At 48.5% G+C, this 67,941-nt stretch overlaps 6 protein-coding genes across 7 annotated transcripts; 2 read left to right on the forward strand and 4 right to left on the reverse strand.

Moving 5' to 3' along the window:
* Positions 1-1,487: 1,487 nt before the first annotated feature.
* On the reverse strand, positions 1,488-8,273 carry MPZL3 (myelin protein zero like 3). Its single transcript, XM_075172685.1, is given in 8 exon segments — positions 1,488-1,605; positions 3,651-3,714; positions 4,567-4,732; positions 5,387-5,597; positions 6,615-6,781; positions 8,106-8,181; positions 8,183-8,239; positions 8,241-8,273. Coding segments are annotated over 8 exon segments (801 nt in total). The 3' UTR covers positions 1,488-1,578.
* A 2,193-nt stretch (positions 8,274-10,466) lies between these two features.
* On the reverse strand, positions 10,467-14,597 carry MPZL2 (myelin protein zero like 2). The gene is made up of 6 exons (XM_075172703.1): positions 14,526-14,597; positions 14,225-14,468; positions 11,889-12,055; positions 11,378-11,588; positions 10,984-11,128; positions 10,467-10,527 (listed from the first exon to the last, which is right to left on the reverse strand). Exons 1-6 carry the CDS (start codon positions 14,595-14,597, stop codon positions 10,467-10,469), a joined length of 900 nt encoding a protein of 299 aa, XP_075028804.1.
* Positions 14,598-17,811: 3,214 nt separating this feature from the next.
* CD3E (CD3 epsilon subunit of T-cell receptor complex) lies at positions 17,812-23,385 on the forward strand. Its single transcript, XM_075172859.1, has 8 exons — positions 17,812-17,916; positions 18,034-18,143; positions 19,602-19,622; positions 19,920-19,940; positions 20,468-20,665; positions 21,450-21,602; positions 22,693-22,739; positions 23,076-23,385. Exons 2-8 carry the CDS (start codon positions 18,095-18,097, stop codon positions 23,130-23,132), a joined length of 546 nt encoding a protein of 181 aa, XP_075028960.1. The 5' UTR covers positions 17,812-17,916; positions 18,034-18,094; the 3' UTR covers positions 23,133-23,385.
* Positions 23,386-27,340: 3,955 nt separating this feature from the next.
* Positions 27,341-31,106, reverse strand: LOC142092632 (T-cell surface glycoprotein CD3 delta chain-like). Of its 2 annotated transcripts, XM_075172860.1 has the most exons (5): positions 30,529-31,106; positions 29,141-29,347; positions 28,502-28,633; positions 28,025-28,068; positions 27,341-27,642 (listed from the first exon to the last, which is right to left on the reverse strand). In XM_075172860.1, exons 1-5 carry the CDS (start codon positions 30,599-30,601, stop codon positions 27,580-27,582), a joined length of 519 nt encoding a protein of 172 aa, XP_075028961.1. In that variant the 5' UTR covers positions 30,602-31,106; the 3' UTR covers positions 27,341-27,579. The 2 variants fall into 2 exon arrangements, with proteins under 2 accessions (XP_075028961.1, XP_075028962.1); XM_075172861.1 differs by lacking the exon at positions 29,141-29,347 and having other exon boundaries at positions 30,529-30,693.
* Positions 31,107-31,128: 22 nt separating this feature from the next.
* ZW10 (zw10 kinetochore protein) lies at positions 31,129-44,413 on the forward strand. Its single transcript, XM_075172862.1, has 16 exons — positions 31,129-31,277; positions 31,669-31,803; positions 32,642-32,743; positions 32,932-33,009; positions 33,134-33,293; positions 34,135-34,284; positions 34,988-35,179; positions 35,850-36,013; positions 36,804-36,986; positions 37,475-37,713; positions 38,716-38,787; positions 39,514-39,683; positions 40,321-40,451; positions 40,944-41,075; positions 41,259-41,461; positions 42,470-44,413. Exons 1-16 carry the CDS (start codon positions 31,161-31,163, stop codon positions 42,588-42,590), a joined length of 2,349 nt encoding a protein of 782 aa, XP_075028963.1. The 5' UTR covers positions 31,129-31,160; the 3' UTR covers positions 42,591-44,413.
* A 19-nt stretch (positions 44,414-44,432) lies between these two features.
* Positions 44,433-48,511, reverse strand: TMPRSS5 (transmembrane serine protease 5). The gene is made up of 11 exons (XM_075172656.1): positions 48,271-48,511; positions 48,080-48,177; positions 47,462-47,742; positions 47,013-47,126; positions 46,778-46,821; positions 46,469-46,631; positions 46,179-46,384; positions 45,720-45,818; positions 45,293-45,435; positions 44,752-44,904; positions 44,433-44,555 (listed from the first exon to the last, which is right to left on the reverse strand). The coding sequence occupies exons 1-11, from the start codon at positions 48,509-48,511 to the stop codon at positions 44,547-44,549; spliced, it is 1,551 nt and encodes a 516-aa protein (XP_075028757.1). The 3' UTR covers positions 44,433-44,546.
* Positions 48,512-67,941: the final 19,430 nt, after the last annotated feature.

Raw genomic sequence — 67,941 nt, forward strand, 5'->3', positions numbered from 1 at the left:
ATTTCCACAAAGAACTTGAGTGATGTATTATTGCTGAAAGTGGAACAACAAAGCCACTTCCTCCAGGCTGCATATCACACCAACATCCCTTCGCAGGAAAGTTTTGGTTGGGAGAGACATTGTGCCATCAGGAAGCACAAGCTTTTTAAATATTACTTTATAGTAGACAGGAGAAAAATATATCTTTTTATCTAGAGACACAGATCTACAGCTAACCCGCTTTGCAGTCAGGAATTTCAACATACCTGTAATTGGCAGCCATCATAGAGCTGCTAAAGAGGGACTCGGTACGTGTTCCCTTTTGAGTTAAATCTGTTCCCTAAACACCTTTACCCATCATCATACAACAATTTCTATAGCTACGCAACAACTCAGGATGGCAGTTTTATGAGTTCAACTATATTTAGCCATATTTAGCCAAATAAAGAAATCCGCAGCCCAGAATGAAACAAAGCAATTTATTGGTAGTGGCACATCAAAGTCAACAGTAAACTTATAACACATATGTAAAAGAAGAGTATTTGACCAATGCCGCATACAAAAGGAAGCAGAAAACAGCAGCTGTTTAGGTATTGAGCAGACATGAATTCCACTGCTCTCTGCCATCCATTATCGGACAAGGTTGGTGAAAGAGAAAGTACTCTTTCTTACCGGGCAGTAATGATGCAATGTTTAGCTGTTTCCCTAAAATGGTACCTTAGAAGAGACTGTTCTTCTGAACACGGAACATTCCTTTGGACACTGCTTGAGTCAACGGTTGAGGTAGATGGGGTTATGTTTCCCCAGATATAGAGTCCCCATTTGCATTTCTGATTTAAAAAAATTAGTTTTATGAATTGTGCTTCACTTCTACAAGTAGGAGGAGATGTACCTAGTAAAGCAGCTGTTGGACAAATAATTAAAAAAAAAAAAGGAAAGATAAAACTCAATGTAAGGTCACAGTTGGTGACTTAAAAATAGAATCAGAAAATAGTAGGAGCAAAATGGTGATCCTGTAATTAAGTGGCAGATTAAACAAAGAAATAGTTAAAAAGCAGTAAGTTCTCTTCACTCCAAGACAAAGGATGCCATATACCAACTTAATCAAACTGTTTTAAGTCTTTAGCAAATACGTTCCAAAAAAATTGAGAAGAAAACGTTGTCAATGCCCAGTGATGATCGCCTTAGAGAGCTGACTCTGGAGTAGCCTGTGCTTCAGGCAATTCGAATTCAAGGGCACAGGAAAGGAGGGATGTCATCAATAATAAAGGAAACAAATTTGCAAGTGAACTAAGAAGCATGCACTGTCAGACTGCTGGTAGGAAACAGGCTGTACAGCTGTAGGCACTGAGGTTTCTGTAGGCACCGGAGAAGTGAGGTTAAGAGATTTTTTTTTCCCCCAATAAATTAGAAAGATTTCCAAAATCATTATTTTGTGCTTAAATAAAAGTGAATTATCCCATCGGCATTTTTCTTCCAATCTACTAAGATTAGAGCAGGTCCTTCAATCTGCGCTGGTCATCCAGCAGCCTTCGTACCTATCTAGCCATGATTTTCAGTGCTGTGATTTTGTTCTTTATCCATAGTTTTATTCTTTCATCAGTATGGGTCTTCCTCATCCGTGTCCTAAACAGGGAGTATGGAGAGAGAAATGGAGACGATGTATGAAGACATGAACCAAGGTATGAGTTCCACAAAATTTTGAGTCTGCTAGGCTTCTGACAAGAGCTTAAATGCTTTCCAAAATGCTGCTGTGCTTGAATAAGCCATAGGACTTTTAGTCATATAAGCACTTGCAGCTAAATCTGTTCGACTTACCACAGATACGCAGACAAATTGCCACTGTATAACCAACACGTGAAGTGTGTTTTAAGGGAAGTAGCAACTAAAGCTCAAGCAAAAAACGAATCGTAAAGTGCAGACAGCCATCTTAAAAAGCACCACCACTCCTTACAGAGAAGGTCTGGAGCAGCACAGGTTGTTGTTTTTCAGCTACAACCAATCACATGCTTTCAGATCCCCATCATCTATTGTTTTAACCACAGTAATTGTTTGATGGCATCCCCACAATCCAGCTCTGCAGCTCTCAACTTGAAAGAAACTCAAATGTAACAGCTCTATAAGGGAAATCTCACTAACTTTCCAGCCATTTTAAATCCAAACAGATTTTCACTGGCTTTGCAATTTTAATTATTTGATAACACATTAAGCATGAAAAAATACATTACAGAAACCTCAAAAATGTAGAATCATTAAAGTGAGTGAGACAGGATATTCAGAGACTTGGTAAGCTAAATATTTCAGTATCAGAGAGCAAAGTATCAAACAGATGACAAAATACTCAATATGAAAGCAGCAGGATTATAGCATTCAAATTTGCCTTCTCTCAAAGGATGAGAAGACATTTTTCAATTTTTAAAATCTCCAACTGTCTGACAGCATTTGTCTCACCGAATTGGGGCTTCCATCCTTTCTGATCTCTCCACCTGCAGTAAAGCAATGGTGCCTCCCTGCTCCCCAGCACGTCACTTGCAACAGCCTTTCCATCTCCCATGGCAACTCTTTCTTTTGCATAAAGCATTTTCTGCTTTCTGCACCTCTCAAAACTCTTTTTCCCCAATACTGTTGCGTTGTAACTGCTGTATCTTGTGTAGGATTGTAAATACTTCATACGTAACTTGCAAAATTGCTCGTTTTCATTCTGTATCTAATAAAGCGCAGAAGCTATCAGCACACACCTGTCTGAAGGCTTAAGCATTTAGTACATTTTAAATCACTGGCATTAGAATAGTGAATCAAGCAACACACATTTAAATCCTCCTTAACATACTTCCTGACCGTGTATGAAAGATGTAAAGGTGCGTCTGAGTCTGAGGTAAGCTTGCTCTGTAGGACATCAGGAAAAAAGGAAAACACTCTCAAATTAGGCATATTAGTGAGGTTACTCTGGAATGTGCCACACTTACGGCTGTGGCTGCTAACGCCAGCACGCAGAACTTAGAGGCACATTTTACAAAACAAGCACAGCAGGTAGCAAAAACATTCAGTAGTTCCAGTACAACATATCTGATGAACAGAAGCTTGCTGATAGGGTAGCGAGTGAACAAGCAGAATTAGAAGACAACCACCGCTTCACAAAACAAAACAAACAAAAAACCAGAAACAAACAAACCGCAAGAGTTTAGCAGGATTATGTTGTGACCAAAACAGTGTAAGTAGGAAGATCTCCAAAAAAGAGGCAAGGCTGCACACTACCACCTTTGCAAGAAACATAGTGGATTGAGGTATCACTGCCCCCATTCCCCACTATAGCGCTGTCAAACCCCAAACTGGTTTTGTAAAGCCTTTAAAGAAACTACGCAGCACAGTAGCTAGCACTTAAAATTCTGAATTTTGATCTTAAAATGTCAGCTTTGATTTCTATAAAGTCAAATGAAAAATCAGTTTGGTGGATCTCAAGACAACTTCCCCTACCAGTAATGCAGTATGACCAGCAGTCCTCACCCCCTATAGCCCATATATGGAAAACCCCAAGGAGCATAAACCTAGCCATTTGGGACACTACTTTGACATCCAGAGGTGTTATGACAAGCTCTACCTGCTGCTATTAGCACCAACTCTGAGGACCAAAGTTGACAAAACCACTTATGAAAACACCAGCTTTCACTTACCACACAGTTCAGACACCAATTTCTGAGTTTCCCCAAGCAGTTGTCTGTCTCTGTATGTTCAGGCCTGCAGAAAAAGCATAGGATTAGGTTGGACTTTTCCCCCCATACATACTGATATCTCCTATGGACTGTGAATTCTAGTTCTACCACACTGAACTGAAGGCTTTTCAACGCGATGAAAAGCCTTTGACTCTGCACAGCAAAACCAAAAAGAATAAAGAACGTCAGGTCCCTTATTTTGAAGGCAGACATTTCACTTAAGTACCATGAAGAATACAACAAGAGTTGCTATTTGGCTGGCAAATCTTACACCACCAATCAGAACATTGTATTAAAAACCCATTCTGCAAGAAACTGTAGTACTGAATTCATTGCAAAACCAGGTGCAGCTCCAGCAGTAGCAGTGTTCCCTTATTGTTCTCACTACTGAACCTTTCCAGAACAGAATGGAATTCAGTCTGCAAGGCTCGTTCAGTACCTGGCACCTCTGCTCAGGCTATCACAGAGGAACCAGTTAGCATTATTCAGTTTGTTTTGTTGTTATGGATACTTGATACCAAAATACAACACATAAAGCCCACATAAGCAAAATATCTTGCTGATTTAGGCTGAAATAAATCCATTTACAGAAGTGAAAGGCTGTCTAACCCTAAACTGCTTCAGTTCCATGGCCTCATACGAATGACAGAAAAAGGGGGATGTACAGCACTTAGTTTATACTCCAACATGGGGATTTTCCCATGTTGGGAAAGCTTTCTGACCGCTGGCTAGATTATGCTCATGGAGAAGAAGATTTCAGTGACTGAGCTGCAGACGCTGAGAGCTATGAAATGAAGAACAGTGGAGAAACTGTCCTTTGGCCTGTCTCAACAGGCCAAAGTAGAAATACAGGCTTTAGGTTCCCGCCAGAACTTACTCATCAGACACTTCGATGGAGGATTTCTTACACCCAGATTTTTTTTTCTCCTTTAGCACTCCAAATTTCCTTCCCATCCTTACCAACAGCAGAACGACCACAATGACGGAAGGGAGAAATACTAAAATGGACAGCAGCACCGCTGAAGTTAGCTGGAAGGAAAGGCCTGCAGCAAAGACAAAGAGCAGCCCAGCTGTACCAGTAGTAAAATATGGCTTTCTTAAGTCTCTGTGACAGATGTTCATCCAGGACGCAGGTTGCTAGCCTTTTCATATAAAGCACAGAGCTGGCAGATTTGAAACAGCTTATCACTGAATCTGTAGGACTCCTATCACATACCCAACACAGTAGAGTGCTTTAGATGTGCAAAAAACTATAAAGGAAGGCAGGTCACGACGTAGTTCTATCAGCATATCTAAGCTGCAAATTTGGGGCAGGTCTCACACGCAGGGCAGATGAGGAAATTAAGTATTACTGAGAATCAGTGTTTGTGGTGTGACAGTTCTTTTTAGACCAGTATTTCCTAAACATTTAACTTGTTCTAGTGCTGCAATATGTGGAGACCAGAACTCCTGAACAAATGCACACTTTTGATTTCTGTTATTACCACAGATTCCTCTGTCCCTTCCTGTCCCCAATAAATTCAATAGTTCTCAATGTATTTAGCTCAGAAAGAAGGGCTGAGGTAACTCTTGCTGAAATTCTAACGTGGAACTCCAGGGAATCCATTTCACATGTGATGAAATTTCTAAGATTCTGACAAAGCCGCAATGCAGCTGTATCACATAGATGAGGACATGCTATTGAAATGCAGGCTTACCCCTCTCCGTAACTACCAGCATTGTCTGGGGAATATTATGGTACACATCTGGAGGATTCTTCACACTGCAGATGAACGTCCCGTTGTCACTCATCACTGGGCTTTGGATAGCAATGGAAGCATCACCCTTGGCAACATTCCCAACCCAGGATATCCTGTCTTTGAACTTTCCCACTGTTGTTGGGTATGGAACAGACTGATAATGAAAAATCTAAAAGGAGGCAAAGACAATAATTGCGCCAATAAAACACTCATCTCAGAAAGCAAAGTAAACTACTTTTTGAATTGTAAACATAAAGGAATACACATTAAGAAGTCAGAAAGAATGCTGCTTGTACAGGAGACCTTTTCAAGTTCCTGTTTGATAATTCTGAGTCAGTCCCGTTTCGTTAGATCTCCAATGCTTATGTCTACCACCCTCAGCTCTCAGATGTCATCATCGCCATTCTGACCAACTTGTTCCCTTCTGCAGATCTCCAGTTGAGAAGCAGAGCAGGCTTCTTGTCTCATGCAAGACAGAACATTGCAGTTCTTCAGCTTTTGCTTCTTGCCCTTTTGCTCTTGCTGTCTGATGAGTGGAGGCTTAGCAGACCTCACTTCATACAAGCACTACCCTTTTGTTCCAGATACAAGGACACTCCTAAGAGTTCCAACTCTTCAGGCAGCAGCAGTCACTGATAATCCATAAAGATGCACGTTTTCTATTTCCACCTTGAATAAGAGATTTCCAGTGGGCTTTCAGACTTATGTCTTTATGCTTAGATTTCAAAATGCTGCCAACAAAACAGCAAGTAGCAGCCCATAACCTTAGAGGCTGTCATCATCACCGTCTTCAGACTGTCATTGCACACATGTGACCATTCTTACCACTCCAAGATATATAGCAGTAGACTGCATGACAGAACTACTGGGGTACAGCTGCCTTCAAGAAAGCTACCAATCAAATGCTTTACAGTCATTCTATACATAGCTACAATACAGCACTTGTGTCAAAACCCAAAGTTTATCTACTTTATCATCATCATGCTATTATGCATTGACATAGAATGTTTTTTGCCCAAAGAACACTAAAGCAATTTCACATGGGAAAGAAGGCAACGATGAGAGTCCCAAACCCCAAAGTGATGAAGAAGCACAGCAAGGCAAACAGAAAAAATATCATCAGATTTTCAGCATGCACAGAGGCCTGGTCAGTCTCCACTAGAAAAAGACTCCCTGTTCCACTTACTGTCTCCATCTGACCACCTGTGAGGGGCCGGTACGTCCAGTCTACTGTCAGGCTCTCAGTGATGGGAGAACTGGATTTGAATGAGCATTTCAGCAATACTTGTTCACCAATGAAAGCTCGCACTTTAGGACTGGCTTTAATTTCCAGGGAAAGAGCATTGCAGATACCTGATGGTACAAGCACAAAAGACAAGGATTAGATTCTTGTTATCTGTGAGGTGCAGGAGTGATGATGTCCCAAAGGTATCAGTGCATGTGCAGCTCAACCACAGTCCAAAGACTGAAGCACAGTAGTTACTACCTCCTCCATAATGAAATTGAAAGAAAAGCAGACAACTAACCTATTCTCTGCGGGATTGGAACTAGCCCAAATTAAAGTATTCATCTGGAAAATACCACCAAGAGCCTACAGATATTTAGATATGGAGACAAAGAGCTGAGAAACCGAATCAGCTGGCTCTCTGATAAGTTGCAAAGTGCCAGCTTTAAACTACTTCAAGGCAGTTCTGGCTCTGCATATCTTGCCCCAAAGTGATACAGCCAGTGACTTGCACATGCATCGGGTCAAGAGTCAGCAGCAAGTACTCTTACTTCTTGTTTTCAATGTGTGCAACAACTTCTGCCTCATTCGCCTACTGTGATGCTCCAGCCAGGGATGAGATCAGCCTGCCCAGCATTCAGCAGGAGCATCGTTCGAATCCTCCCTTTCACAAATCTCCTGCTCCTGGCTTACGAAGATTTATTATGGTGGTACTCTGCCTGAAGTTCTGCTCTAATTATCCCAGCTGACTCCTATGCTGTGCAGGCTCAGAAGGAGCAGGCACAGATTTCTATTCAGGTTTCCCTGTTCCCGCGCAAGTTTCTGGCGTTGCACACCCGTTCCGCACCTACCAATATAAAATGTAGGGGTCTTGACAACACACTCCTTTTGCTACCAACTGAAAGTCTGGAAATACCGACTGCAGCTAGCTGGACCTTAGCAAAGCAAGCAGAGATGGGACAAACGTACCCGTGTTTCGAGTGCAAGCAGTGGGCAGAGTGCAGGGTGAGGAAACGAACGCTGCCAGCTGCCTACCGTGCCCTGCTGAAGGGGCTTCGTTCACCCGCAGCACACCACCAGTTCTCCTGCCGCTTCCAGCACTCCCCGCGCAGAGACCCGCTCCGCGCAGCGAGCTCGCCGCGGGGACCGCACAGCGAAGCCGGGGCCAGGAGCGGCCCGCGGCCGGCCGCTCCCCCCGCTCCGGAAGAGCCCTCCCAGAGGCTCCGAGCCCACCACCTCCCCGCGGACCATCCTCGCTGCGGGGGCCGCTGGCCGCCGCCCCCGGAGCCGCCTCCCGGGCGTCCATAGCCCGGCTCCCGTGTCGGGCTGCCAGCCGGGCCGCACCGCGAGCCGGGCCGGGCCGGTCCCGTCCCGTCCCGTCCCGTCCTACCCCGCCCTTCCCCGCCGCTGCGGCGGCCCCCGGAGGCCCCGCACCCGGAGCGCCCCCGTTACCAAGCAGAAGCAGGACCGCCCGTGGAAGGAGGAGGAAGCCGCCGCCGGCCGCCACCGCCTCGCCGCACCGCATCCCGGCTCCGCTCAGGGCCGCAACATGGCGGCTCACCTGCGGGCAGCGCAGGTGAGGGCGGGGGCAGCCCCAAGATGGCCGCCCCGCGTCGCCATGGCGACGGGTCGCCTCGCACCTGGGGCGGCCGCGGAGGTCCCGGCGGGGCGCGCCCCTCGCCGCCGGGAGCAGAGGTGTCCGGCGCGGTCACCGCGGGGCGCACCCCGCGCCGCCACGGCGGACGGGGGCACCGGCCCTCCCGGCGCCCCGGCTCTCTCCCCTCTCGGGTGGGAGCGGGCCCCGACCCTCCTGGCGCCCGGCGGCCAGCAGGGCCCCCCGAGAACACCGGGCTGTCCGTTTCTGGGTTGGCCAGTTGGCTGCTTTTTTGGCACTTTTCAGAGCAGAAAACCCCCTCGTTTGAGGTGCCAAGGGCGCAGCAAGACTGCTTGTATGACACCGACACTGCTCTCCACAAGGCACGTTTATTTATGACACGCGTGATCGAAAATGAAAACATACAAACAGATAATGTGGCCAGCACATTACAGGTAGAGTTATAAAGTCATAAAGATACTCTTTAAACAAATGGGCTGATGTTTTGATTTGGTGCTGGTTAAATACCGTAACAGCTCTGCATTTTCAATGATCTGGGGCTTCGTTTGCCTTAGAGAGATTAAGCCTCTGGAAGTACAGGATATGTGCTAAGTGAGCGCGTCAAACACAGGGGCGAGACGCGCTGGTGGTCGCCTGAGCAATAACGGCACCCGGCGAAAGTGGGGTATTGCTGTTGTTGGAAGCCTGATACCATGCTAGCAGCCGCTGAATGCTGCTACCACACCAGACGGCAGCGGGACAGCACACCACCCCAGCATCGCTTGCTCAGGGCAGTCTTTGAGCTAGAACCGCAGCAGCCACTGCCAGCCAAAGTTGCGCCTGCAATGGTGCGTGTAAGGCCGCGGAGCAGGGGAAAGAAGCGTCCCGCCTGGCAGTGGTGTGCTCCCTCAGAGGAAGCGGGGGAGCGGGGCTGGAGAGCCCAGGGGAAAGGCCAGCATCGGGGTGTACCGGCAGAGCAGGAGTGGGAAAAGGAGGGGAGCTGCCGAAGCGCATGGCCACGCGCTGTGCAGCAGAAGGCAGTGTCCTCAGCTACCGTAGTTACAAAGCCTACTGAAGCTGCAAGAGATCGATATGAAAAACACACCCTCTGGTAAACGTTATCCCTAATAAGAAACGCATACGTTCCTGAACTGTAATACTTCCCATTTTTAGTAGCAGAGAGATTTAAGGTACGTTGTAGCAACTGGCTGCCCCTCTGATCCCTCATGTAGTCAGTCTTCCTTTTCATGATGTCAAAGAGGATTCTGAGGGAGGAAGAATAGGGCAACACAAACGCACCTTGTGATTTTTACGATGCAAGAGAGCATCTGCTCAGACACTTTGAAAATCTCTGTTCAGTCAGCTATCTTGGCTTTTTGTTCAAATCTTTTGGCATTTTTTCATCTTCAGAGCAGCCTTCTTCACATTCTGCAGGTGTGAAGGTTAAGGAAAGTTCCTTGTTCGTGGGGCAAGTTCCTCCTGCTTTGACTCAATGAAGGAAATTTACAACTTATGTTAACGTCATCCCCTTTCCTTGCAAGAATTTCAGGTTGAGCAGGGATACCACACTCACAGCATGAAGCGTCTGTAATTCAGCTTTGTTCTAACATCCGAAATTACAAGCTTTCACCATCTGCTTTATAAGTACCTAAGAAGAAAGATTATAAGAAAACCAGAACAGATTCATTACTCAAGGTTATTGTTGAAAACAAAAATAGTAGAGGCAACTGCTGACCTCAGAAATTGAGTGGGTAAAAATTATGCTGAAATGTTTTAGCAAAGCCAGCAAATCTGGAAACAGTTTCAGTCTTCCTGTAGCAATTTTAAAACAATAAAGATTAAATGAATCAAAAATCGAAAAGTAGATTCAAAACTGGTGAAAGGAAATTAATTCCTTCCTCTTTATCCACAAAGCAGGCATGTCACGGAAAGCAGCAACAACGGCTTTCTACCAAATGACCCCCAACGCTAGGGTGGAGAAATCTCTTCTACAGTTAAGAGGCAGTTCTGTCTCCACTGCCTGTTCAGTTGTCAGTCTCTCTGAAGGCTCCGCAACAGCAAAGTGTGACTGTGGTCTCAGTTGTTTCTGTTTATGGCTACCATGGCCACAGAAGTGAAATACCTAAATCAAACTGTCTTAGAAAGTCTGCAGTAACACTCAGACATTAATTAGAGAATGTTTGAATGGATACCTGCATTGTATATACCATCAAAGACCTCTAGTCTTCTAACGGACTGGCTTCCTTTTCCTCTCTAATCTTCAGATTCTCCTTTTCTCTTCTGTTATAAAAAAAGGGAGAAAAAAAGAAAAAAAGCCCAAATCAGCATCAGATATTCTGAGCAGCAGAGTCACCTTCTGCGTTACATATAACACACATAACATATAAAAAGAAGTTATATAATAAGATAATAAGCATGCTACATGCATGGTGACCACAGTGTCAGGTTCACGGAGGAAAGAACAGAGTGATCGTGTGCCAACTACCACCACAACAGCTGAATCCTTCTCTGAGTGAGGAGCCACTGTGAAGGCCAAGAGCAAAATGAGGACTCCAAAGCTTGTTCATCCTGGGGCTCTGTTCTGCCTGCAAGTAAACAGCCAATTATTGCTAATTGTGCTGGCAGTTTTGCATTGTAGACGCTTAGTATAGGGCCCAAGCCAATGATTCAGAATAGCTATGAAGATATATTTGACAAGCTTTCCCAGAAGCCTTTCTCTCTCTCCTCTGTCCTTACAGTTCAGTGTCTGCCACCTGGATCCTCTTCTCTTGCACTTTCTTCCGACGGTGTCGACAGATAATCACAACTGTCACCACAATGATCATCAGAACACAAGCAGACCCAATGGCCACTACCAGGAAGTGGATTTCCGAGAAATGAACTGCATGGAGAGAAACAGATACATGAACAAGAGGGACACACAGAAGGCTCTTGGTGTGAGGCTGAGAACCTGTATCCGTGAACATAACCTTTCCTCAGCCTCCTTTTTCCCTTGTATCCATTAACTGCCGTCATGCTTTCTCTTTATAATCCCTTTTCTTCCATATTTTCCCAAATGTGGAGGAAGACCTGCCAATGCTTCGCACTGGCTAAATTCACATGACCTCTGGCGGGGTTCTTGGCCTCTCACCTTTCTGCACAACTCTGAGTCGCACTTCACCAATTGTGCCATCAACATCTGGTGGGTTCTTCACCTGGCAGGTGAATGTCCCGTTGTCAGTGGGCTGCAAGTTCCAGATAATGATGGAAACATCATTACGCTCAATATTCCCATCCCAGGTGACTCGCTCTTTAAACCGTCCAGCAGACAGCTTGTAGGGCTCCTTCAGGTAATAAAATACCTACAAGAAAGAGAGGAAGCTGTCATTCCTGTGCAGTCTTTGTGATAAAAGCAGCACGTGAAAGGAGTGACTCCGGCTGAGGCATGTGGCCTAAGCTGAGGAGAGCTGTGTTGGCCCAGTCGCTCTCAGATGAACTCTGAGGCCATTTCAAAAGATAGTGCCTTGTGCGTTTCAGGTGTGCTTGCCCATACCCACACCTGGAATTTTTGCAGTCACTGGGCTTAGCCAGTGCTGGGCCTTGGGACTTGTTTGCTTGGGCAAGTGTGCATCAATGAAATGGAGCGTAAAGGTCTCACTCACTGGCTCATGAGAGCTCAGGTCCTCGGGCTGGAAGTTCCAGGTCACTGACAGGTGCTGGCTGATAGGGCTGCTGCTGGAAAAGGTGCATTTTAACCGCAGGTTAGTGCCATTCACAGCATCCACCTCCTCGGAAGTGTGAACTTCCACGGCTGCCACAGGCCACAGTGCTGCAGGAAAAACAGCAGGAGTTAGAGGTAAAGAAACCCACTATCTAGGAGTAAACTCATCGTTTTTCCTTATCTGCATTTAGTCTATGCAGGAGCCGGCCTTATCTATCCCTGTCAATGTTTAACCTGACAGTCACAAGCACACAGATGTAATTACTGAGGGAGGTGATCCTGCCTATGCAGAATCCAAGAGATCCTCTGTGCTTCATGGATTTTGTCAGTTGACGTGCAAGCTGCACAGTGCTGGTTTCAAGGGAGTTTGCATTCATCTGAGCTGCTGGTACAGTGCTTTCTTTGTAGTTTTGTGGCTGCACAGTTAAACACAGATCTGATAACTGGTTGAATAAGGGCCACGGAGAAGGACTTGCCTACAGGGACAACAGACTTTGTTTTGGGGGCAAACGTCTCTCTTCAGGCATGAGCAACCTTGACATCTAAGAGGTGCAATGCTGTTGTAAATGCCACCCCTCCTTAAATATACACTTGCTCCTGACTGGCACTAAAGATACCATACCACTTTTCACGTGCTTGTCCTGCTCACATTTTCACAACTGATTACACTCTACTGCACTCAATTCCCCAAGCAGATTTCTTCAGAAAAGCAGTCCTGCCCTTTCAAGTAGGACTGCTGAGCCCCAATAAACAACTGCTATTTCCCATGCTAGAACTTTCCTTTATACACTTTGTATTATCAGCCTGAGTGTCATGCACACCATGGTGAAAACTGCTCTTATTGCTGTAAGAAGTGCCTGTTAGAAGGTTAATAGCCCAGCTGGACAACTATAGTCAAATATAGCCAGGCTGAGGAACTCCACAGGAAATCCTCAAGGTAAATCTGTAAGCATTTGTTTGTCAAAGAAACATCCGCTGTTAACCAAACCACCACAGGTGCCGCTTTAAAAATAAGTTAGTGTCGCTAACTCGATGCTACCCTGAAAGAGAGACAATCAGCAAGAGAGAGAGCACCAAGACACAGAAAGAAGAAAAATGAAAAATAGGAAAACCAAAGGGCTGCTGGTGAAGATGCCTCTCACACCTGAGCCCTAGTTGTCCTCTGGCTTGCGCTGCCATTCCAGACAGAGTTCAATCGCTCTGGCAGATTGGTGCTACCAAAACAGTGGTGCTGCAAGTTCTCACTTTTTTCCCTGCAATTGCCGTGTTGCTGGCCTGACCGCCTTAGCTCTCTGATTTAGCGGGTTAGTTTCCACAAAACAGCAATGGTGAGCTAAAAATCTTGCTGCTGCTGAAAGGGACAGTCCTCCCTGTTCCTGATCATGTGCTCCCATTGGTTTCCTTTTCCTCACTGGTCAAACTAACCCAGCAGAAAAAGAAAATATTAATAATTTCGTGTCACTTTAGGGAGATGAATTAACTCACACCAGTGTGATTCAAGCAAAAAAACCCCTTGTCTGGGATTGTAAAATATGGCTTCATAACAAAGACAATCAATACATTTCCCGTATTTGAAAATAATTTATAACCAAAGACTTCCTTGCCAAATAATTTCTTTTCTCAAAGGAGAAAATATTTGAAATACCAAAGTATTGAAGGTGTTCACATTTGAAAAACTTCATTGGCAACGATTGTGTTTCTCATCCAAAGATTCGGTGTCAAATCTCTTCATTTTAAACTCCTTTAAAAGAACAACTGTGGGAAATAAGTGTAAAATACTTTTTTCAAGACAGATTACCGAGCGTATCCGTGTGCTTTTGGGAAAGGAGGACATGGTGTTCTAAGATTCCAGCTATATTGCTATAAACCACTGACAATTCAAGCGAGTTTATTGTCGGTCTGGAATCATTGCTGCGTAAAGGATCAAAACCCAGTGCTGCTTAACAATCTGTGATTGTCTAGTAACAAAGATAGTGAAAAAAACAGCTAGGAGTAAAGTCCAGATTCCTGGCAGGAGAGGAAAAGACGTGTAACCAGAGCTCAGAATGAGATCAGTGTTCTTCTTCCGCGTGAACACACCTAAACCTGTTTGTCGAAGAAACTCAATCACTTCGTGTCACTTGCAGTGAACCCCAGACCGAAAGAATCGCAGCAATCGTCCACGACAAGTATCTGAGACTCCTGTAAAGTTGCTGCCTCAATGAGGACGATAATTAAGGGACCAGAAGAGGAAAGTCAAGATGGCACCTGAGGCCAGACAGTACCAGGTTTCCTTACCTCGGAGCTGTATCCCAAGGAAGAGCACAGCACCCAGCCAGCTGGGGCCATCCATCGGGAAGACAAATCCGTACTCCACGGGTTGAGCAGTGCCGGAAACAGAAATTCGTTTCAGGTTCTCGATAACTGGATGAAAGATGAGTTTCTCAAAGCCTTCCCAGCACAGTAGAGCAAATTCCTTTCTCTCCGCTTGGCCTGTAAGGCAACGTGAGTACTCCTTCCAGCTTGAGTCAGAGAGCACTCCCTGCCCTTGCACTGAAAGGCAAGGTGCGGCCAGCACAGCTCACTTCTGTGTGTAAACCAGGGAGATTTTCAAGGTAAGATTAATTTCTTCTGCCTCCCATATTCCTTTGCTCCTCTCTGTTGCAATCATCCCTCCTCCCAGCTTCCCCCTGAAACCACTCCCCTCTTGTGGGAGGTAATTTTGCTCCTAAAAGAAAATTTGCCTGAAGGTGTTTATAGATAGCCTGAAGGAATGAGGGCCATTTGTTTGGCAAAAACCTGCAAATAATCCAAAAAAAGCAAGCCCAAACAGACAGTCTGTGGCAGCAGTGTGGGCACACATCCAGAGGATGCAAATGTCCTACTGAAACACAGATACCTACAGTAAAATGAAGTGATCATTATACTGTTACTTGGTTGCAACCATCCTGCAGAAGAACTGAGAGACTGCATTAACTGGTGCTTGAAAAGTTCTTGGCAAAGTCAAAAGACAACTACATTGGAAATCAGTCCAGCCCGGTGGTAGTCCAGGCACAGCTGGGGAAACCCCACCGTGCTTAACAAGCAGCACAAGGTACTAGAGAAACTCAGTGTGACACAAAATATTTTCCTGGTGGCACGTGGCAGTTGTGAGAGCATGAAACTGAGCTGTGCATGTCTGTTGGCAAAATAAGGATGTTTGCATTCGAAGACCATAAATCACTTTAACAGCAGAACCTGCTGCTGGCTGTGGCTGTGTTTGTGTCCGGCCGGTGGCCTAGTTCCAGGAAGTCATCCCAGCTTATGAGCTTTTGTTGTGAGTGATGCTAATTTTCCTTGTAGTGGTGCCAAGGCAGGGACGAGGAGGGTGCCCTAACCTCTGGGTGTTTTGAAGGGCTCCCTTCAGCTCAGAGCCAAGGAGCAGAGTGAGGGCACTCTTGCTGTGCAGCAGTGTGGGCTCCGATTGGGATGTTTTGGATTACCTGGGACACATAGAGAGGGTGTCAGAGCTGGCCAGAACAAGGTCTTGGTGGAAAGAGCACAGCAGCAGGACTCTCAGATTTCCTGCTAATGAGCAGCCATGGGGACGTCTCTCCTCCCATCTCCTGTTGTGACATCCTTGTGGCAATTTCTGAGGAGAATACTGAATTTATTTTTAACTCTTAAACTTCAAGTTACAAATTTGGCAACCTAAAAAAGCACTGAGGCTGTCAGTCTCGTGGATTATCCACAGAACAGCGCAGAGACTCTTGTCTCTGCTAACATGCCTCTGCTAATAGCTCTGAGATACCAGATATCTCTATTTTCGTGGGAATAATTTGGCCCTGTGTTAATCCTTCATCACTGCATCTCCCCAGATTTCCACTCAGTTACTATTCCAAAACATCATCTCCATTTCTTTCATTGCCACCATAAATATTTATTAGGCTGGGGGTTTTTGCTTGTTTGTTTTGCAAACAGAGGATACGTTTGCCTTTTCAGGTTTTGTTTCAAGCATCTGTGAGGCAGTGCTCAGCAGTCAATTTGCTGCCACCTCCTAAGATTGTCTTCCTGCACAGCAGCAACTTCTTACCCTCAGGCAGCCCACGCAGAGTCCAGCAGGACAAGCATGTTTCTTGCTGTGACTGCCCTTCGGCCACCCTGGCCAGGTAGCAACACTACTGGCTCTCACTTAAGACCACATTTGTGTAAGGCATGGGACCGGGAAGAGGGCCTGTTCCGCGCTTTACTGGCAGACTGTTACTAACCTTCAACACCTTGTTTCAAAACGTGCTGGCTCCACCTGTTAAGAGCAAACCATGTCCCTGGCACCCTTACTAGTAACAGAAATGCTCTCTTTTTTCACTTTGAAACAGAAATAAGTAAAAGAAAGATCTGACAGCTGAAGAGAGCACCTCAGTAAATGGAGTAAGGGCCCACAACGTTGTCGTTAGCCATGTCATTAAATGGCGAGCTCTTGGGGAGCAGCAAGAAGCCAGTTCCGTCCCTCCAGGCGCTGGAAAGGCGTCGCTCGAGCTGTGTGTGGCAGGTGCGGAAACGCAGCGCGCCCTTGTGGAAGGAGGCAGCGGGAGCCTGGGCTGGCTTCGCAACGCGCCTTCCGCTTTGGGCCCGTGCCTTCGAACCCGCTACCCTCGCAACCGCATCAGCAGCTCTGCCACCTCTCTAGGCCTCAAGCAGCGGGAAACGGAAGGACAGTGTGGTCCCACTTCGTCCATGCCAGCATGCCTGCTGGCAGCAAAGCTTGGAAAGGCCCCGGCCCCAGTCCCAGGGAGGCGTGGAGGTCTTTGCCTGCCTCAGGTTCCAGCTCGGAAAGAGAAGGTTCCCCTCCCGCGGTGCTGCCCCGCGGCTGGCGGGAGGCAGGCAGGGCACGCGGGCGGGGTAGGAGCCCCCTCTAGTGGAGCCAGGCCACTTCTACCCGGGTCAGCAGAGCCGAGGGAAGCCGGTGCGTCGGGAGCTCTTCGGAAGAGGCGGTGCGGAGCCTCCGGGTGGGCCAGTGGCAGAGGTGTCTGAGCACAGGGTCTGGGCTCCCCCCGCCGGTGCATGGAAGGATGCTTCGGGCTTTCGGGGTGGGTTTGCTACACCGTGTTCCCTTCTGCTTTTGGCAGCCTGTGAGACAGAGGCTTTCTCCAAAGAGCCTTAGCCTCCCCCCTAGCATTTACCCTGGTGAGGGCTGCTAGACTGGTAAGCAGACAGACATAAACGTGATTTAAGGAAATAAAGCTGACTTTATTGGAGGTGCAATTCATAACGTAAGCACGAATGCGGCATGAAAACGTAGAACTGCTTTTGCAGTCTCATTTTGAAACTGAAGGGAAACTGCAACACAGTTAAGCAAGTTCTCTCCCAATGGGAGAACGTGTCATCGAGTACCTGTCGGGAGCAGTGCATTCGCTTCAGGTCAGAGGCTTGCAGCAGAGGTTGCTGTGCTTAGCCACTGCTTTCGCTGCGCTCCCCGTTGTCAGTATGTGCGCAGAGGAGAGTCTGGCTGAGGAGCTGGCAAACGCCACTCTTGAAGAGGCAGCAGGAATAAATGGGTTGTGTTAGAGCAAAATTACAACAGTAGAGTCCAGATTGCATCATCAGTGACTAAAACCCCCCGGGTTTTACAGCCTGGCACTTACAAGCTCATTTCTGCTGCCCGTACAGAGTCTCTAGGTGCTGAGCTTCTTGTAGTGTTTCTGGTTCCTTTGTTTAGCCCCTCCTGTGTTAAATTGCTTGCAGTAGTTTGAACTTCAGAAACACTCGCTTTGAAAAGTTGTTAGGAAGGTCCTAACGGCAAAGCTAATTCAGGCTCGTTTATCTCTCCCGCTGCTCCTAGGGCAGTTATGACAGGTCTCCTGAGACTCGAACTGGGCTGGTGCAGAGCAGCCACCCCTTGCTGTCAGTGACGTTCCGTGAAGACTTTTTGAGCCTCCGCACTTCCTGACATGGGCTTATTTTATCATATGTGTTCCGTCTTTCTTGGCTGCTTGCAGGTTTCACTGGAAACAGTAAGTCTCCCCAGCACTGCTCAGTTCGTTGTCGTACACAGTTCTGGGAAAAAATCTTGGGCCTCTTTCTTGTAAGCGAGAACTTGAAAAGCCAATGTGTTCTTTCTTCCCTCGCAGCCAGCCTCAGTGATGCCAAATTGATGCGGTAGAGAAGAGCAAGAGAAAGAGGAACACAAGGATGAAGTTGGAGCGGCCCTTGCCTCTCCTGGGACTCCTGCTGTGTGTGGGTGAGTACAGCTGGCCAGAAGCCCACGGGGACCAGAAGGGTGGCTGCCCAGGGGCTGCAGCGGAGAAAGCATAGGGGCGTGCGACTGGTTTTGCAAAGTACCTGCAGCCACATCTTCTGCAACTGGCATGTACAGTGCCTATGGAGCTGCTGCTCTCCAGAGTGAGCATTCCCCTCAGAGTGCAGTTGCAGGGGCAGAGAAACGGGAATCCAGCACTCTCAGGCTAGAGAAAAGAACCTAAGGTCCCTAGTGAACTTTTGCTTACTAGCTGATTCACTAAGACACCTGGTCTCCAAACTTCATGCAGCGGGGTTGGAGCTTGATGCACTGCTTTCTGCAGCAGGTGAACGATAAGGTTCTGTGGTTTTAGTTTTATTTTTGCGCTTTATTCATGCACTTTTCTTAAACCATTTTGTGATCATGGGTAAATAACTTCAGTTCAGATTCACTGTGATATCACGGGAACGGTAGCAACTTCATTTACCAGTTTGAACCGACCAGCATCTAAGAAAGCTGGCTTAGGATGAAGTGCAGGATATCTGTAAAGACTAGAAAGAAGCTGGTAACTATGCGAGATAAGTTTGAAAGATAATTAAAAGATACTACAATAAGACTACAGCTACTCTGCCAATGTGCTGCAAATACCAACTGCTGTTCTTTGAGAAGATTGAAAACATTCAGTTTAGCAATGGCCTGTTCTTTTTTCAAATTTAAATTCATTTTATATAAAGAAAAAAGCATCAAATCACCTTCTCTCTCCAAGTCCTATGCCTGTGGAATTTCAAATCTACAATTTTGTTACAAGTAACTCCTATTGTAAAGCAAGCATTACCTGGGATGAGACAACAGCACTGAACACATGAATACAGGTCATTCCTTTTTTTACTTACGTTACTTTCTATCCACAAATGTCTTTAAAGCAAATCACAAGTCGCATTCAGACCTCCTAAAAACTGTTTCTATAATACTCCAGCTCCAGAGACTTCAATGGAGCTACTTGTTTCCTGCCAAGAGAGAAAAGTCACGTAAACAAACTGCTTTACAGCGTTAAATCAAGCATCGGGGTCCAATCCTCCAGTGAGTACGCTCTTGCAGAGGACAGTGGTTCTTACTGCAGAAACCAGGCATGATTTTCCAGCAGTCTTTGGTCCATGATAATAAAGCAAAATTGTTGGGTGTACAGCTTGCAATAACCCTTTTTCTAAACTGGGTCGGAAAGTTATTCAAATTTCAATTCTGCGTTAGTCCGTGTTAAAAATGGCTTCCAAAGGAAAAGACTTCATTTCAAAACAACATCCTGTCTCAGCTAACAGAATGCTTCTGATGCCTTTAGCACAAATGTAGGAGTATAAGCATCTCTTTCAAACAGCTGAGTTCAGAAAGGATATCCTTGAAGTAGGAAAGGTGTATGATACCAGTAGCTAAATTGCTTAACACTTATTATTCTTTCTTTTGTAGTTGGCACCACAGCTCAGCAGGGTAAGTGTATTTTACCAGCATTCTTAACTATTTAGTATGATAAAAAGACCAACTATGCCTCACAAGTGAGGACTAAAAGTCAAACAGAAATATTTGAATTTTGCAAATATTATACGATAGGAAAAATCCCTGTTCATTAATCGTTACTGATCTCACTGATTTGAAAAATTGGCTGTCATGAATTGTCCCTAATTATTGTTAGTGATCCCCAAGCAGGGTTGGGCATTTTCCAACAGCAACGAGCAGTAAGATAATAGCAGGCTGATTTGTTAACACTTACTATTCTCTCCTTTGCAGACGATACCGAAGCACAGGAGGGTAAGTGTATTTTACCAGCATGATATAACTATTTAGCATGATATAAAGACTGCAGATGCCTCATAGGTGAGGACTAAAAGGCAGACAGAATTATTTGAGTTCAAGCAGTATTTTAGGAGGAAAAAATTTCCTGTTTGTTTGTTGCTACTGTCATCACCGATCAGAAAAATCAGCTATAACGAGTTGCCCCTGATTACTATTAGTGGTCTCCAAGCAGGGTTGGCCATTTGGAGAGACCAGCAAGCGTATGGATAAACAGAACAATGAATGGCCAGGCTCTCTGACATAAAGTTGAACACTCTGTGATGGTATTTTGATACTGTTTAGTGTTGCAAAGAATCGGTGTAAAAAACTAAAGGAAAACATGCATGCAGAAGACACATACACAGGCAATTTACATTACACCATGAAATCAAAGATTTTGCAGAGCAAACTCTCATGGGGCGATCAAGGGTGGGCAGGGAAGCCTGCTCAGAAGCCATTTATAATGCTGGTTTCCCTTCTCGTCGGCCCATCTTCCAATAAAGAATTCCTGGTGGAGATTTCCGGAACCACGGTGACAATCACATGTCCCTTGCCTGAAGGCAACATAGACTGGGAGTTAACTGGAATAAAACCAGCCAGCAAGGAAAGGAAGTACGTTATAGAGCATCACGACAGCTCTCCTGTCAACGTGAGTTGTTCGTCAGGTGCTAAGAAGTATGAAATGTACCTGAATGCCAGAGGTGAGTGAAAAAGCACTCAGTCTACGGGCTAAATATAAAGTCTACACATTTCAGTGACAGATATTAGGAGCTGAGACCTGATTTTCAGTGCTGCTGCGCTGGGTAAATGCGATTCTGCTGAGGCCCCTACCGCTCTGTGTGGGCAGCAAAAGAGTCGAAGAGCACATTTTTGGCAAAAGGAATTTCCCTGCTCTCTATGCCTCTCCCTTCCGCTGTCCTCAAGCTGGTTGCGTGTCAATGGTTCCCACATATACAGCGCGCGATCCTTTTTTGTAGTTTCTGCCATGCTACAAGGAAGAGTAATGTCTGTCACAAAGGCCAGCGGCATTTCTTATCTTGCAGAGCGGAAGCCTCCCATCTGGACACACAGCCTGGTTTCTGTGACCCATCGACCAGGGGGAGTTTACCTCCACCCTGACAGAGTGATTTAAGCCTCTGAGCCATTTGAAATCTGGGCAGCTGCTCTGCATTCAGGACTTAGAGTCCAGCATAGGCAGAGGGGGGGCAATGATCTAGGAGATGTTTTGCACCCGCCGGGCTCAGGCCATGCAAACAGCAGAGGGTAACAAAGGAGGCTGCACACACCAGCTCCCAGTCTGTGTCTGTTTGCAGACCGAAATGGCGGGGCGGATGGAATGGCCTGTGCTGTCCCCCTTCCTTTCTGTTTGCTCTTTTCTCCTTCCCACCCAGAAGGGCGTCTTTTCTGCTAGCACTAAGCAGATGGGTGAGGCTTGGACTTTCCTTGCTGGAAATCTCTGAGCACCTTCATCTCTCCTCCTGGCAGTGTGCACAAACTGTGAGGAGCTGGATGCTTTGGCAGTGGCAGGGATCATCACTGCGGATCTTTTCATCACCTTCGGGGTGCTGATTCTGGTCTACTACTTCAGCAAAGACAGGAAGGGGAGAGCGAGCGCTAGTGCTGGCAGCCGGCCACGAGGTAAGAACCATTTCGGGTGTCTCTGCTCTCCATGATGTGCGCTAAGCACTAAATTAAGCACTTGCCCCTGCCGAGTGACGAAGCCTCCTCTGTGCCCCCCAAGCCTCCAAGACTTCGCCAAACAGTGCTCCTCCTTGCCACATCTGTTGCTCTAGGCTGCCTTCTTGTATGGGATAGGCTGCCGTATTGTGTCAAAGGCTTCCTGCCCATAGGAAACCATTTCACAGGCTGTTCTGCAGCAGCGCTGAGTCTCTGCTGAAGCAAACGCTGTACGGCGGGTTCTCAGCTTGCAAGTGTAGCCGCAAACCCAGTCTGGCCCTGGCCCTGGCCCACTCAGCTGCTGTCTCAGGCAATCAAAGACCAAGAATCAGGCCCACACACAGAACATGTGATTAGAAATCGTGGTGTTATTAAAACTATAAATTTGAATTTCTGGCTTCTGAGGCCATGGTTCGGTGACCCAGTGGGTCCAGCAGTGGGGCTCATGGGTTATAAATGCCGGGGTAAAGTGATGCAGGGTGGTGACCTCACGATGCTGGTTCAGATTTGTTCAAGAAGTGTTGACGGTGGCATTTGTACCAGGAGACTGCCTGTCAGACAAGTACCTTGGGAGCTCACCAGCCAGGCTTTGCGCAGACCAGGCATTGCGACTTTTCCCCTAGCCTCCACAAAGCTGATATAAATCCTTCAGCGGGTCTAAATTCCCTATTGTGTGCATGTTGTGTGCTGGGTTCAACAGAAATGTGATCTTGTACTCATGCCTATGCAGCTTGCTGGGGAAGAGGAGTATAGATCTGCTATCCATATTGTGGAGCTGTAGGCTGGGCCTGTGCTTATGGGGCCTCTTGTTTTCAAGTATTTCTTCACAACCAGGAAAGGTAGAAATTTACTCTTTCTAAAAGAAAGCTGATTTCTTCATAAATGATCAAAAGGCCTCCTGCCTGCAACAGTTGGGTCTTTAAAAGCTCATAATAAAGCCATGTGAGTTTACCCATGGTATGCATTACCCTGGGATCATCTCCATAAAAGTCCCTCGTGCTGTGTTACACGAATCATCACCAAGGATGACCTCTCTTTGCCTCTGTTGCAGGTCAGAAGATGCAGCGTCCTCCCCCCATTCCAAACCCGGACTATGAGGTATGGAGAACCTGCATTTTTTCCATCTCTGTTTGCTGGTTCGGGAGGGATAGCCAGAGCTGGGAATCTGTAGCAGTTATCCTTTTTGCTCCTTTGAAGAAGCATCCAGTCAATCTCCAAGCTTTCCTCGGAGCGGAGGAAAAAGGTGGTGAGGTGGAGCCCCTTCTCCTGGTGCTGACACGGGGAGTCGGGAGCAGAACTGCGGCTTCTTGTGCACGCTACCAGAGCGGCACTACTCCTGCTCTCTCTGCTGTAGTTTTCTCCGTGTATTGTGTGGCGTTGTTTCAGGGTGTGTTAACAAGAATTCCCGAACTAACGTCTCTGCTGTTCCCACAGCCCATCCGGAAAGGCCAGCGGGAAGTGTATGCAGGCCTGGAATCCAGGGGCTTCTGAAATTCCCACGGATGACAGGCTGGAAAACAGCGGCAGAGGGGCTTCTGCCCAGCTCGGTACCGGTTCTGCGCAGGCCTGCTGAGGCCCCGGCATTTCGGGGTAAGCCAGGCGGCTACACAGGACAGGCACCCTGCTGCCATCCGCTGTCCACCCTGATGTGTTCTTTCGGCCTTCGGTTTGACATTAGGAAAAAGAATCAAATGAGCACATCGGCAAGAGAAGTTTTCCTTCTCATTAAAGGACTGCAGCCTCACTCGTGGTTCCTGGCCTCCTTTTCCCTCACACCCCTCTCTCTCTGCTCCAGTTGCATGCTCTGGTTTTCCTCCCATTTCCGCCCTGAGTGCCTCCACTTGCTCCCCGTGCCTCCCTGGGTAGCTAGTGGGCAAAGAGTGGGTCCTTCTGAGAGTGACTGGCCTCTGACCTTGTCCTGCTCTCACGTTCATAGCCTATCTTAGTTTTGCTGCCCAGGATAGTAACAAAAGCAACAGAGGCAGTCAGTGTATGAAAAACAAAATGGTACATTTTCATAGAAAACCCACTGCTTTGCATGAAAATACTTCAGTCAAAAACAACAGTTTTCCTTTAAAAAAATGAGAAGCACTTCTACCAGTACGTGCAGACCGACCTGTCCATCCCCCAGCCCTTCCTCTGTAGGAAATGAGTGGGGCTGTGTACCACTTTGCCTCCGGAGACCTTTGTGCTTCAGACCTTCGGCAGAACATCCTCATAGGGTCGGGTCACGTGGGGATTTGGCGCCTTCCCAAGCCATCTGAAAGCCTCCTATTAGGAAATTTAAATGCTTGGCTGAGTGTTAGATCTTTGTTACTATTAAATAGTGGGCCTCAGATATTTCAGCTAAGGTTTGAACCCCCACTTAGCAATGCGTATCAGCTTTGCGGTCTGACTGAGACAGCACAACAGGGATTTTCATGTTTCCCAGATTGGAACTGAGACCCTTTGGCTCAAGCCCAGGGCTAGCACTCTGCTCTGAAACAGCTTGTTCACTGGAATTGAAATGAATGCATTGGGGCCACAGAGATAAAGCCCAGGACCTACAAAATCCAAGACAGCATCAAACCCTTTTGCTAGGCTGTCTTTCTCATCCCAGGGACTTCATGGACTCTATTTGTACTGGTATTCTATAGTAGTAGTCTGGGATAAACACATTTCTTCGAGTGTGTGGTACCCTAAGGGATGTACAAGTACATTTGCTGGCCAAGTTTCATTTTCCAGAGCTGTTGCTCTTCGAGATCCTTGTGATCTGTCCTTTCCTGCTGCCCTTTTTCTCCCCATTTCAGCTCTGTAACTTGAGTTCTGCCTGGGTTCTGTTAGAAAGATGGTGGGCTGCTTTGCCGTTGGTAAAGAACAGTTTTAACTTTTGTATATACATTTAAAAACTGTAATATATGAATAAAATGGGAGACCGCACCTCCAGGTATGCATTGGAAAAGATTTCCCCTGTGGTTTTGTCTCCGTTAAAGAAGAACGGTTTTTGTTAAGGGGAGTTCTCAGGTCAGGAGTAGTCCGAGACAGTGAGAGCTTCTGTGGGTCTGTGTTGACTCACCTTGCAGCAGCTTACAAGGGGTTCGGGAGCAGACTGTGCCAGGATGGGGGGCGACAACTACATGTACAAAGATGCACTGCCATGCCTTGGAGAGCGAGGCCTGAGAGCAGGGCAGGGGTCAAGCGGAGCTGGGGGGTGGGTCTGGGGCTGCTGGCTGGGGGCAAGTGAAATAGCCGAGGTCCCACGCACTCAACATTCAGATTTTAAATCTGCCTGATTTTAAAAACTGCGGTTTCCAAAGCAGCAGCAATGGGGCAGGTAGCAACTAAAGGAGAAGGGCCCAAGAGATGCTGTGATGCCTGGGAACCTTTCTGGTCTAACACTGGCTGAGCGAGCCACATTTCTGTTGCTCTGCAGAGTAACAGCTCCGAAGAAAGGAAACAGCAGCAGTGATGGGGGCTGGGGGTGGTTCAACCCTTGAGTTTCAGCATGGGGAGATGAACTCCCAGCAAGTTTCGTGCTTCGGATTGCTGTGCTTACCCTGCAGGATGTGGTTTTAAAGGCAGCACAGCTGGGTTTACCATACAAGGCGCTAAACATCTAGGAGGGAGATTGCAAGATACAAAGAGCAGTAACCCCCAGCAGTTCTAAAACCACGCCGGGCCACGTTCTCAGCTTCTGCAAAACTGCTCCAGGGACGCTTGCTCAGCCCAGCCATACAGCCCATTGCCACGAATGGGCTGCGAGAAGCTCGGACCCCTCTGGGTGTACAAGGTCTAAATGTTGCTTCGAGCTACACCCCAGTGCTTCTGCCACCATTTATGGGGCTGCATGTTTGCCTAGTGTTTGCCCCAACCAGTGCCATCCCACGCTCTCCTTATCTCAGTGTGATCAGCGCCCATCCAGTGACATCTCTGCCTCTGTGCCTAGCTGCACCATAGAAATAGTTCTTTGTCCTCCCAAGAGTGAGGTGCTGAGCGGCCTCTCACAAATAGCCGAGTTGTAAATGTTGCCCCTTCTGTGTCTTTAATTTGTGCAGAGCATACCCACCCACTCTGCTCCGAGTTTCTCCTGCTCTGTGTGGTAAGCCACCTTTGCTCATTGCTCTGAGATGTGATGGTGATGAAAGCGCTATGAACTAGGCAGTCTGCTGGTCACTTTTTTTATAAGGTCCTACCCAGATGGCTTTGCAGACCAAAGGCGGGTATTGACATACTCTACCTGCAATGGCCGTACCAGGCTCACCCTTCACTGGAGCAGGTTAGAGCGGAAAAACCACTAAGACGTTATTCTGCTCCTCTGAAGAGCAACATGTTGTCGCATAGAGCCCACACCATAGGAAAACAGGTCCTTTTCTTTTTCATTGTCTGCAAGGCTGATCACACACTGATTCCTGTAAGGGCACATGGGGTGCACCCACAGCTTTGCACAGCCTATGTGTTGTTTGCTGTGTCAGACACATCACGGATTTGTAGCCAGTTTTTATTGAGTGTTAACTCTTTCGGTGCTTATTTTATACCACTGAGTCACAAGGCGATTTACAGCCTGGTGCTCTCTAAAGCCCGTCACCCAGATTCTTAGAAAAGCAGGAACACACAGTCTACAGGTGTGTGCAACCGGCACATGGAGGGTGACCTGGTTTCTGAGGTTTCTAACTGCTAGGAGATCCTGTCCGTTATCTGCCTCCCATTTCGGCTGTAGCCAGACCACATTAGCTCTTTCTGCTGAGAGCTGGGGAGCAGGGACCTTGCCAGGAGGAGCTGGGTTTGTGTGAGGAGACCCAGTGCTGCTCAGTGTCTGGAAAGGTGGTTGAGCTGGGAAAGGCTCTGAAAGTTTGCTCATCTGTATCCTGTACTCAGCACACTGGGATGGGAAGTAAGCCTGAAAGAGGGGTTGCTGAATGCCCCACGGAAGATCCCTGGCCTGGTCACAAAGGTGAGTCACTTTCCGGTGGGCTGCTGAGGCAGAGGAGGGTGGGAGAGCCTCCCAAGAGCATCAGCGGTGCAGGGAATGTGGACTGCCTCTGGCCTTCGCTGCCTGGCCAACTCTGCTGCCACGTGTTGTGCACAGCCTCTGCTGCAGTTTTTGTCCCCTCTGCTGTTTCCATTTCCTCTTTGGGCCCAGTCCTCGTGAGCTGGGGAGCCAGCACAGCTCGTTTGCTCGTGCTTCACTCTCCTAAGCACTGAGGCAACTTGCAGGCTGGCTGGGTGCCAGCGACCTGGCAAGCCCCTGCAATTTGGAGACTGTGATTAGATGCCAAGCCCTCCATGTGCAGAAGAAACGTGCTCCTGTCCTCCCTCCTGCAAACCCCCCAGCTCTGTCCAGGGGACTGAGGCATGCAGGCACTTTGCAGGGGTGACACAGACCCTGCTGAGCGTCGCTGTGCTCCTGGTGTACCCGCTCCCCATTCTGGAAGGGGAGTTAAATGAGACAAAGCCTCTGCTACTCTCAGGGGCGGCAACCCTCTCCCTTCACAAGGTCCCCCATCCCCAGCTTCAGCAATGGACCCAGATGTCATTTAGATCCTGGCACAGAGAGGTGGCACAGCATGGGCACCTGCCTGCACTGGCAGAGCAGTGTCCTACCGGGACAGGCAGGAGCCTTATGGGTCTGCAGGGATCCAGGCAGATCGCATCCAGTGCTCACCTTCCCCAGCGACTGCATGGCTCCCCAGGCCTCAACACAACCGATGGAACAGGGAGGCTATGGGATAGGCTCACCTTTAATGAGAGGAATACAGAAGTGCAAAAGGTCACGGAAAGAGCGGAGTGCTACAAGCAGCCCATCCTGGCAAGGGAGGGCTCTCCAGGCAAAAATTCGCACTGTCTTCTGCCAGCAGTAAGCTTACGAAGGCAGTGCCAGGGGATAGCTGGCACTGGCGATAGCTTTGCTGTAATACCACTCCCGGTGTGAAGGAGTCGCAGGCCCCAGCGTCTTCCCACTTCACTTGCGGGCCTTGGCAGGTGCCAGCCGGCTGTACTGACCATCGTCCCGCTCGCCAAGGGGCTAGAAGGAAAAAAAGGCAAGACAAGCTACAAATGTGTCTGTCCAGCCCTGGGAGAGAGGGTACAGGGGAAGCTGGCCCAGCCCTCCCTTTGCTAAGCTTTTGGCAAGCTTTCCCTCCCTGCACACAGAGCTTAACAACCCCAGAGAGTAAGAGGCAGGGGGTAGCTGAGCTTGCCCCATCCTCTGGGTCACTCAGGGGGAGGCAGCTGCAAATGCCCCAGCAGAAAGCAATCTCCAGCGTGGCTCAGTGCCTCGTGGCGTCGAGCATCCCCCAGCAGCTGTCATGGCCACGCCCGTCCCACCATGCAGCCCCACATCACGCAGAGGTGCTAAAGCCCATGTGCGCGCGCGCGCACACACACGCATGCGTGCGCACACTCACCTGGTAGAGCTGCTCGTTGGCAATCAGGTTCTGCCTGTCAGAAGCTAAATGAAGACAGAAGGTGGTCAAGGATCAAAGGAGTCATGGGCAGTGTGGTGAACATTTGCAAACAAACCCAAGCGGCCCTCTGCTTTCAGCCCTGTGCTTTTACTTCCTCTGGGAGGCTTGGTGGAAAGCCGAGGCTGCAAGGCCTCAGATGTTGCTGTGCCACCAGCTGCTGTCCCTGGGATGATGTTTTTGTGAACCTTGTGCATTTGATGGCTCCTCCTGGGAAGCTGAGCTAGGGGCAGGAAGGGTACACGGAGTGCTCACATGGATCCCTACCCTAGACACGCGTGTGCGGGCTGCTGCCTGCAGCTTGCAGTGACTGGGCTGTGTGCGCAGTGATGGGAAGTCCCTAGGTACCACGCAGCTCCTAAAGATGCCCAGGCACTTCCCGTCCCCACCCGCGGGGAGCCAGCGGGGCTCTCTCCTCACCTCGTGACATGCGTCCCTTGTCCTGGCCAGTGATGCAATACACAGCAACTGCCAGGAAGACAGTGGCGACAACATCTGCGACCACGATCCCCGAGATGGTGGGAGCGTCCACTTCGATGCAGTTCTGGCACACTGGAAGCCCAAAAGGACACAAACACTGAAAGCAGGGCCATGACCAGGACCCTGCCCCTTGGCCGCCTTCGCCCTGCCGCCGGGGTCAGTCTGAGCCCAAAGCACTCAGCCAGCTCTGCCAGTCCAGGCAGGCTCCAGCACCAGGGCAAGAGACCAGGGACTAAGTTTGGCTTGCTGCACGACCCAAGGCAGTGGCGTAAGCTGACACATGTCCCTAGCACTCAGGGCAGGCCACAGCTGCAAGCCAGCGAGCAGCCAGCAATGAGGCAGTATGAGAGCCAGCTTATACCACTAAATGAGGCTATGGAGCTCTCACGGGGACACCACATGCAGGGGAACGTGCAGCTTGGCTGTTCCCAAATGCAACCTAGCACTGGAGCTGTCAGGACTTCCGCAAACTGGTGGAACCACCCTCAAACTCTGGGAAATCAGGAGTTCCCGCAAAAATTTGCTCGGGTGAAAACACCAAGCAGTTCTGGCTCTAAAAACCAGGTTTGCAACACTTACTTCGATAGTGCACCTGGAGGCTTTTCTTTCCAGTTCCTATTTCACATGTATAGATGCCTCTGGGATCATCGTAAACGGAACCCAAATCCAGCGGTTCTGCGTTTCCTATCCTATTCCCATCTTTCAGCCATACGACTTCACTTTGGCTGCCTGTTTCACATTGCAGGAACACCTTCCCACTGGCTTCTTTCACGATTACTCTCTGTCCTGTAAAAAAAAGGTGAGCAGAGAGCTTCACAGCTGAGTTCTCAACCCTCACAGTGGTGCAGAGCTCAGAGATCTCATTCATGGAGACGGCTAGTGCGTAGAGAGCATCACATTAGGCTGTCCCCTGAGCAGCGGAAAGGACACCGCAAACAAAAAACTCGGGAAAAAGCAGACTACCCAGTGGAAAAGTAGTCCAGTGTTCAACTGGTGGTTACACTAATGCAGCTCTGGGTAGTTTAGAGATCCAACTCCCCTTGGAGTGAAAACTAACTGGAATCAGGCATCTACCTGGACTCCAATCAGACTGTATGTGCGTGACCCGCATCCCGCACAAAGATTGCATTGGTATTGAAGTGCAACTGCAGTGAGAGACATTTCAACAGAAAGTGAAATGTTTCCACCAGCAGGGACAGGAGCTGAGCCCACATGGGGAGGCAAAAACCCATTTAGGTTTTTACCCAATAGTAAAAAACATTTTTAGGGAAAAGCATGCAAAAAACCCAAATTGTTTCCTTGGCCCAAAGGCAGCACCTTCAGAGTCTGCAAATGGAGAGTGAATTCCCTGTCTCATTTGCTGAGTGCTGGAGCAGAGTACAGCCTCTCCTGCTTGCATATTTGTGCCGGGCACAAAGCCCATGGCTACTTTGGTCTAATACGACGGTACTGCCAAGTCCAACTTTACATGCTCTGTCATTGCAAGGCGGGTTTGAGCCATCACACACGGCCACGGAGTTAGGCACACGGCTCCAGACTGTCACAGTAATGGTCCAGGGCAGGCAGAGTCGTCACAGCGATCCCGTCCTCATGAACTGTTGCACTGATTTGCTCCCTTTTCCCCACCGACATTTATGGACCTCACGTCAAGGTGCCGTGATGGAAAACCCCAGCAAGCCTTGGGGGTTCCCAGCCACCCTCCCACCACCGCAGAGACGCCCACGGCGTAAGCAATACGGTCGGCAGCCTCCAGGGACCATGGCGAGAGCCCAACGGGCACCGCTGCTGACCCGCTGCAGCGTGCGGGACGAGCTCGCCACCTGCGCGGGGTCCCTCGGGCGCACCGTGCCGCACCGTGCCGGGGGTCTCCACGTACCACATCGGCCTATGTGGCACCGGCCCTGTTTCAGGCGTGCGGCACAGCACCGCAGCCGCCTGCGGGCAGAGACTGACGCCCGGGGACTTACCTCGGACACCCCAGCTGGCCACGGCCAGGCTGGCGAGGAGTAGCCAGGCGCCCAGGGCCCTTCCCCTCCACATGGCACAAAGTGGTGGCGGTTCTTTCCTCTGCTGAGAGGAGAGGATGCGAAGAGAGCTCCGCGCCACCTGCCCCGAGATCTTTGTCAGGTACCGGATGCCGGGGGCTGGAGCCTCCCTCCCCCAGCAGCTGGGGGATGTCCGAGGTGCCCTGGGCCTGCCTCCTTGCCCCAGCCCCAGCCCCGATGGCCATGGAAAGGCAGGGGAGGACAGCTGGCCCTGAAGTGGCGGGTGCCCCAGCAGCCGTGTGTCCCCCAGCAGCCAAGGGTGCCCTTGCAGTCACGGGTAACCCCCGCAGCCATGCGTCCTCCCCGCGGCCACGTGTCCCCCCGCGGCCGCGGAACCCGGCAGCAGCCACGGAGCGCCCCCGCAGCCATGGAGCCCCCCAGCAGCCACGGCTCCCCCCGCAGCCACGGACCGCCAGCACCCACGGGTCTCCCCGCAGGAGCGGGAGACGCCCCGAGCAAGTCTGTCCCACGCCGGCCGCCGTAGCGGCATCCGCGCCGGCGCCGTCCCGTGGTGCTGCGCGGCGGCGGGCGGCTGCCGGAGCGGGCGCGGGGCCATGGCGGCGCCGGCGGGCTCGCTGGTGGCGGCCGTGCTGGCGCACTCGGGCCGCCTCGACAAGGAGGATTTGGGCACCCGCATCGGGCGGCTCTCCCGCCGCGTGGAGGAGCTGAAGGCAGGGCCGGGAACGGGGGCGCTGCGGGGGCAAGCGGAGCTTTGGGGAGAGCCCGGGGGGCGGCGGCCCCGAGCATGCTGAAGAGCAGGGCCGGCTGATGGCAGGGCCGACGCTGCTGCGGGTCGCCTCCGACCCGGTCTGATGCAGCTGGAGCGTCTGTCCCGGGCGCTGATCTCTGGCGGTTCTTTGCTGGGGTCTGCTGGCAGCTGTGCCTGCCGCACCGCGCGGCGGGAAGCGCCTGGCGAAGAGCGCCCGGCAGCCCGGCTGCGCAGCCCCGGCAGCTGGCTCAGACCAGGGCGCCCCAAGCCTTGAAGGGCACCACCGCACAGGGGAGGGCGCTCACGAAGGCCCACCTGACGGCGCCGGCGTCCCAATGATCCCTCTTCTTTAGGGAGAAGTCTGCAACATGATTAACAAGAAGTATAACGAGTTCCTGCCCAGCATGCAGAGCGCTGAGGACTTGGTGTCGCAAGTGGATGGGCTGTCCAGCAACATCGACCTGCTGAAAGCGGGGATTGAGAACGAGGTGACAGCGTGGTCTTCCCTGGGGGCTGTTGTAGATTCCCTTCAGTTTCATCCCAAACCTGTAGGGCTCCCCCCGCTTGGTGTGTTGTGAGGGGAGGAGGACTCCTAACTAAGAACCCTGGATGATATCACCCCTAAAAAATGCCTTTAGGTGACACATGCTGCAGAGGTGTGTGTCACATCGGGCGTGTAAGTAAAGAACTGTCATTAAGGCATGGATCATGGTTTGCTCTCTGTTGTACAGTTGGAAAAGCGTGTCACACGTCTCTTCTTCAGAGAGGATCAGCCTTGTATATTGCGGTAAGGTGTGACACAGTAATGGACTGGCTGAGTGTTGGTCCCACAGTGATTTCGGGCAGAATGGGAACCTCAGTCATAGCTGTACACATTCACTGAAGTCTGCTCACACGAGAATGTGAGCAGCTCGTGCAGGCTGAAGAGCAGACGCACTCTCTGTTTTCTGCTTCTTTGATTGATTTTCCAACATTTGGGGTTCTGTCACAGTGTTAATTGAGAATTAACCTTTGGCTTAGTCCAAGCATTGTTGCATTTTAAATGGCTGTGTTAAAGGAACACTGAAGTCCTTTTGGCTGCCTCTTGAGACTGAATTTCCTTACAGTGCCTTTGAAAAACCTGTCATGTATTAAAAGAGAAAATAGTTTATAAGTGCTTCTCGTGCTTATAAGGATCTTCCTAGCAAGGAGTAAAATGGATGGAGCCTTCTTCCTCCCCAACAAATTAAGAAATACTTTAAATCTCATATCATTATCAGTTTTAAGAGGAAATGCATCTGATAACATTTGCTTGCTGTAAATGAACTGAAAAGTTTGTTATTTTAGGTTCAGCGAGATCTAAATGTCGCTGTTGCTGAATTTACTGAATTGAAGCAGCAGTTGGAGCGAGACACACTGGTTCTGAGTATTCTGAAAAAGCTACAGGAGGTGAGGAGAGGGAGCGGCTTAAAATCATTAAGCAGTAGTCATCCTCTCTGGTGCTCAGTCTATGGCATTATTCTGGGCTTCTCTTTTGAATAGCTGCCTATGGCTCCCTGTCTTTAGCCGTGTTGTTTAAAAAATTGCAGTCTAATAGCAGATACATAGTGGCACATGAATCTGTTTGATTGTTGCAGTTTGATACAGCTATTAAAGAGTACAATACTGCATTGCTGGAAAAGAAGTATGCTGCAGCAGCTCAACAACTTGAACAGGTAACAATGACTTCTTAAGCATATGACAATATTGTTCATATATACTTTCAATAAATTTCACAAGATGCTTTTCATTAGCAGGGGCAGCAGTTACCCATGTTTTGTGTGTGATCTTTACCACCAGGCACGAAGCAGCCTGAAAATGCTGGAATCCCGCAAGGGCTTTGAGCTGAAGATCCTGAAAGCCCTAGGCACAGAGCTCACAGTGCAGACGCAGAACATGCTCTATCATCTGGGAGAGGAATGGCAGAAATTGGCTGTATGGAAGCTTCCTCCTTCAAAAGGTACTCACCTCATGAATGGGAGTGATGAGTGGCAGTGTTCTTTGGATATCACTCCAGTCCTGGAGTATTTAGGTGCTACCACAAGCAATCTGGTGTAGCCAGTAGATTTTAAACAGAGTTTTGAAGGTTCATCTGCCTCATCTGTGCTATTTCTTAGAAAATGATGAAGCAGAGATTGAAACAGTTACCAGCCTCTGAGTACTTTTTTAGTCTTGTGAAATATCAGAAAAGGGATGCTCTCTTGCAAAGCTGCTGCTCCTCAGGAAATCGGCTGGGCCAAAATTTCAGGTTGCTTATTATTGAATACCTGATTCGGCATAGTAGCTGAAAGAGTTTTCTGAAATTTTTGTTCAGCCTGAACGTGTTTCCCCGCTAGACTAGTTTTAAGGATACTTCAGCTTTCTCTGGTAGGTTTTCAGGTTGCCGCTTTTGTTGCAGGCAGCTAATTGCAAGAACTGCTCAAGAGTCTGTATGTTGCTGTCTTCATTGAAATGCAAACTTTTCCTTTGGAAGAGAAAACAACCTCTTCCTTTGGATTTGACTTGAAATGAGGAGAAGAGGGGAGGGAAAGCAATTGTCGCTAAATGTCATTCAATTGCAAGGCGACTGAAATGAAAATTCTGGATCATTGTAAGAGACGGATTCTCGTTCCATTGTCCTGCACTGTAACACGAGGAACTTGGTACCCTCTTCTGACGCTCTTTTACAGGAACTGTGTTTTGTGGAAAAGGGGAGAGGTAGAATATTGCTTTAGCTGCCACCTGAGGAATGCAGTAGCTTCTCAGATCTGCTGTATCTCAGACCGCACTCTGACGGAGAGGTGGTTCTTCTTTTTCTTTAGAAAGCAGCAGCCTGGAGTCAGTGATGCGTTCAGAACTGCACTTACGCACAGTGCCATCAAAAGAGGAGGAGATTGCTGGCCCACCTGTTGCTTCTGTGCTGCAGGCATTTGCTGTCCTAGGAGAGCTGCACACCAAGCTTAAAATTTTTGGTAAGACAGACCGTGGATCCAGAAAAACATAGCTATAGTAGCCCGAGTGGATGAGAGTTCAGACTTGTTTTAAGATGGATATCGAGATCCAGTTCACTTCAGCAGTACACTGGGAGACTTCTTTCTCTCTTGGCTTGTGTTTCCCACTGAGCGTGAGGTGAATGCTCTGGTTCTTATCAATAGGAAATTATTTATCCTTTATTTATCCTATTAGTTATCTGGAATTACTTATCCTTTCGTGTCAATTTACTCCAGTATACCGTTTTGATCTGTGGCTATGTGGTTTCTGATGTTTTAAAGAGTTTTTCCAGTAACAGCCTCCTCATCTACCAAGAGCAAGACTGTTGGTTTCAGGCAGCCTCTGGGCTTCAGCATTCTCAGGTGTTGATAAACTAAATCAGGAAGTATGGCAGATGCTGGGACAGGATTTCATGCTTCGAGCTGTTTAAGTTGTTTTTCACTTTACATTAAATATGCTGCTCTTTGTTAGGCCTCCATATGTGTTTTACATGAGTAAAATGGTCTTTGTGAAACCAAACCCAGCATTTTACCTCATTAGCTGTTCCCTGATAGGGCTAATCAAGAGAGTGTTTCTTCCACTTCATGCAAAGAAACTCTACATCCAAAGTACTCACGGTTGGGCCTCACTGGAGCAAACTGCCTGCCTCCTGCTGTTGGAAAACATCTTCTTTTTGTTTCTCAGGCCAGTTGTTGCTGAAATACATCCTCAAGCCGCTGATTTCATACCCGTCTCTTCAGCCATTCACAGAGGAACAGTCAGATGTGTTCATCCTACGTTTTAAGTCTGAGGAGCCTAACTTGGATCGTTCCTCTCCTATGGAGGTTTTTGACAAGATCAAGCTTATTTTTGAAGTTCTCCACAAATATCTGCTGAGTAGGTAGTTTCTCCCTTTCGGAATTAGACTGAAATCAGTACCTTGTTCATGTAATTGGAACAGAAGCTTTCTAGAATATCTGGTTGTTAAGCAGTGTTGATCAGTGTGTAAGATCTAAGCAGCTTTTAATGTTAAATTGCTATGCTGTGCTCTTGGACAGCTTGGTACCTTGTCAAACTGGACTTAGCGGTGACGCAGCACTCACAGGGCTGGGAAAATGAAGGAGGAAAGTATTTTGCCTCAAAAGGATCAAGGAATGAATTTTTTGGTAAACGTTTTTTCTTACGAACCAGTCACTGCATTGAAGATCTTGGCATGCCACAGGTCTAAAAGGTGGAAATCGTGATGCAATCCAGGAAGTTCCCTCGGTGAGGCTGGTCACATGCAGGATCTTCCATTGGCTAGAAACTGGCCTGGGCTTTGCTTGCATTTCACGAGATAAACATGCTGGGAAAGCGGGCTCAGTTTACAGGTACATTCAGTTGTATTTTGGTCAGGTGGGCGATTCCACAGGGCCAGCACGTGGCCTGGATGAGAAGAATACCTCCGTTACAAGATTATGGAACAGTTGATAGATGCTGTTCTGACAGGAGGGACTGAGTGAACTGGTGAAGGGTCTGGTCCGGGAAGCAGGTGTGTTAAAATCCATTTCTGTTCTCTTGAATTCAGATGTGCCTCTTGAGCAGCCTGTGGAAGATAAAAAGGAGTGCGGAGTTACACTTGCAGAACTGCTAGGTGATATGATATGGGAAGAGTTATCGGACTGCCTCATTCAGAACTGTCTGGTGAATTCAATCCCAACCAATAGCAGCAAACTAGAGCAGTATATAGAGGTAGGTCTCAAAAATCGTTCAGATCCATGTGGTAGAAATACCAGATGGCCAGCTTGAACAAAAAGCTGTGTTTTGCTGATCTGGAATTGTGTATTTCTCTCAGTTAAGCTGTGGCGTGTGTCTCCTGTCATGCACGGTGTGCAAGGTCTCTGATCTGTGGAACTCGGGCCATATTTAGCTAAGAACTGGAGACTTTCAGGGTGTGCCATGTAAGGCACTTGTCTGAGCCTCTGCGAGAGGCTGAAGATGATGATGTGGCAGTGCTGCTTGCCCAGCTGGCTTCCTGACAACTGATTGTTCTGTTTGTCTTTGTGTTTGTTGTTAATGATCACAGGGGTTTCTTGCATAGACCACATAATTTTTTTTTTTAAAACTACATACATGAAACAGAACTTACTGCTAGCGAAGAATGCCAAAAGCTCCTTTCCCTGGAGAGGGCGCTGTTTCAAACAGAAGCAGTGGTAGGATAAACCTCCCAGTCCCTTTGCCCCGAGTAGTCCAGTGTAATGAAATTTGATCATCTTGCTCCTCTGGTTTTTGAATTAGGTTGCCAGCACAGTCAGGGGGACAAACCTGCAGTTCACATGCTGTATTATTGTGCGATCACGGTCCCCAGCTGAGCCAGCTTTTTCCAAAAGATGACTGAAAAGCTGTTGGATGGTTAGTGCCCTCTAAAAACTAGTTTCATCCTTCGCTTTCAGCTGAGTGGAAGAGTTTATACCCAACTTTAATTTTGTTCTTTGATTTTAGGAAACTATGTTAATGTAGAATATGTGTCTGCTCTTCTCAGGTGATTAAATCCACAGAGGAATTTGAAAAAACTTTGAAGAACATGCAGTTTTTGAGAGGAGACACAACTGATTTACTGAAATACGCTCGTAATGTCAATTCCCACTTTGCTAACAAGAAGTGCCAGGATGTGATTGTGGCAGCCAGAAACCTGATGACCTCAGAAATACACAACACTGTAAAGGTGACTGTTGATGCAATACACTGTTTTTCTGTGTGGAAAAATAGCTTAGCTGTTGAAGAAGGCTTGTCTAGAACAGTCGAGTCCTTTTTTTTGTGTAGTGCTGAATACTCTTGTTTATTTGGGGATCTTGGCAAACAACAGTTTCAAAACCTTTTTTAATAGTGCTCAAGAGGGTTGTTTTACTAACAAGACATTTCTCAAAATACTTGAAGTTTGCTAGCATAGGCTTTTCTGGCTAGTATCATAAGCATAAGAAAAATTAGAGGATTACTTGCAGAGTTGCTTCTAGGCATGTAACACCGTGTAGACTGTTTAATGGTCTGCTGTGTTATTCATAAGCCAGGAGACTTACAGCAGTCTTAGGGGCTTCCGCAGCCTTGTGTTTATCTTGAGTCTTAAATCTCTGTCATTCAATATTTTGTAGTCTTGCGCAGTCTCCTTTCGGTGGGCTCTAAATTATATTATACCTCTCTCTTGTTTTCCCTTAGATCACACCTGATTCCTGTGTAGCCCTACCAACGCTTCCTGATCCTGGAGCAGGAGATCACTTAAAAATGCAAAAAACTTCTAAACTTCTGCATAACAACATGGTGAATTTGGAGGATGAGTCTAAACTGAGTCAGTACACGTTTTCTCTGCCCACGTGCCGCATCAGTTCATCAGTGGAGAAACTGATGGAGCTGGCTTATCAGACACTGTTGGAAGCTACAGCCAGCACAGATCAGTGGTAGGAATTATATATAGCGGGTACCTCTTGGGTGTCAGATACTTACTGCCTTTGGCAACACCAAGCATCTGTTAACAGATTAAAAGAACTTTAAAAGAACAGAAGATACTTAAAAATTAGAATCAGTCATTAAAGTTACTCTCTGTTTTGGCTGGAGGATGCACCCCTGGGTTCGTGCAATAGACTGGGGCAGCAGGAGCAATTGTGGACTATGTTCCCTGCAATACTCAGGTTAAGCGGCCTTTCGGACTTATGTTTTCAGGGAGCATTCAGGTACACTTTATTGTATTTTAGCTATTAAAGCAGTGAAAACATGGTAAACTCCCTAGTGCGCAGAATGTGGTTCATGGCTTCAGTCTTTTAGTTCGGAGAAATGCAACTGCAGTGTTCACTTCAATGTTTTATCATACGTTAGCTATCAGTTGTTTAGAAAAATCAAAACCATCTCTTTTTTTCAAACCAAATGATAAGTGATGGCACCTATTCTGAGACAGGTTCTTGCTTTCATTGTGCTGGGTGAAAGCAAAGAACTCCCGCTCTGCATCTGACAGGGCTCTTCAGGGAAAACAAACATTTTGAGGAACCACGTACAGTCTGCTTTAAAAACTGGAGACCACAACCCTAAAGGAGAGTTGCCTAGGTACTGAATGCCCTTCAGTGTACTGTGGCAGAGAGAGGGCTGACTATTTACGCACACCTGGTGCGGAAGGGACACTGTCTCCTTTGTTCCTGAGGTTTCATATATCTCCCTTCTGACATGTGGTCTGAAGCTTGTCTTTTCCACAGTGACCTTACAAGGTCATCACAGCTTTGTGAATTTTCCAGAATGTTGCCTTTGTTGACATCGCTGTCATTGATCCTGACAATCTACTCTGTATGCCAGTACTTCACTGCCAGTGCTTCACTACTAACAAAACCTTGTTTTCGAGAAGGTTGGGGGTCACTTGTGACCAAGACGTTAATTCCACTGACAAACTAACGTGAACCTTATTTTCCCTGCAGCTGTATACAGCTTTTCTACTCTGTACGGAATATATTCCAGCTGTTCTATGATGTAGTGCCAACATACCACAAGTAAGTGTGCATGTATATTACCTGGGGCCTGTTTTGGAGAGAGAACAAATGCTATTGGAACAGCCCCGCTTGTCCCCAGTTTGTCCACCACAGCCAGAGACTACTAAGGGCTTCCTCCAGCGGCAAAAAGCTCATACTCTTAATCTATTACTGAATCGTACCTGCTGCAAAATAGGTGCTTGAGAGTTTCTGAGTTGGCAGTCTGATGACCAAGGAGATAGTTGCAGTTCTTATAACAGTTGTGTTTGAATCCAGCCACCTAACTTTGACCCCAGGCCTGCTGCAGAGATTTTTCATTATGTTTTTCCTGTAAAAAAGAGCAGCAATGAAGACTGAAAGTATACCTTTCTGTCAGAGAACGCTGGGGTATACCGAAAAGGACTTCTCTCTCTTTCCTCACCATAACTTTGCTGTAACAAAGTATCTTCCTGTTTGAAAGTCCATTGCTAGAAACAATGTGGATATAACACATGGTTCGAATGCCGAGGTGCCATTTCACTAGCCATGAAACTCCTTTCCTGTAAGTTCTTGCGTGGATGTGACAGGAGGATAAAATGCTTTTATCACGACTGATGTCTTTATCGGGCATTGCCCACAGTTAGTTACTTGCAACATCTGTCTGAGACAGACCGTGAGTTTCTCTAGGGTAGGCATGACAATTTTTTTAACGGAGCCAGGTCTAGATAAATACGTTTCTTCCTTTTCTCTTCTTCCTTCCTGGGACAGGGAGAACCTTCAGAAACTACCCCAGCTGGCAGCCATTCACCACAACAACTGCATGTATATTGCTCACCACTTGCTCACCCTGGGACACCAGTTCCGATACCGCCTGACTAACATCCTATGCGACGGAGCAGCTACTTTTGTAGATCTGGTACCTGGTTTTAGGAGACTTGGTAATTTTACCTTCAGTATTGAAATAAATTGATGGATGACATGGTAATTAATCCTGGCATTTGTTGCTGAATGATCTAATATAAGTGTGGCTACTGACTCAAGCAGTGGATTGTTATTCACGAGTTTTGGACACATAGCAAGGACATTTTTCTAGATTGGGAAGTCTGACAGAGCATTATGACTCTAAGCAAGATGGCTCTTTAGGGCTTGACTCTTTGAAACCCAACTCTTCTTGTCCAGCACATGGTTCCAAGAACAGTTCGTTTACCCAGCAAGATGTTGTGGCACTCGGATATTTTGGGATCTGCTGCTCAGTCCTTTGATGTTTTCTTTAGCTTATTCTATGGAAACAAATTCTGAGATAAGTTTCTATGAGCCTAATAGGAGCCTGTCATCTATAGTTAATTCTGCTATTCAGCTCTTTTTCAAAAGTGGTGTAGCAATGCAAGCTGCGCAAGAGCTTACCGAATATGTGACTGGGCCTGGTTAAATTTGCTCTATGAGACCGTGTAGAGACTGGAAATTCCTTTAAAAATAAAACATTTAGCAAGTTCATTATTCAGCACTTACAGTCTCTAAATTGGCAAATTTAGTAATTGCTTAATTGCTTCTCTCTGCTTGTTTTTGCTCCTAAAGGGATGGAGTGTTTTCTGGCCCAGATGCGAGTGCAGAAAGGAGAAATCCTGGAGAGGCTGTCAAGTGCCAGGAATTTTTCTAATATGGATGATGAGGAAAATTACTGTGCAGCAAACAAAGCAATAAGGCAGGTAAGCAAGGCAATCAAAGCCAAATATCCCATTGTCTGTAGATGTTGTCCTTGGGAAGGTACGGTACGTAATCTCAGTCCTGAGAACTGTGCAGTGTTTCAGCAGAGTGGAACTCTTCAAAACAATTTTCTGGGATGTTTTTTTTTTTCCTGTGCTGTGTCGTCTTGTAAAATTGTAGCACGCTGAGTTCAGTTCCTCTTGCTCCAAGTTGAAATGAAAAGCTTCTTAATCTTCGATTTTTGTTTATAGTACCTTTATAATGTTTTTCATTTTTCAAGGAAAGATCTGTCACGCTTTTGATGAGCCTTAATGCAAACTGAGAATGTTGCATTTTTTCCCAGGAATGTCTGCTCTATGCGATAGCAGGATCCTTCATTGCCGTTTGCTTCTTTCAGACTGGTTTCTGACCATATGTAGTCACCTTATCATTTGGTGCCTCTCTTAATGTTCTTTTTGATAACATGTAGATAACACATAGCTGTTATCTTCCAGGTATTGCATCAGTTGAAAAGACTGGGAAAAGTTTGGCAAGATGTCCTTCCAGTGAACGTATACTGCAAGGCTATGGGGACTTTACTGAACACAGCTCTCACAGAGATTGTCACTAGGATTGCTGCCCTAGAGGTAACTTCATGAAATGGACATGCTATTCATGAAATAAGTTGTGTTAGCTTAAGAATGTTAAACATGATCTAAACCACCGCTTTCATCTTCACACACACAGCCGCTTTTTTTTTCACTTCACTTACTGCTTGGCACTCCAAAATATATCTAACTGCTCCCCTGTCAACATTTGTTCAATTCTAGGATATCTCTGCAGAAGATGCAGATAGGTTGTACTCCCTCTGTAGGACCATGGTGGAAGAAGGACCCCAAGTTTTCACCCCACTACCTGAAGAAGACAAAAATAAGAAATACCAAGAGGAAGTTCCAGTCTACGTGCAGAAGTGGATGACATTCAAAGAGCTGATGATCATCTTGCAAGCCAACCTCCAAGAAATAGTAGATCAGTAGGTGTCTTCCTTTCTTCCTTTCAGTTAGTTCTTCACCCCAACAACAGGGAGCTGGGAAGTGGTCTGACATCAGCAGAGCACTGCACTCGGGGGACTCTGTTCAGGTGAAAGGCAATCGCCGTTAATAAGGATCAGATAACTGCTCCGGGGGCTGTTTCTTGGTTGTGTGGTTAGAGTCCATTTCAGGCTTGTTCATATATTCAGCTGCGTCCTGCAAAGGAAAAGGCAATGGTAAAAAAACAAGTGCCATGGGAGAGCCAGCCACAGAGTGATTGTGCATCCCCCTTGGCTTCTCTAAGTTCAGAAGTATTTCACGGTAAGCAGCCTGGCATTTTGCCTACTGCTTTTGATGTTAGCTGTGCCTTGCTGCTGCAATCGTTCCACATGATCGGCCTCTGCTTTTTAAATGCTATTTCTTGCTTCTTTTACCTTGCAAGGGGGATTCATCTGAATTATACATGAGGATTTGCATAATTCTATCACTTTAGCTGGCACAAGTTGTCAGAAGCTAGACATTTCCCTGTTCACAGCTGCCTCACACATACGTCTGAATGGCAAGAAAACAGACTGTCCTCAGCAGGGTAAACTGAAAAGGTACCAGCCATGGAAAAGGCACGTAGGGAAGGCAGTTCCTTTTCTGTGCCCTGCTCATGGCTGCTATTGGAGCAGTGTTAGACACCAAAGGTTCCCAAATCTACTTCCACCTGGGCATAAACCACTTTTTTTTTTTTTTCCTTGTTGTTTGGGAGGTGAATGCAGACAGGCTTTAGGCTTATTTTGGAGAAGGAAAAAGTAATTTGTAATGAGTAGAAAAATCACCTCACAAGCTGTTGCTTTATATACCTAGCTAAACAACTCTGGACTCAAGTTGCGTACAGCTAATAGGCTGCTAACTGGATTCGTTTTGCCTTCAGACTTACTACTGTAACGAGTGCTCAGAAAGCTTGTTTTAACATGACGTTTCTGTGCAGTTTGGTTAAATAAAGATCTTTCTCTCCCACATAGGTGGGCGGATGGGAAGGGGCCTCTTGCAGCTGAATTCTCCGCAGCTGAAGTGAAGAGTCTGATCCGAGCCTTGTTCCAGAACACAGAAAGGAGAGCAGCAGCACTGGCCAAAATTAAGTAACTCTGTGTTTACTCCTACATGTTGCATCTTCTGATAAAGCAAGAGGAAACTGAGTCTTTCAAATATTGTTTGGATTTGACCCTTCTTACTTGTACTGACATAAAAAAACCATAGCGTTAGGTAAGTGCTTCCTGGAGGCTTGACTGAGGCAGAAGAAACATTTCCTGGTTCAATGTTTGTAGGGCAAAGAGGATGGCTCTGTGAGTCTGGGACCAGAAAATCAAAGGTGGGTAACACATGGGCGCTAACTGCTTATGCTCCATCTCCATCTGCCAGGCAGACGGAGTTTGGGCTTGAAAATTCAGTCTTCTGCTGTGCTTCCCAGAGGTGTTCTGCCCAGATCCAAGCCTTCATGAGCTGGCGGGTGTACAGTCCTGGTGAAGAAGAGATGCTTTTTGTGATGTTTGCTAATTTCCATTCTCTAGGATTTCATTTCCTTGGTAAGCCCAGAATAGGGAAATAAATCAAATCTTGTATCCAACATCTCTTTGTGAGAACAGGCACTGCTGTCAGATGGGTCTCATGTAAGGCGCGGTATAACGTCCACTCAAGCTTGCTTGCTTAAGGGTCCTGTAGAGGGATTTTTGTTTCTCAGTAGTGAATCTTATCTATGCAGTTTTACATCAGGGGATGTGAAGCCCCTTTGTGTCTTACCTCTTCTGTCCCTGCAAATTACATATGAAACCCATAGACTTTGATAGCTTTTGATACCCTTCTAAGAATACTGAAGTGCCAAACTTTGCTCTTTCGCACCTCAGGTTTCCCTGAATAGCAGACCTCAAGAGAGTGAAAATTTGGGGGGTGGGCGGAGAGGAGATCCTGTTCTGAATGAACTGTTTATCAAGTCACAGGGTTTTGCACAAGTGGCAAAATTCCTCATGGCTTTATTTCTCATGGAAAAGATCTTAAAACTGACTTGGAATTTTTCAATCTCACTTTACCAACTGTCGAAGCCAGTTCAGCTCCTTCCTTTACCTTTTTGTCGTGTGTGAACTAGGTAGGTCTGGCATCCGTTGTCTTTCTGGTAGTAAATTTTCTGTCCTTTAAGAATACTGAGAGAAATGTAAATGAATATAAAAAGGGAATGAAGTGTGCGCTCATAGCATTATCTTTTAAGTTACAAAAGGCTATGTTTGAGACTTTGAGAAATGTACATTTCTTTTAATTGAAAAACTCACCAAGAGCATTCGTTAAAACATAGCCCAGAGGTCAAGATATGCCAGTTGCTGCACACGTGGAACAAAGTATTTCCTACCATGTAGTGCTTACAAAAGTTTTGATCTCAGAGCTTAATGTTTTAATCTGTTATCTGCTGTTGTATTCTTTTCATTTGCATTTTTGTCTGACTTTTGTTCACATTTCCAAGCATTTGTGCAGGGCCTGAATCACAGCTGGCTTTCACGTTGCACCTAAGCCATTGCAGAACTGAATGGCCGTTCTGCCTGCTGGGTCAGCTGAGCACAGCCATGGGAGGTAGTGAGGAGACCCTTCTGTTTCTGGCTTTAACTGGCATAGGGAGGGGGCAAATGCAGTCAAATTGGCCGTTAGACTGAGTCCAGCACATGGGAATGCAGCAAGGAAGGGAGATACTGCGGCAAAATCTCACTGCCACTTAAAACTCCAGCTTTTTCTTTTCTTCCCCTCCAATTCATTTATCTGAAGGCTGAGAGTGTTCCCATAACACTTGCATCTCATGGGATCCCCTGCCCCTTTATACACGGCAATCAAAAAAACGGCGTATTTTGAAAAACACCACTACTCCCATGTGGATTGTTCACAGAAATATAATTTGCTATTTTCTTTAATAAACTATTTATACTGAGCATGTTTTCTCGTGTTGTCTGGGGATTCTATTAGGGTGATAGTAACACAGTATGAATTAGTCCTGGACCGTTCTCCACTTACTACGTGGAAAGGGCAAAGTGTTGCTCTGTGAAGTCTCTCCTTGCCTTATTTCTAGTAGATCTAGTCCAAAAAAAAAAGAAAACAAAAAAAGGAATCAGTACCATAAAAGAGGTTGTCCCAGAGGTTCATGTGTCAGGGGTAAGCATAGGGTAGTGAAGGAAAGAGTTAAAATAGGATGTTAGCATTGGGATTTGTCTACGCAACATGCGTGGCTGTAGGTTAGGCTAAACATACACCTCTGCTTGCTCCAGCTTACCTCAGTGATGTGATAAATCCATGGCAGAAGCTGAGCCACATTGGTATAAACCCCAGGGTGGTTGGGTTCAGCACAGCCCTGGCCCCAGCTCACAATGCCTATTAAGCGCCATGCGAATTCATCCTGGCAAACCAGGGGGCCCCCACTGTCACCCTGCAAGACAGAGCAAGGCCTAAGGAAGCAGCTCTGCTCCGCTGGCAGCTGGGATGCAGATCAGGCTGGCTTCTTCCATGTGGCTTTGTTCCATCGGCCATACAAGAAGCTGAAAGGCAGGTACAATAAATAGTGTGTGCCTCCCTGCAAGGTTTCCATGTTCCTTCTATAAAGATAGCTAAACCTCAGCCCGACATCGATGCACCGGGGCGCTGCGGGCTCCACGCTGCGGTGCAAGATGTAATGGCCCAGCCTGCCAGACTGTTTACTGCAAGCTATTGCCACAAAACCCAGCGTTTGCTGGAGCACAACAGGGAGATAGGACGTATCAGGCCTTCCCACGCCTGCTACGCGCACCCAGCGTGCACCACTTGCTCCCTCCTGTTACCTGGCATGCATCTATTTTCCCATGCAGGTAGCCAGCACACAGCATCCTGGCAGTCAGCTCGCCTGCATACATGCACGAACTATTGCACCTCTTGGTACCGATTAAGGGAACGAGTGCTTCCTTCAGTGTCTCAGTAACCTGTGCTGGGGAGGGAGAAAGAGAAGCCGAGAGGGAAACATGGCCTGCAGGGAAAGAGCAGGGCACTAGCTGGAGAAGTCAGAAGATGGGAAAGAGGGGATTAAATATGGCCAGACCTACAGGAGCTGTGGATGTGGGTTGCAGAGCTGCTGGAGCAGGGGTGGGATGAAGGCAGGAGGGGGCATTTGCAAGATCACGTGCAGCGTGGAAGGGGCTAGACGGGGCCGGTGGGGAGCAAGGGGAAAGCCTCCAGTCAGTGCTGAGCGGCAGGGACGAGATGGGAGCTTACCTTGGTCTGGTCTGGTATAGCCCCAGCCGGAGACCCAACACTGCGTGCCCTGGAAGAGGTCCTGGTGGGAGGGTGGCAGACACACAGCACGGATGGCATCTGCTAAGAAGGTGACGGGGTAAGTGCCAGGCCAGCGGGGTCAACTTCGTGCTGTGCTGAGCATGAGCAGCCAGGGAAGAGCTGCAGACCTATCATCCTGCAGAGCCACCCAGCCTGGCACATTGAAATGAAAGGCTCTCGGGAGACTTCAGCTCCCACAGCCACCTTTCCCAGTATTTCACAGCTCTGGTGTGGTTCAAAACACTGCGCTGCTGTGCATGCTGCCTCCCAGGTGCCAGGCTGGATATCCTTGAAAAGCTGCTCTGAAATGGCAGGTTCAGAAGAGGCTGGGTTTCGGCCATCTCTTAAACAACTCCACAGATGAGAGAGGGACACAACAGCATCACGACAGCGTCTTACCTGAGAAATTCAGGGGAACTTGGAGTTTCATCAGAGCAATGTCGTAGTCGAGGCTATTATCGTTATAAAGCGGGTGGTAAATTATTTTCTTTACTGATACGCCGGCCTCCTGCTTGATCGAGCCATGGGTGATAGTGCCCGCGAAAACCAGCCAGGCGGAGGCTTGAAGCCGCCTGTAACCGAGCAGAAATACAGCGTGCCTCTTACTACAGGGCAACAAGCGCCAAGGCCTCAGGTAAGAGCAGGCACGCAGCACCTCCGAGGCTGGGCACGGGAGAGCCCGGGGGTACCTGTGCACGCAGTGAGCCGCCGTCACGATCCATTCACGTGCCAGCACGGAGCCTCCACAGTGGTGCTGGGAGCCATGGTACACGCTGACCTGCCAGGGCCAGCGCCCTGGGGGCGCGTCCAGCCCCCCGACCACCCGTGCAGCGCCGGGGCGCCGGCCGCACTCTGCAAGGCAGCGGGGGAGCACGTGTTAGGCGAAGCTCCAGGTGCCAGACCCTCACGCTGGAGGGCGAGGGACGCGGGTGGAGTGGGGGCGAAGAAACTGCTAGATCCAAGCGGAGATCTTAGAGCCACAGGAGAGAGGCCCTCACCTGAGCATTTCAGAGCCACAATTCGGCCTGATTCGCAGTTGCTCCTGCGCGGGAATAAGCTTCTGGTCAGAATACACATGAACCAAAATCCCTGGGGCACTAGGGTGCTCCAGGGCAGCTGCAGCAGTCCCCAAAGGGGCTGCTTACTGCACAAAACCAGGACAGTTTTCTACGTTCTTAAGCCTGAAGAAAGGCCCCCACCAGCAAACTCTGCTTCCCCCAGAGCTGCCCTTACCTGACCCGCCACATGTCTTCCAGGCTGCCTTCCTGGTGGGGTGTCACCTGAACGAACTCCTGTGTGTCATTCACCTTGACGTCTGTCAAGTTCACTCCTTTCTGATGGGTCATTCTGCAGGAGCAACAGTAAGTGTCCCAGGAAGGGGCTGGGGACCTGCTAGGGGATCAGGAATGTAACCCTGCCGTGGGAACAATGGTCCGCAGCCCTGCCGCCCTGGCAGCCAGGAATGAACCTCCTTGGCAGGAAGGATCCTCTGCAGCTCTTCTCACAGGTCGGCCCATGCCAGCCCAAGCCCCGCTTTCCGCCCTGCATTCATCAGGGAGCTGTGCGATCTGGCACTGCTGCCCTGACAAACTTCCCAGCCTTCAAGCGCCTGCTTTTGCCAAGATCATCCCCCTTGGAAAAGGGCGAGTAGAGGTTGAAGCGGCTGCCTCTACCATGCCCACCTGAGATACCCGAGCTGCCGGCAGAGCAGGGTGCCCAGGGAGAGACTCCAGCGCTCGTGGCATGCCAGGAGCCAGCCAGGATGGCCTTCCACCTGCGCTTCCAGCAAGGAGTTTGCCACGTTTATTCTGAAAGATACTAAAGCCAATCCATTAAAGGCAACCTGCCAGTTCCCTTCCTTACAGTGTTTTGTGCAGAGCCAGCACAGTGGATGGTGATGCACATCTAAAGCAAAAAAAAAAAACCCCAAAACCCAGAAAAAGCCATTTGAAGCGATTAGAAACTATACATGAACCTATTTGCATATTCTCAGTGCCTGCGTGGCAGCTCTGCTGAGTGATTACATGCAAAGGAGACCTGCAAGAGTTGCCTTTGCTGTAGGATTACTCCATGCAACGAAGCTGTAATCCTGGGGAACGCAGCAGGACTTAAAAACAAAGGGAAAAAAAAGCAAAATACAGCTGAAAGAAGCTAGTGGATCAGCAGGAGATACTTATTATTAAAGAGCATCTTTTCTGTTTTGCTGGGCTTGGCAGGCACAGTCCTGCACACTGCTCCCCTCTCCCCATCCTCTGTGGCAGCAAGCAAAGATGTAAACCTCTCTTGGGAGCCCCATAGACCACGGGGTCTTCCTCTTCATCACTGCATGCTGGGATCGCATCTGGGTCCTGCAGCAGGGTGAAGCCCTGGTCTGGCTGAGGCTTCTTCAGATGTTTCACTTCAGGAAACAGAAAAGGGTGTGGAGGTGGACCCGCACAGCTGGCCAGCATCCAAGGATGCACAATACTGGGAGCGATCCCACACTGCCCACCGGAAGAGGCGATGAGTCTCTCAACGGGCACAGCTGCAGCTGGCTGCTGGGACCACAGCAACCAGCAGCAGAGCCCACACCAGCCATGTCCCCCCCCTCCCACGCCGCAGCTCACGGACCAAGGAGCTCCCATCACCACCACCTCTGCTGCTGGCGCCTCGAACTCGGTCGCCAGTTTGGTGGCTGGGCTCTGCCCGCAGTGGCAGGGCTGTCCCGGAGCAGACACTGACCTACGAGCCATGCCCCGGCTGCTGTCCCCGCCAGCAGCCCAGTGACCCCAAGCAGCAGGAACAGCCTCCTGATGGTGCAGAGAGATTTGAGAGGTGCATTAGCAGAATCTTTAAGAAACAGAGAGGGAGAGAGGATTAACATGGTCTTGTCCATCTCTCACAGCACTACCAACCCCCTGGTGAAGCTCCTGGGTCGTTACATACCTGTTTCTAGGACTCACCCAATCCTTTCCCCACAATGCCAGGAGGAGGTAAGCTAAGGCCATGGGTTCTGCAGGAGGTCAAGACTCGGAGGGCCCCCCTGTTCCCAAAGCCCATAAATAGCTCACCCACCGCTACCTGGGGAGGCCTGTGTCCTCCTTGCTTCCCTCCTTGGCTCTGCTGCAGGGCTCCTGTGGCTTTGCACGGCGTCCTCAACGCGAGCTGGGTTGTCGGGAAACTGCTGAACTAAGGCTGGGCTCTAAGGAAAGGAGTGGAGTCCCAGAGAGCAGATCAGCAACAACGGCCACATCTCGTGGAAGGGGACCAGCTTCAAGTGACGACTTGGCTTGCCCAGGCTGGCTGCTGCAGCAGCGGGCAAGGCGAGCAAGCACTTCTCACCATGATAGCAAGGAGCAGGGCAGCTGCTAGTTTGGGCTGCTGCTGAGCCACGGGAGCTGAGCACACAGGTCTCCCACGAACCAGCTCGGGTTTCCCTCCGCACGCTCCCAGCACAACACCGTGCACGCGCACTGCCCAGTGTCCGCGGCCACGCTGAAGGGACGCCCTGTTTTGGGCCCCCCCGCCCTCCTGCTGCCAGGGCCCTTGCAGCGGGTGGGGGGTGATTGCTCAGCAGCCGCCCCCGCCCCCCCCTCCCCCTGCTCCAGGAGCATGCTGCTCAGGCTGGGGAGCCCCAGGGGCAATGCTCCCGTCCCTCCCTGGTGCCGCGCCGAGCGAGATCAGCAGCTGTTGAGTTGCCTCAGCTCTCAAACCCATCTTCCACCTGCTGCCCCCCCACCTTCTCCCTCCCATTATTTTGCTTAGCTGCTGTATGAGAAACACCAAGTGCTGCTGAGGAGCAGCGGCAGTCCGTGGGCGGTTTGTGCGAGCAAGGGGCTGCAGGCTGGCAGCCAGCCCTCCTGGCAGTGGGCTCCGAGGCACAGACAGACTTCAGCACGGCAGCAGGAAGGCAGCTGTCCCACAGCTCCGTGTTAGCGGTTACATTCAGGGAGACAGGACCTTGGGGAACAAAATGGCCTAAGCTGGGAAAAGATCAGAAAAGACAGCCTGCAGCTGCTCTTTATCACCCTCACATCTCAAGCCAAGTGCCTGCCAGCTGCGACGTGTAAAGGACGATTTTCCTGCCCGCAAGCTGTGTTAGGAATGTGCTGGCAAGGGTTGGTGGGCCCCCGTCACTCAGCGAGGCTCTCCCCACCCTGTGTGCATGGAGACCTCCAGGGAAACAGCCCCACCTCCCCGGGTGCTGGATTTTTCCTGTGGTCTTTTGTCTGTAGCACACAAAGAGCAATAGAGGTCGAACAATAAAGCAATAAAGCTCTCAGTTCGGCTACTGATTTTCCATGTCCTTTCTTGTTGCTGAAAGATGCCTGGTTGGCACCCTGCAGGAAGGGAAGACTTTCTAACCCATGGCTTGGGAAACGGTTGTCCCATGTTGGGGCATGAGACGCTTTTCTTACCAACGCAGAGCTCTCGTGGCAGAGGTGGAACAGAAATCGCTTGCGCTGCTGCATCCGCTCTCTTTCCTCTGACCCAGCAGATGCTCCACCGCAGTCGTCGCACCGAGGTCATTGAGTGCTGCTAGTCCCCAGCTGGCACGCTGCACTGGACAGGGAACTGGTCAGAGACAGCACCAGGATCAACTTCGTTGCATTGCCCAGGAAAGTGAGGAGGAAACCACGCCAAAGCTCTGGGAGGCCCCAGTTACAGATGAAATAGCCACAGCCCCCAGCAGAAGTGGACGTAGATGCCCTAGCAGAGAGCGATCACCGGGTCCGCTCCCGCTAACCCATTCAGGCGGAGGCAGAGGCCGAGCTCAGAGCAGCACCGGCAGCTGCAGGCACAGGGCAGGGGAACACACAACGTGCCTTGTGCATAAACCTGCCTCTTGCCTGCCTGGCGCTAGAGCCCATCCTGACTGTAGTCTGCTGACAACTAAACAGAAACACTCCAGACTCATGGCCAAGTTTATAAAACCTGTCAAATTCCCAACACCCGAATACAAGTTCAAAAGTCGTTATGGAAGTTAGACCCAGGCAGTGAGCTGCACAGTCAGAGATCATCACCACCACCAGAGATTCCTGGTATGGCAGCAGCGTCCAGAGTCCCTGCGAAGAGCCCCAGGTTGCCAGTACACCACACAGCCTCGTCTGCACAAGCAGTTCACCGGCTGTGCCGACTGTTTCTCTGGCTGACTATACCCCATGCAGAAATACTAAGATGACCTTCTCCCATCAAGTGAGTTAGAAGCCCAGCTTCCCCTCCAGGAGAGATGAGGCTGAATACCCATTTCGGCATGTCTTAAAAACAAAAGGCAGCTGAAGCAGACTTAAATAGCTGTCTCACGAAAGACAGACTTTTCTTATTTACATACTTCTCCATCCCCGAAAGGTACAGCTGATGGCTTGTGGCTCAAAATATCAATGGCTTTTTGATGCTATTTACTCAAGGAAACTCCCATGAATATTTCGTGATAGCCCTGTCTGCAGGTTCGGGCTGAGGTTTCGTGCTGTTGACGAACAGCACTGCCTGTGTCGTGCCGCAAATCTAAGCTGTGCTGAGCAGAGGTGTGGCTGTCCGCTCCCGCAGAGCAGACAGACACGCCAGCATCACGGGAGCCGCATGCTGCAACACTGCTCAAGACCTGTGCTGAGATGCCCCTTACAATCCCCTGAGGTCGGGCTCCTTTTGCAGCCCGGCGCTTTGCAACCACTCAGCTGGTGTGAAAACTGGGGTGCGTTTCTGGTCGGTTGGTTTGCATTTTTTTTCTCCAGGCCCTCTGTCTCATTTAGCAGTTAGGCCAGAAAGCTGAGCGGCAACGGGCAAGGCTGCAAATATCCCCCAAATCACAAGCTTGGCTCAGCGGTGACCCGTTCCTGGTCGTGGCTGGGCTGTACCCGGTGGCACCGGAGCATCTCCTCAGTCTACGGAGGACTGCAGGTGGTGCTGGAGGACTAGGGAGCACCAGTGGGAAACGTGAGGCGACAGCCGAGGCGTGCAGAAACCAGGCTGCGAATCCTCTGCTGACAGCTGCCCTGGTCCTGGGGCTCAGAGGAGAGGGAGGACTTACCCAGGCCTCTCCTCCCTGCTGCCAAGCACCAGCCCAAGGTCGCTGCAGGACCAGTTCAGATCATCTCCCCTCCGAGCATCCCATGCCCTGGGGCTGTTGGAAAGCCAACCTTTGCAAAAGTTAAATGAAGACGCAGGCTGTGACCACAGCCAGTGAAATGTAAACATCTTCGCTGCAAGCAACAAAACACAATGGGCAAGTATTGGTCTATGCGAGGAAAATGATAAAAGAGAGCAAATTCCAAAAAGCGGTAGCAGTAGCAGGTAAAAAATAAGAGATATCAGTCAGTCTATACTACCTCACTACTCTGAGTCACACTCATTTTTTCTTTTAAAACTCATTAAAAGAAGATCAATATTTCTAACAATTCTGCTAGCCTGCAGTAAGAAAATAGTGACTAAAATGAGAGAGCTTTCAAAATCAAACATTGACACACAGATGTAAAAGGTAGGAAAGAGAACAGCATCGTAGCTTTTTCCTCCTAGTTTTCATCATTTTTCTGTGGTTCTTTAGAAAAATAAAATAAAAAAGAAGCAGCAGTGATTACAGACATTGACAACCACTGAAATGCCCATGTGTTACATGAACACCTGATAGGTAGCAGAGATGCTATGAAGCATAAGACGTTTCCTTTGTCATTTTTCTAACTTATTCCCATCGAAACAGACTTCCCTTTCCCACCCGAGTAGTAAGCAGAACACCGCGGCAGAGCAACAAGCCAGGTGTTAGCTCATGTTGCTGTAACACCAAAGCTAATGAAGTCATGGCTATGCACAGCAATGGGAAGATCTGGCCCACAGTTTATCAAACGACGGTTTTTGGAACTTGCACAATAACAAGCAAAAATTCTCTCCAGTTATTCCGTCAGTTCTGCTGAGATTAGCAAGAAAGAGTCACTTATTGGCACATAAAATTGCATATTGAACACCTGACCCTGATGCATTCTTCTCCAAACTCAACTGCGAGGCTGCTGGGTATTTCCAAGCTGGGATATGAATCCAGAACAATCCCAGAGCTTGGCTCTTCTCGAACCAACCACTTCTCACCAGGCGCCCTGCTCCACAGGTCTCGCAGCCCGCTTCCCAGCAGCGGTCTATTACACGACCACAGAGTGGCCAGGCGGCCTGGGAAAAGGGGCTGCCTGGATGCTGCAGCTCTTAGGCTCTGCATTACCAGGAGCTTTATGGATTATGGATTGCGGCTGCTGCCTGTGGTTTTGTGGTAGCACCACAAACCGTGCCCTTTTGTGCTGGGCGCAGGACAAATGAATTAAGAACTAGTCTCCTCCCAAAAACCTTTCACCCTGGGGTGAATTTTAGCCCATGCACCCAATCCACGAAGCTTTCAAAGCAGCTTTAACAGCCAGTTGCTGAATATCCCTTACTGTAATTCTTTGTTTTAGCCTGTGCTCAGATTGCTCCATCCTTTCCATACGAAAGCTGAATTCTTCCTTGGGGATTTAGCCAGAAGGATCTCAAGCTTCCAAAACAGTGCTAGAAAAAGAACCAGTTTCACTCATCGGGATTTAAAGCAGCTCTCTTGCTGATACAGGTTCTGCCTCTTGTCTCAAGGAGACATTTTAAAATCCTTTCCGCAGTCTCTGAGCTCTCCCATTCAGACTGTCACAGCTGGACAGCCCTGGTAGGAGGAAAACAGTGTTTCAGGTTTAATTAGGGCTGGGAGCTCCCAGGAATATTTGCTGGATTCAATGCCTCAGGCCGCATGCAAGCAGAGGTGTCTGTTGCTTACCAGGTGCCAAGCGAGCTTGCCTTTTGAAAAACAATACGTGAGCTCCTGTTTTGTGCTCTGAGGGAGATCCAGTGTTCAAGTTCTTACATATGAAGCACTGAAGCGTGAAGTTGCAGACTCCCAATGCAAAACCCTGGAAGTCTGAAAAAATCTCTATACTTACCCCAGAGGAACTCAGGAAGAGAAGACCCAATGAAAAGCAGCCAAGCAAACATCAAGCAAGGCAGGATTCATTCGATCTAGGAAGAAAGCACATTCAACCTCATACTCCTAGACTGCTAAAGCAAAAAACTCTGCAATAGCTGGGGGCAGAGGAGCGCGGTAAATGAGAAACAATCATTTCTTTAATCCAAGAGCTGGAGTTCCATCTGCCTGTTAGAGGTCGTGGCACAAAACCGTGAGCAAAGGGGACCTGCTGCAGTGCCAAGACGGTGCGATTGCTGTCCCTCGCGCGGGGTTCGTTACCCGGTGCGCAACGCGCCAATCCCACGCACAGGGCCGAGGTGCTTGTTTGTTCCGTGTCTGCGCAGAGCTGGGTGCTAGGTGGTAGCCTGCAAAGCTAGCGCAGCGCAGTTAACACACGGCAAGCATTTTATACCTTCCGAGCAACGGCTACCAGTACTTTTTACATTTACTCTTAGTCACCCTCCCTTCTACTGGTTCTCGGATGCCTCGTCTTCACTTAAAGTCACAGTGTCCTTTCTTTTGACTGCGCATATGCTGTGGGGAAGCGGCTTTGTCGGGCAGGGGGCTTTCCTGCCCGCGCTGGGGTTTTTACTGTGCTAGTTAGGACAGTTGACCCGTAGTTCGAGTAGTTGTTTCTTTGGTTTTATGGGCGGCTTCTGTTCTCTTAGTGCTTACCTTGGTACTCCCTTATTTGGCCGACTTACCAGGTTCCTTCCCCCAAGGCTGCGCCCAGTTAACTCTCTACAGAGGTTGAATGATGCCTTTTGTTTCATTCCTGTATCTCACCAGAGCCTTCCAGGGATTCAGCCTCCTCGGCGCACCTAATCCCTCAGAGAAACAGTGTCAATGTAACCTAAAAGCTAACTATTGGATTAGAGTACACGATGAGAGCCCAGCACTAGGCAGAGGCAGCTCGTCCCTTTCTGAGCAAGCACTGCATTTGGAGGGACAGCAGAGATGTGCCCCAGCACACTGCGATCCGGTACCGAATGGGAAAAAGCAGCAGCAGGAGCTGTGCTCCTCCAGATTAACCGAGGAGCGGGAGAAAATCAGATGTTCTGAGGACACAAGTACAACAGCCCCAGCACTAGCACAGCTGCAACAGCAGGACCTGCCATCTAGCCCCCGGGGACTGCAGGGGTAGGGACAGGAGGGGATCTCAGCCCCTCCTGCTCTGCCAGGCCACAAGCAGCAACCTTGCAGGCACCACTACCAGCGACAGCCCGAGCAGGTTTCACATCGGCGGCTTTGAAGAACTCTGAAAAGTCCAGAGCTCTGCGGGAGGGAAGGCTTCCATCCGCCTTGCCCTGCCCGGGGGTGCTGCTGCGCGCAGCACTGCTGTGGCTTGCACGTGCTTGGTGTTTCTTTGCAGGAAAGCTGACAAAAATCCCTGGATTGCTCCCGTCCTGGCCTAAACAGGGCTGTGCCAGGGCTCTCCAGGGCTTTCTCGCAAGACAGAACGAGGCAACGTGGCCACCACCTCAGGACATCGCTTTGTCCAGGCCTCTTGCCCTCTGTTGGATCATTTCCTTCCTTACCTCATTTCTTGTCTTTCTGCCGTTAGTCTCCTATCTAATAAAAGTGCTTCTCTGTGAGATAAGGCAGCTGCTGCAAGCCTGTAATAAGAGAAATGGCCAAAAGCAACAGCCTAAAACCTGCCTAATCCTGGTAGCAGTCTGCCAAATCTCATCACGAATAATGAGTCCTGGATGTCCGGATTGTGTTTTCCCAGCAGTGATGCTGTGGTCAAAAAAAAAAAAAACCACCACAAAAAAACCCTCCCAAACAGCCTTCCAACCCCCGCACCCCGCAAATGTTTCCTAACCCTTTTTCATCACTATCTGCCTGTCCCCATCCCCGTTTACTACCATGCCTAGCAGGGTTTAGATATCTCTGGATATCTAGGGTTTAGATATCCCCAGATAGCAGGGTTTAGATATCCCCAGACCTGCCGTTACAGTCATGGCAGAGTTTAATCTCAGACTTGCAAAACATCGCACTCGCATCACCGTAAGAAATAAGACCGGCCAGACCAGATCTGACTAACCATCCCTCTCACCTTGCATCTTGTCTCCAAGAGAGGCCGGTATCCCAAACCTCATAATGGGAAATTATTCACTAAGACTTCTTAACCTCAAGCAGTGGGAGGTACTGACATGAAGGAAGATAGCTTATATCCCGCATGCATTTACCCTGTTTAATGCAACTGCACATCTTTCTGTATTTCATATAAACGTCCAGTCCTGTTTGGACATTTCCATGGAGTAAAAAGTTGTTACTCTCAACTTGACACATTGTCACTGTATTGCTCATTGTAATGGTTCATTTCATATCCTCTATTGTCGAAGTGATCATCCCAAAGACAGTGAATAAACTCCTGTGTAAAATAAATTGTTAGAAGCTCAAAACTAGCAGAGGAAAAGGCTGGTTCATGTGACCACTAATGTTGAGAAAGGAAAAGTAAGTTGCCTTCATCAGAGCTGCCGGTTCCCGGGACCCACTCTGGACCACCTTGCCTAGTGGTTTGGCTATGCTCTGAAACCTGACTTGGAAGCCCAGAGGTTGCTGCAGGCAGGAGAGAAAGGGGTGACCTAAAAGCTTCCACAAAGGTCAGCCCATCCTTCCCTTGCTGTCCAGAAGTCTGGATGGACAGCCCCTTGCCAGGAGCAGGCAGGCTGTCAGCCTCCTAGGTTTGCTCTGAATGAAGCAGCCTGCACTTCATTTACGGCTATCAGTGAGTACTCGCCCACTTCTCAGTCTTGCTCCCTTACACCGGAATCAAGCTGATAAGATTCAGGTTTGGGGCGGGGATGTGTAGTGTGGGCAGCCTCATCCACCGAAAGCAGGAGAGAGAATAGTTTTGGGAAGCTACGCCCCAGGTCACGCTGCATGCTAAGCCCTGGGCGCCCTCTCACCAGCTGATCACCGCCCTGCGCCAGACTTCTCCATGAACAGCATCCCCGCTGCGGCGTGCGGTTCCCAGGACACAGGCAGCCCTCGTCCTGGGGGCAGCTCAAGAGGGATTGCCTGATGCATCTGCCCCTGCCGCCCGCTGCAGCACGGAGGTGCATGCAAAGCAGAAACTGGCCGCTGCCCTCTTCCAGCCTCTTCTCCGAGGCAGTTTGCTGTGTAATGATTATAGAGTTGAGAAGGCAATTTCAGGAAAACGAGTTTCTCTGTGGAAGGAATCGAATAGAGGAACTACTATAATAACCTGATACAATCATTTATTTAAAAAGCAGCTGGCACCATATGAAGCAAGCAGAGACAATTTAGAGACAATTCTCTGAAGAGACTGTACCACCTTCCCCAGGTCTGGGGCATGGGCAGAAGCCACACCTTGCATGCTGCGGAAACCAAAGGCTCTGGCTCCAGATAAGCAAAGACCAAGATTTCTCAGGGAAAGGGTGACAATCCTGTGAACGCACATCTGCCCTCACCACCCTCCCATGTTCCCATGTCTTAGGGAACATGAGGTCTCGTGACTGTCATTTCCTTCAGGCACCTTGTGCTTCCCGCATAAGAACAGACATCCTGCTGGATATAAAGCAAAAGGCCAGAGACTAAGCTAAATTAGAGCCTGGAAAGGAAAAGTATTATTACAGCACAGAAACGCAATGAGCCAGTCAGTTCTGCAGCCTGTTTTCTCACCTCTTGCTTCAGAGGAGCAGAGAGAAATGTGTCCCCACTCCACTGGATGCTGTAACTATGAGAAGCGATGGGAAACACTCAATGCTAGCCTTGAGCAGGGTATTTTAATTTTCTGTACCTTCCAGTTTATGACTGCCATCCTCACAGGTGACTTTTAAGATGCAGTGTTATTTGATACTCATGTGTTTGTGCTTCTTCAGAGGACTGACAGTCAGAAGAGGGCTGGGCCCTGGATTCTCATCAATCACCTAATAAATGTAGAATTTACAGATGTCAGGGATAAAATGGTTTCATTAGCTGTATCATGTTCCAGTGCAAAGATATCCCGAGGGATTTCTTCTCGGAGAGGAGTCAAAGAAGAATAATTGTTAAGGAGCAATTAATATTATGTTCATTCTTATCCGTTTCCAAACATAGTTCATTTTGTCACTTTGTCGGCTGACTCTTTGCCCTTGCAAGTTGCTGAGGACCTGTTAAATCCCAGGAAGGGAAGAGAGAAAGACACTTTCAGAAGACTCGATGGCATTTCTCCCTCGGTCGTACCCATACACCCTGCAGTAAATCACAGCCTTGATACAGCTGCAGGGAAATTACCCCATGGGTGACAGTCAGCATGGGGGACAGTGTCTGGGACATGGGACAAACCTTGCAGCATCACGTTTGCTGCGCTGGCCAGCACAGAGCCCAGGACACAGCTGGTCCTGTGCTGGGCTCCGTGCTGCTGCTTAACAGCTTAGTTGTGGTCTGGGCTCGCCTGAACCAGGAGAGCTGCTGCTGCTAAGGCCCTGAAACACGAGGACATAGCGGGCAGAAGGGAAACGCGGAGCTTGGCTCTGTTGCCAGATGATCAGGCTACGCTGCATTTGTGCAAATATGCAGGAACCAATGCCGGAGGCTGAACCATGGTCTGGCCTCACTTCCACTCTTTTTTTGGCTGATCCTTGCACGATGGACCCAATTTGGTGGCTTGCAGAAGAGTACAGGGACCGGGATGACAGCACAGCGTAGAGAGCCCTGTCGGTAGGAGCCCCGTGCCTCGGACCACAGCCAAAGGAGCCTGTGCTCAGTTTGGCTCAGCAAAGCACATCAGGGACACTGTCTTACGGTTCCTTACCTTCACAGGCAAACAGCCCAGCATCACAACAATTTCCATCCGCAAGCTGTAGCCACTGAAGATGACACAGAGAGAGGACTAGAAGGAGCCTGGGCAGAGACAAGCTGTGACCCAGGCTGGCCTCATGTCCCAGCCAGCAGCTACAGCCCAGCCCAGACAGGCAGCCTGCCACGCGTGCTGTTAAATACGGCATCCACTTGCTCTCTTCTGGCAGTCCAGATGAAGTCACTAGCTGATGTAATGGTGGTCAAGGGGCTGCCGGGTCTCGCCTGCTATAGCACAGCATTAGCATCTTGCTTGCAGCAGGGAGCTGAACCTGTTCTATCCAACTCCTCACCCCATAAAAAAAACCCCAAACCCCCAACAAAACAAAAAACCCCCAAAAAAGACCAGAAAACACCCCAACTCTGAAGTTTTCAGCAATTTCTTAGACTTAGACTGGCCTGAGGTACAGCAAGGGAAAATACAAGTAATCCTCATGTTCTGCCCTGCCAAGGATTGCAGAAGACAACCGAAGAGGAAACCCAGACATGTGAAAGTCCCCTACAGAGCAGCTATCCGAGAGCAATCAAGGACACTACAGTAGGCGTAGAGCTTAGCTAATAAACCCTTTCATAAGATGGCACTAAGAGCCCCGAGGGAGCAGGATGGGGTAGTACAGTTGGACATATGCTACTGTCCCATGAGAGGACAGCTAAACAATCAATCAGATGTCTTTATCTGGATCCTAAAAACATCCTTAAACATACCATCTGCAGGTACTAGGATTGCATATACTTTTTTTTCCTTTTCCTGTGCATGCTGTAATTTAGGCTCTCGGGATCCTGCAGAAGCAGTGTCAGCCATGGGAACCTGCCTGCATGGTGTGCCTTTCACTGCATGATTTGAGAAGCTGAGAACACCCTTCCCCTAAGTGCTTTCCAGCACGTGACACTACACTGTTCATTTGCACTGACACGACGTAAGGCTCGTAATAGATTGCCTCTTTGGGTTGCAGACATGCCAGGCTTGGGGATAGAAAAACAGATAGGGGAGCGACAAGGTCTTCTTGAAGCACCATGCTTACACCCTGGTCAACACCGAACTTCCTTTCAGAAACTTTTTGACTGAAAAGCACCTTCTGTATGCTCAGGTGCAGTCCTGCCTTGTCTCTGCTAATCAGCATATTATCCTCCTCATGCCTTTATCAAATACCATCTTTAAATTGTTAGATTTCTGACTCCCAAGATTCCCAGTTAGCAAGCTGCAGCAGAGCCTCAGAGTTCTGGTGGTTCATAACATTCTAATTTTCTTCTCACATACACTGTATACCGGAGTGTACTTGTGTCAGCATAGCTTTTTCCTTCAAGGAGTTTTTCCTCTCTATGGAGTTTGTTCTTCTCCTAGTCCCTCTAAGTGCATTTATAACCTGCAATCATTTCTCCTCTCAGCCTTCACTTTACTCAGCTAAACAAGCTACATCAGGCTTAGGGGAGACTATTCCCCCCTGCCCCCCTTTTTCCAGGTTGAATCCATTGTCTTCAATATGAACGACCCATTATTCCAATGAAGTTTCAAGGCTATTAACATCTTCTGCCTCTCCTGGGACAAGCTTGCTTGATACAAATTTTCACAGCCCATTGCACTTCTATTCTTACCCGCTGAGAGCCCCTCACTTACTGCAAACGGTACTCACTAAATACATGAACTTTTCTTTTCTCCAACCAAAATTATCTCCTGAATTTGATCAGGATTTGTAAACAGCTTAATTTCCTCCTGAAGCACAATTATTTGGAGAGGCAAGGGAGTATTTAGTATTCATTTAAATCACTTATCCTGGCTCTATTTTCCCTACTGTTGCTTTAACAGTGGAAGAGATGCCCTTCACAAACTTGGGAGAGTGCGGTAATCTGATAAATTGCATCCCCGGACCCCAACACCGTATGTTAAGCCTGCTTTGAAAACTCTCCTTTTGGGCCAGATTTGTGTAGTGCAATTACACAACTACTGATTCCATCCCTTCAGAGCCCAGCCCTTGCCAGCACATTGATTTTTCCACACTGATTCTCCAGTGTGAATTTCCACCCTTTTCTTTCCGCGGTGAGTTCATCCCCAGCAGAAAGGTCATGAAATCTAAACCATGTGAAAGAAGCAAATCCCACAGCAGCAGTAGCCGCATGCCTCCATTTCCAGTTTCTTCCATGTCCTTACTCAACTCTTTGCTCTTTTCAGACATCCTAAATTCCACCCTTCACTGCTTAAAGATGGATACAAGCACTTGGCAGCACAGGTAGCTCTGGGCAGTAAGAAAGGCCACCCAGGGTGGCCTCTTGAAAGTCACTGGATAGGAAACACCCCTACACCCCACATGTGCACTGGGAGGGTCAGCAGGTATTGCAGGTTGCTACATAGCTCAAGCAATGCACAGACTGACTGCAATAATACTTGTTGAACCATATATAAAGTCAAAGTGCTGGATTTTCAAGCATGCTTAGCATCCAGCGCGCCCCCATGAGAACTGTATTTAAATGCCTAAAGAAGCAAAGCTGAAGAGTTGGATCAAAATGTGTTCTGAATAACAAACGAAAAAAGGGAACAAATTTGTTCTCTGCTTGTGGGCTTTGAGACCAGGGGAAAATTGCAGAAGTAGAGGAGGGTCTCTGGCCCAGCAGCGTTAGATGTCTCTACGGGCTGCTGCTTTTGTTTGGCGCTCGAGTGCAGATAAGGGGCACAGACTCGGTGAATCTTTGTCCACAGCTGCCCACTCTCTCAAGCAGAGGATGCCAACTGCATTGCACATTTGTGGGCTGCAACTGGCTAAACATCTTTCCCAGCGTAAGAGATGCTGCAGTTCAGTGTCATTAGGCTAAAGTACCCTTTGCCAATTAACTGGATTTTAATTAACACAACTCATTGCTTCTCCAGGCAACAGCCATGAGAGATGTAGAATGTCATACCAAGAAGCAGGTTTTAGTCTTTCCAAAGCAATCCCATCGTGAATGACATCTCATTCTCCCTTTCTTTCCTTTGTTTTTTTGCTCTGCAAAGTGCACGGCAGTTATGTGCTGGCAACGACCCCTCTCCTGGCAGTCGTGTTCCCATACTGAGACTACAGACAATTCCTCAGCACCAGAAGCAGGTGACGTGCCTGTGTTTTCTTTCGTGTTTGTTCAGTGCAGTCTTGCTGAAGGCTTTTTCTTGCTACCAAGAGCATGTTTACTTTTGGCATTATTACCTGCAGGCTGAGCATGAATTTGGGTTATTCACTGGGTACTCCACATGGTGCTAGCTGCTAGTTCTAACTACAGTGGGTGCAAAGCTTTACAGACTTGCCTTTTTTTTGTGGGGAGAGGTGCTCCAGTCCTGCCTGTAAGGTGCATCTTTGTAGCGAGGCCACTCCATGAAGCTGCAGGAGCAGGAAGAGCGACTCGAGTACGCAGTGAATCGGACCTACTGAAAGTGAAGGAGGGAAAGGTGAAGGCGGTGCTTGCAGTGACCACTTGTCACACACCAGACACTCATTCCTGCAGCCTGAAGGTGCTCCCAAAGCAGGGTGCCAGGGGGAAGCCTGACTCAGGTGGCTCAGGCCAGGGAGAGCAGCTCTGCTCATGCCACCACTCACACGCTCTCGCAAGCAGGCAGATATTTCACAATCTCCATAGCCTAGATGCTTTCCCCCTGCAGGGAACTCCACAACCTGAACAGATAAAATCAGGAGCAAGGCATCCACCTGACCTGCAGAGCCATCAGCCTTCTGGCACAGAGTCTTCCAACCCATTAGCTTCTCTCCTCTCCAAGGGGCATGGAAGGGACATGGGAGAGGCAAGGGTCAGCAAGATCTTAATCAGCCGTCAGAGCCTGCAGTTCCAGCAGATGTTTTTGCTGAGCCTCTGCCCCTGCTCTCCTGCCTTCATTCTGTTCTGCAGAGGCTGAGCTGGGGATGTTTCCCCCAGGATTTCATCCCAGCTGTTGAACAGTCCACATTAGTCAAACAGGTGCTGTTTCTGATGTCCTCTAGAAATAGCTCTCTAACATGGGCTGTTTGGAACATAAGCATTTCTAAGGAAGACAGTTAGCATTGCCCGTTTGTGGGCAGCAGAACTCCCCAAGGCCAGGCTGTGCCCACCTCACCCTCCTCGCCCTCCGCAGCATCCACGAAGGCTAATGGTGCTTCTAGCTGCATCTGCGGGACACAGCCTTATCTGCAGCTGCCCAGAAATCACTCTCTGCTCTTCAGCTCCCAGAGGGGTCATTGAAGTCCATGCCAGGGGCACCAGAATTTTCCATTCCTGGTTCTTTCTAAAGATCAAGGAGTGTTGCATTTGCAGAACCTTTGGATCGTGTGCTTCCCTGGGTGTACAGCCTTGGCAGGGCTTTGGGTCTATGAGGTATAAAATGTAGTTCCCATCAAGGTCCTGCCAGAAAGTTATCCACCTGCAAAGATATATAGGTCTCTTGATTCTCATTAGAGCCCGCCAAACACCCGACAAAATTAACTCCCTGCACTCAAGGGGAGCTTTCACTTTTTCTGCACAGTTAACTTGACAGTATTCCATGTAAATCTGTCATTGTTCAGCTCAGCAGCTTCTCACTCAGCAAGAAAAAGGTGTATCCAGGAGTAGGCAGATATTCCTGCCAGTCTTGCCTTGCAAGATGTTCGAGTCAGAGGCTACTGAAACCAACTTCCTTCTTAGGGAAAAAAAAAGGTTGCCCTCAGCCAGCAGCAGCATTTTTCCAGTACTCGCTTCCTGGTTGCATGCTCAGAATGACTTTCTTCCCCTCCACAACAGAGGGACACAAAGTCATGGCCAGCGCTGTTAACCAAAGACTTCTGCCTTGAAGCTCACTCATACAGCCTATTTTTTAGTCCACATTATGGATCCTAATTAACTAATTATACATTTTACTTAACTGTAATTACAGTCCCTACTTATGTAAATAAATATGCTGACTGTAATCACAAAATTATGAAAAGCTGTTATGAAGTATAGATTCAGTTAAAGAGAAAACCGCTTCAGAGAGCTTCTACCCAGGTCCAACCCACCGAGTAACCGTCACGCCAGAAAACACAAGATACTCCCACAACTAAGAATCAAGCGGCGTTGTGGGAAGAAGCAGGTAGCAAGGATGAGGACAGAAAGATCGTGAGGATAGGTCTTACTATGCTCTCTGTTCTTCTGGCAGCACAGCAGGGTCTGCTACCCTGGTCTGAACCCATGAGCGTTACTGTGGGTGACAGCAAACCTGGCAAAACTTTGGTGTGACAGAATGAATCACGTGAATTTGCTTGCGAAGCCAGGCTCATGCAGGAGCCTCTGGGACAAATAAAGTAGTTGTTCTCCTGCCCCAGAGAGGACCGAGAGAGGCTTTTCTACACGCGCTGCTATGGTGTGGGAAGAGGCAGAGTATGGGAGACGAGCATGCCCCACGCAGGGCTGCAAAGGCAAAATGCCTCTCAAGCACCTCAGCAGCACGGCCATGTAAGGCAGTATGAATTCCAGTCAGGCATGGATTGCATTGCCATGGCAAGCCCTGAGAGAGAAGACAGGGCTGCAGAAATCCCTACAAGTCTCAAGTCCTTTACACCTCTCTGGACCAGCTTGCAGGTGCACACAGCTCTCAACTGTGGCAGCCTGCTTTCCCTTGTCCGTTTGCACCCCAACATCTTGTTTCGCACCAGGGATCCACTTGCCCACCTGGAGCTAGTCTGCATTTCCCCAGGCTACAACATGAAAAATCTCTAATGCATCTAGACACAGAAATGAGCTCCCGCTTATGCCAGCATTTACCAATGCTAGGGCCAGCAGCAATGCTCCAAGGCATGATATTTAGGGGAGTAACATTTCAAAGCAGCCTTTCCTTCATCTTTCTTATTTATTTCCTCCCATAAACTCATATGAGGTAGTTACTAAGTACTTTGCTCTAAAGCAGTGGCCTTGACTCCTCCCTGCAGGACCACCTAAAACTCAAGCAAAAAGTTTCCCTTGTCTCTTGCTATTTTCTTTCTGCATGCAAGCAGTTTGGCAAATGCAGCCTTCCTCAGGGCAAGCAGGCTTTCTGCAGCTCAGGAATGTCCTGGTTTCAGCTGGGATAGAGTTAATTTTTTTTCCTAGCAGCTAGTATAGTGCTGTGTTGTGGATTTAGTGTAAGAATAGTGTTGATAATGCACTGATGCTTCAGTTGTTGCCAAATAGTACTTACATAGCCAAGGACTTCGCAGCTTCTCATGCCCTGCCAGCAAGAAGCTGGGAGGGGGCACAGCCAGGACAGCTGATCCTAACTGCCCAAAGGGGTATTCCATACCATATGACACCATGCTCAGCATATAAACCGAGGGGAGTTGGCCAGGGGGCAGCAATCGCTGCTTGGGGACTGGCTGGGCATCAGTCGGCAGGTGGTGAGCAATTGCATTGTGCAACATTTATTTTGTATATTCTTTTATCATTATTATTATTATCCCTTCCTTTTCTGTCCTGTTAAACTGTCTTTATCGCAACCCATGAATTTTACTTTTTTTTCCGGATTCTCTCCCCCATCCCACTGGCAGGGGGGCAGTGAGCGAGCAGCTGTGTGGTGTTTGGCTGCCTGCCGGATTAAACCACAACAAGGAATTAACAGATTTGCAGAGCAGTAGGTGCCAACTGGGAAGGGGAAAAAAAAAAGGGGGGGTTAACTTAGGAACTGCTGCAGTACCTAATTATTAAATCAGATGCATACCATCCCAATTTACTCTCCTGAAACAAGATTCTCAGCTGTTTTTCAGAAGAAAAAATACTCTTCAGTAGTCAGTGCAAGACTTGAAGGAAACAAGGACGTTTCTCTACATGACGAAACATCCTTGGCACTGGCTACTTCCATGTGCCTTCACAGTTCTATTGCTATCTTTCTTTTGCTTGTTAGACATTTTCCATCTTGATGGCTTCTGAATGCAGAGACTCCCTCCAAATTGCCCATTTCTGTGCTCCTAAGCACTCGTTTTGCCACAAGGCATCTGTACTGAGCATTTCCCCTTTCCTGAAGTGCCCACTGGACCCGGTGGTGTTGCCACTGCCTGCCCTGAGGGGCTGCTGCAATCCTGCCCCACAGCCAGACGTGTCACACAGGTCCTGCTCTGCAGCTGGCAGGACCGGCCTCACTCAGGGCCTCAGAAGTGGCTGAAAGTCTCCTGCCAAGCTGTTGCTGCTCAAGCAGTGCCCAGAGGGCATCCACAGCCAGCTCAGCCTCACGCTCTGGGGGCACAGCCTGCTCCTGCCTCCCCCCTTCAGGGAAGCCGACATCCCACTCAGAGCAGCGGTGCACCTTTGCCTTCCTCCTGCTCTGCCAGAAGTCCCTCGAGTGACTTGCTCTGTAACAGTTTTGGGAAAAAAGCAGGTCCCACATTTTTGCTGGGATCAACCCTATTTCACATAATAATGCACCTCATAATCCTGCAGTCGTAGTCACAACCTGGTTTATACACCTACAGGAGATGGAGCTTTTTCTTTCTCTGCACAGTTAGGAAGGGAAAGGGAAATCCTATCACACAGAGCCTTCAGAGGTAAAAAAAGCATATCGTTCTAGAAAAGGATGAGGACCTGAACTCTGTCAGCTGGAAACTGTTCACACAACAAATCGGTCTGGAGCTGAACTATGTAACTCATGGACATGACTAATTGCTCACCTGCAATCTACCTTAGGTGTACGGCTGTATCTGACTGCAGCTGAGCCGCTTTATTCCATGCTGAAATTGAGTTTGTGCTATTAAGCAATACATCTAGGTGAGATAGGAATAATCAAGATGCAGATGGCAAATATTAGCAATAAACTACAGCCCTGGATAAACAACGAGCAACTTTCCCCTTCCCTCCCTGACTCCCCTGGTAACAAACATCTTCATCACTGTCAGAAGTGTCTCGGGGGCGGGGGGTGAAACGTCTCCCAACCCCATTCAGTCTGCATCTTGGCTTTATCACCACGAGCCACCGTTTATCTTCTTAAACATCTTTTCCCATCACCACAACACCAAGCCCCAGTCCAGACAATAACACGCCCTCAGCGTTTCTCCCAGCAAAGTAGTTATTGCTGTGGCATAAATAGCACAAGTGTAGAAAAATGGGCTATTATTTCCACCCTATTTCCGATGTGGCTAATTAGCCCGTTTGTTTCACTAGGCATAGTTTGGTAACAAAGCTTTGCAAATGGGCTAAAGTTAGAGCTGTATTAGTAATTAAATTTTAAGTGTTTAACGGCTGACCAGCAAATGCCTCCTCTGGGGTAAGGCTCTTGTGCTGCCTCCCTCCCTGCTCAGCCTAGAGGTGCAATCGGCAGGGAAAGTCGGTGTGCATGGGGGGGGCGGTGGGGAAATAAATCACATGAAATCGTTACCCTAAGTGACTTCGCTGAGGATGTTTTCAGCCAAGTTAGGAGCTGAAGTCTTATGTGATGGGGAGGAGGGAGCTACGCAGCATTTCCACCAGCAAGTATGCGCTCGCACAAACCGCTCCACCAGCACCCCGTGATGGTGGGTTCACTGCTGGTGGCCAGTCAAATGCGGATGGACAGCAAGAGTCTTGCTGAGGGCATTAACATCTCTGGTGATGCCACTGTACGTGGAAAAAGCGCCCACCCCTTTTGCAAAGCCTGGAGCACAGACAGTAACTCTCCTGGAGCCCGAGCTATCAGCCAGGGAAGGACTGTTCAACATAAGGAACAGTTAATTCTTAAGTAAATGCACGAGTGTCATATGCAAAATATTTCCCAATGTTTCCAAGTTCACCCATTTTCCGAGTTCAGTCAAGATTTGAGTTCTGCTTCTTGAGGCCATTTGAGATCCAATGAGTCAAGACTACGTCGGGCTGACAGAAAGGACAAGTTTTATGCTTTAATACTACACAAGTGACAGCATTCAGTAGGAGGAGCAAAATGTCCAGGGCTTATTGCATGGACTATAGCCCATTAGTCCGTGGTCTTTCCTCACATCACCTTCTGATGTGGAAAGGGAACGCATCACCTCATAAAATGTTAATATTTCCACAACGGATATTCGACATTTTCCACAAGTATTAGTAATGACCCCACAATTATAATAAAAACCTCTGACAGACTTTAATATTAACAAAGAATTCGTATATGACCACTCCAAAAAGTACCGAGCTAAGGAGGAAACCAAACGACACCTGTGAGCATCAACCATTTCCCTCTTTTTTCCTGTTGTTTGACATAACAAAGGAACAATGATCCCAAATGGGAGCCCTCAGGCACTACTGAAGTACGGCCAGACGGTGCAATCCTTTGTGCCAGAGGACAGCTTTTGTTGGGTGCTAATAGGGTGCCCGGCTTAAGCGAGTTGCCATCTGTGACTCGCGTTTTGGACGCCGCAACAGTCAAAAATATATTTTAGCAAGACCCAAGCCAGGTATTTTTAATATTTGAGCCAAAGAGGCAGTTTTAAAACTCAGCGTAGCTGTGAAGCTCACGAGGTGCCATGCTAACGCACA

Source organism: Calonectris borealis, chromosome 24 (genome assembly GCF_964195595.1).
Source record: "Calonectris borealis chromosome 24, bCalBor7.hap1.2, whole genome shotgun sequence".
Lineage (NCBI taxonomy): Eukaryota > Metazoa > Chordata > Aves > Procellariiformes > Procellariidae > Calonectris > Calonectris borealis.

Excerpts from the sequence above, each read along its gene's own strand:
- MPZL2 (XM_075172703.1), bottom strand. The coding sequence starts at position 14,597 with ATGATTGCAACAGAGAGGAGCAAAGGAATATGGGAGGCAGAAGAAATT. Across the intron at positions 14,469-14,525 it reads TTACCTTGAAAATCTCCCTG|GGAGTGCTCTCTGACTCAAG; the intron begins GTTTACACACAG and ends GTGCAAGGGCAG. Across the intron at positions 11,129-11,377 it reads ACTCAGAGTTGTGCAGAAAG|TTCATTTCTCGGAAATCCAC; the intron begins GTGAGAGGCCAA and ends CTCTCCATGCAG.
- CD3E (XM_075172859.1), top strand. The coding sequence starts at position 18,095 with ATGAAGTTGGAGCGGCCCTTGCCTCTCCTGGGACTCCTGCTGTGTGTG. Across the intron at positions 21,603-22,692 it reads TGCTGGCAGCCGGCCACGAG|GTCAGAAGATGCAGCGTCCT; the intron begins GTAAGAACCATT and ends CCTCTGTTGCAG. Across the intron at positions 22,740-23,075 it reads TTCCAAACCCGGACTATGAG|CCCATCCGGAAAGGCCAGCG; the intron begins GTATGGAGAACC and ends CTGTTCCCACAG.
- LOC142092632 (XM_075172860.1), bottom strand. The coding sequence starts at position 30,601 with ATGTGGAGGGGAAGGGCCCTGGGCGCCTGGCTACTCCTCGCCAGCCTG. Across the intron at positions 28,634-29,140 it reads CCTCCAGGTGCACTATCGAA|TGTGCCAGAACTGCATCGAA; the intron begins GTAAGTGTTGCA and ends TTGGGCTTCCAG. Across the intron at positions 27,643-28,024 it reads CCAACGAGCAGCTCTACCAG|CCCCTTGGCGAGCGGGACGA; the intron begins GTGAGTGTGCGC and ends TTTTCCTTCTAG.
- ZW10 (XM_075172862.1), top strand. The coding sequence starts at position 31,161 with ATGGCGGCGCCGGCGGGCTCGCTGGTGGCGGCCGTGCTGGCGCACTCG. Across the intron at positions 31,804-32,641 it reads AAGCGGGGATTGAGAACGAG|GTTCAGCGAGATCTAAATGT; the intron begins GTGACAGCGTGG and ends TTGTTATTTTAG. Across the intron at positions 32,744-32,931 it reads TTCTGAAAAAGCTACAGGAG|TTTGATACAGCTATTAAAGA; the intron begins GTGAGGAGAGGG and ends TGATTGTTGCAG.
- TMPRSS5 (XM_075172656.1), bottom strand. The coding sequence starts at position 48,511 with ATGGCTCGTAGGTCAGTGTCTGCTCCGGGACAGCCCTGCCACTGCGGG. Across the intron at positions 47,743-48,079 it reads ATGAAGAGGAAGACCCCGTG|TTTCTAATCGCTTCAAATGG; the intron begins GTCTATGGGGCT and ends GTTCATGTATAG. Across the intron at positions 46,385-46,468 it reads GCGGCTCACTGCGTGCACAG|TAAGAGGCACGCTGTATTTC; the intron begins GTACCCCCGGGC and ends GTTGCCCTGTAG.